The sequence below is a fragment of the Pinus tabuliformis genome, chromosome Q (assembly GCF_031772625.1).
Source record: "Pinus tabuliformis cultivar Carrire ecotype Pingquan chromosome Q, CPIR1, whole genome shotgun sequence".
Lineage (NCBI taxonomy): Eukaryota > Viridiplantae > Streptophyta > Pinopsida > Pinales > Pinaceae > Pinus > Pinus tabuliformis.
The window spans coordinates 389896705-389968793 of NC_142296.1; the positions used below are offsets into that span (position 1 = coordinate 389896705).

The following is a 72089-nucleotide window of genomic DNA, read 5'->3' on the forward strand; positions in this document are numbered from 1 at the left end:
AAAATACCTCTAAAAGAAGATCATAAACCTTTCAAATAGAAACTTAGAAGGATAAACCCAATGCTTATGCCATCCATAGAAAAATAGGTTAAAAGAATGTTTGATGCCCAAATAATAGTGCCCATTAGATACTCAAGCTGGATTTCAAACTTAGTTACAAATAGGAAAAAGATAGGTGAAATTAGACTTTGTGTAGATTTTAGAAACTTAAACAAGGTCTCTTTAAAAGACAACTACCCCTTACCAAAAATGGACCATATATTGCAAAGGGTAGTGGCGTCATCTAGGATTTCACTATTAGATGGATTCTCTGGGTATAACCAGATATTAGTCCAAACTAAGGACCAATCTAAAACTACGTTTACTACTCCTTGGGGTACCTTCATGTATTTGAAGATGCCCTTTGGATTAATGAATGCAAGTGCCACATTTCAAAGAGCTATGGATATAGCTTTTGCCAAGGAAATCCATGATTTCTTAGTAGTATACCAGGATGACATCACAGTCTTCTCTAAATTTGACAATGAACACTTAGACCACCTCAGAAGAGTATTTATCAAATGCAGGAAATTTAGGATTTGTTTAAATCCTAAAAAGACACCTTTCGGTCTTGAAGAGGGAAAGATATTAGGACACATCATATCTAAAGATGGGATTAGGATAGACCCTGCTAGAATGGAAGCCATTTTGACCATTTTCCATCCCCGAAACATAAAAGAGCTATAATAATTTCTAGGTAAGATTAATTTTCTTAGGAGATTCATCTCAAATTTAACAGAATTAATTAGGGAATTAAATAACATGCTAAGAAAGGAATCAAAAATTAAATGAACATTGGAGGCCAAAAAATCCTTTGAAGCTATTAAGGAAGCATTAACCAAAACTCCAGCCCTAATTAGTTCTGACTTTAACAAATATTTTATTATTTTTTCTTTTGCTTCAGAACACACCATTACAACAGTCTTGTTGTAAAAGAAAAATCAAGGATATGAATAGCCAATAGCATTCTTTAGTAAATCCCTAAGAAATGCCACACTCAAATACAATATCATGGAAAAATAAGCGTTAGCTTTGGTTAAGGCTATCAAAGATTTCAGAGTATACATTATGTACTCTCATATTATTGCTTATGTTCCAAACTCTGTAGTTAAGGACATTTTGACTCAAAATGGGCCTGAAGGAAAAGAGGAAAATGGATTGCCACAATATTGGAATATGACATAGAGATAAAACCCACCAAGCTCATCAAAGGCCAAGGTTTAGCCACACTCATGGCTGAATCAAACTGTCATGCCATTGATATCAACTTCATTAGTGCCCTTGATGATTAGGAGGAGATGGCAACTCCACAGATCAGTGAAACTTTTATTGATTCACCATGGTATGCAGATAATACATTTGTATTACTAAACTTACAAGCTCCTCCTGGATTGACAAGGACTAAAGCTAGATTCTTAAAAATGAAGTAATTGAGATATTGTGTTGTAGATAATGCATTGTTTTGGAAGGACAATAGTGGTATTCTCTTAACATGTTTATTAAAGGATGAAGTTGACAAGATTTTTCAAGAGTTTCATGCAGGGGATTGTGGAGGACACTTGTACTGAAAGAGTACTATTGACAAGATTCTGAGGGTTGGTTTTTATTGGTCTACTTTGTTTGCAGATGTTAAAAAACATGTGACCTCCTGTCATAAATTCCATATTTTTGAGGGAAAGAGGAAACTTTTACCATTTCCTCTTAAACCAATTTCCACTAAGATGCCATTTCAACAATGGGGGTTAGACTTCATTGGAGAAATACACCCACCCTCCTCAACTCAGCATAAGTGGATTCTGACAGCCGCAGACTATTTTACCGAATGGATAGAGGCCATACCTTCTATGCAAGCCACAGACACTGTCATAATCACCTTCCTATAAAGTAATATCCTTTCAAGATTTGGATGTCCCCAGAAGCTCATTACTGATAATGTAGCAACCTTTAAATACAAAAGAATGATATATTTCTGTATCAGGTACCACATCACCCTTGCCCATTCCACAACCTATTACCCTCAAGGTAATGGACTGGAAAAGTCATCCAACAAAAGTCTAGTCAATATCATCAAAAAGTTACTGGAGGATAACAAAAAGACATGGAGCAAGAAGTTAGTCAATGCCTTATGGGCAGATAGACTGACTACTAAGAAGTCCATTGGAACATCACCTCATCAACTAGTTTATGGGATGGATGCAATTTTCCCATCATCCTTGGGAATTCCAGTCATGAACATCCTTCAGGAATTACAGGTGGAACCAAATGATATTCAGAGAAGAATAAATCAGACCATACACCTGCATCAGACCAGAGAAGAAGTATATGTAAAATCACAAGTAATCCACTAAAGAAGATGATTTTCACATAGGAGATAATGTCCTTAAGTGGGATTCAAGGAGATAAGACAAAGACAGGCATGGAAAATATGATTTTCTATGGCAGGGGCCTTATGTCATTTATGGCTTCAGAGGAAACAATGCCTTTTTCTTGAGAAACATAGATGGATCAAATCTACCAGGAGGACCTATTAATGGTAGGATGCTGAAGCATTACTTTCCCACTAACTTACAATAGTTCATTTTAATTTGCATCATTGTACATAACATTGCAGAGTGTAGATTGGATTGGATGGTAATCCTTTGAAGTTAAAGCCCAGAGAGAAGGCCCTAAGCTTTGAAAGATTTACTGTCATAAGTATCAATAATGCAGATTCACAGAAGGACACTTTGCAAGGTAACTTCAGACACAATTCAAAGGTTACTGATCTTTATAGTTCTTGACATTTCACTAAGAAATTCCATCCCCATGTGGAGCTACTGCTAGAGTCCTAAAGTGATAGGATTCATAATTTTGAATTGGCTAAGGTTAAGCCTTGTAATATTGTACATGCCTTTGCTTTTTGCAAATGTTTTTCATATTAAAAAATAGTAAATGTAAAGAGGGTATGTCCTAAAATAAATATCAAAGGAAAAAATGAATAATAAAAGATTAAAAAATGAAAATATATGAACCCCGAACACAAAAACAGATCATGAAAGTGTGCAAGTCTAAATGCCACTAGTATTTTACTGCTTTACTTTCTTAAATAATGGTTGTGTGCATCTTGTCATACATGCCAAAAACCATGGTAGTTAAATTGCTTAATATTGACTATTTCATGCTTTGAATTTTATGTTTATAGTTACGAAATAAAATCTAACCAAACAACTTAATCTTGGAAGATCATTAGATAGGTAGAGAGAATAAAAGGAGCTCATAAGATTAATCTGAGCCTTGGAAGAAATAAGGTTAGAAGTAGATAGTTTGTTTTATAAAAAAAAAAGAATGATAAGGGCATGCTAGCCTAAATGCACCCAAATAAGTGAAGAAAAAATGTTAGGGTAAGTAATGGCTAAGTATAAGAAAGGTTGCTAAAGTATAAAGTTGATTGGACAAAAGCACATTTATCATGCTTAATCATTTGTTTCAATGTGAATGAGCAATTAAGAAAGAACAAGCAGAGGTTTACAAGGTGATTTAATTGACTTCCGCTCATTCATTTCATCCATATACTTACTAATTTCCCCATCCACAAGTAGGTTCTAGTACTAAAAATCCTTCAAGTCATAAAGGCTCAGAGAATTTCTCTGACTTTTGGTGGGATCGGACCCTCGACTTAATGACTTATGGACATCAAGTGTTAGAATTCCCTTCATAAAAGTCATTTCCCTTCATTACCCTAATAAAACCCCTTTTCCTAAGGTTAAACTCCATCTTCCTATGAAAAGTAAAAAACCCCATGTTAACCTCCATTTCACTCAAAATACCCACAAAAAGGTTTTATCCTAAGTATAAGTGTATGTAAAGAAAATGCACAAATATGACATTATGCTTAGTACTATTTTCACTCCGCTCATTTCAATTCATATTAATTTTTAACTTAATAATATAGCTCATGATATACCTCTTCTCATATATAAATAAATCCCATATATAAACTATATTTTTATCCCATGACCCCGACAAAACCCTCTTAACTCACCACTTCTTGGTAAAGTTAAGATAATCCATTCCCTAACCCCGTCCGATCATTTAATCCCATGTTTTACTCATAAATAATCACCAACCACCATGGATTAAAGCCTCGCTAAACCCCCCCGCCCCCCGCCCGAAACTTTTCCCATTTCATTCGTGCTAATTTGTCACCCGACTATTGTCCGATCGTTAGCACCCAAATCCAATGGTTCACAGCCATATCGGATTCACCTAATGTCCAACCTTTACCCACCTGTTAAAGTGGTATTGCCCGGGTCCCCATCTGATATGTGTCAAGTGCTAAGATAGATTAGGTGACCTCACCAAAATACTGCCTCCTCCATAAAAGCACTGCGATGGCTTGGGAAACCACCTCCCCGCCCAACCCGAAAAACCACCCACTATTCATTTGTAATTTACCTGCCAAAAAGTGACCATTGTTCAATAAAAAGGCTAAGAAACCCTATTCGGCCCTTTTTTGATCTATTTTTGTGTAAAACCTCTTTAAACCTTTGCGACACCTTCAAACACTAAAATCGCCAGTTGACCTCAATTTTATTCGTGAAGATGTTGCAGTGGCCCCAATCAAGCTCTCAGTCCATTCTAGAGCCCATTCAAACTTCTGCAGTTTCCAAGAACACCAAATTTGAAGTTAATTCACCCAAATTCCAGGTATTTGAAGAGAAATTACCAGACACCATTTCAATTTGAAAATGTTCAAACTTTAAAGTATTTTAATTAAGTAAAACTAATTGAAATTACTTTAAACTTAAAGTGTGTGCCCAAACCCTTCTGAAAGCTTCCAAATTACCTTCAAACCTCCAATATAAACCTATATTGTCAAATTCAAATCCACAAGAACTAAATTATGGCTGCCCTCGTTGCCATGGATGTCAGACCAGTGACAACCCCCCATTTGGACTTGACCACCTTCCCCTGTTGGACAGGGATTTTCATATCAAGAAACAAGTGCCTATACACTCCTACTTAAAATTCATTATTTGAGGAAGGACAGATATCTAAACCATACTGATGATGTTGGCCTTTGGGACTCAGATATCTAAACCATACTGATGATGTTGGCCTTTGGTACTCTAATTTGGCCAAATACCAGTTTCCACAAGTACATGTCTTTCCTAAGATTGTCCATATGTGCCATGCTCGTTACATTCCCAGCCAAAGAGCTATAATGTCCCCAGTCCAAAAAGTCTTGTTTATTATTATAGTTGAGTCAATCAATGAAATGTTACAAGTCCAACCAGTTCCAAACCTAACCCGACTCTCCACTGGGGATTTGTTAGACCAATACACCAAATTGAGTCCATCTAGACTAGCCCAAATATTCCAAACTTTCATTGTAGAAGAGCAACACATTCCTACAAATGCCCCTCCATATGTTTCTGCCATTTTCTCTAAAAGGGGCAAGAAAATTGTAACCATGATATCATGTATTATGGGCTATACCACAGATGAATTCTCTGATGAGCTCATTGTTATCGGGAAAACTAGTGTATATGCAGCGCTGCTAGTCCCACTAAGGCTGGTAGCTACCTTAGAAACAAACAAACTAAAACTACTTTCATTTTCCTTTATGAGAAATAGATAAGAGGGGAATAAAGGAGACCAACCTCTGTCTTGCACTTGGTTCCTTGCTTGATTCCTCTCCCTTCTGATAGATCTTTGCCACTCGCTTCCTCGTATACCCAGCTTCAAAGAGCACCTATAGAATCAAAGCAGCATAACACTATCCAAGAACATAGATCTATTATCATAAACAATATAGGACCAAATATATATTGACCACACAAATGCATATATCATCAATCATACAAGAATGTGGAGGAAAACTTGAATAGCTTTATTAATAATCAAGAATAGCAAAGAGGATTACAACCAATTGTTCTGACCCAACATCATCCTCTCAGCAAGAAAGCCCTTCTTCACCTCATGAAAAGCTTAGATCACCCAACACTATGATGTTGCACCAAGAAACCAGCAGCACTTCCTTACAAGATACAAAATTCCTGCCCCTGGATCTCTGGGATGAGGGATCCATATATAGATGTTTGCAAGGGGGGTGAGTCAGCTTTTGAGATTTGATTAGTGTCCTCTCTCTGATAGTTCTTGATTCCACTTGGAGATTGATGATCTCTTACTCATCCCTGGGCGAATGCAGAGAGGCAAGTGTCACATTAGAAGTTTCTAGAGGATTCCATGATCCTCCACCTTGCAGATTGACCCTGCCATTTGTCCACTCTCGCCCATCGCGCCCCATAGAAGGGCTTTTCAAGATGCATCGCACCTCTTGTGTGTATTTAGGTGGGATGCAGCGCACTTTTACCATGGAGCAGGTGAGATGGTCCAGTTTTGACCAATTCTGAGTAGTTTTTCATGGAGAACTTCTGGGAGAAGATGTAATCAGTTGACCTTGTTCTTTTAGGGGTTGGAAAAACAATTTTAGGGACTTAAGAGCCCTTGATTTATGGACATTTATGATTGGGGTTGCAGTGCCCAAAAATTTCTATAACAGTTGCCCCCTAAAGCATGAGGTCATTAATCTGTTGATGTCAAGTGAAATGCTTTATTATGAGGATTTGAAGTTATTTCAAGCTGGAAGGTGACCTATAAAAAGATACAATACAATACATTATCTTCATAATATTTTCATGATCTAGCTGAGGCGGGCATTCCCATGCTCAGCTTTATAAATTTATTTTTCATGTACATAAGACAGACAATCATCTGAGTGTAGACTGATGATTCTGGTAGAGCCATCATCCCTTAGGTTGGATGATTATTTGTGCATTAATGATGTACATTTGATGTTTTTATTTTCCTGAATATATATCGCAGCCCGGATGGATGAAACTAGATCCGGGGTCTTCAATCTCGTTCAATCTTCACTCAAAGTACAAGTTGATCCATGTGAGAGATGTTCTGGAGTCGAACATGGAAAGACATCGCCTGATTACCAGCCAATGATGTAAGCTGTTAATAGGCGCAAGAGGAATCACCGATGATGTTGATGACCCTCAAGGTACTACAGTACAATTCACATGGTGTGAATAAGGGACTTGGCGTCGAACACCACGCAAAATCTTTCGGTCGAAGGCCATTGATGTAAACCTGTCACCGGAAGTGAGAAACTTGCCATTGAGGCATGCAAGCTTCAAAGTACTGAAAGGGTTGTTCCTAGATCGACTTCTTGGATAATGAGCTGATGTTGACAAGAAGTGATATGTCATAGGAGGGCCTTAGTGAATCCCACATCAATGACACGGAACGGAGCAAATGATTTTAATAGAGGTGAAAATGATCTGGTGATATAAGGTTCAGGGTGGCGGTCATGAAAGAATGGAGCGTAAATGAAATGTAATGGGTGAGACACAGGCGAATTCTCTGAGTGACTTCTCTTGAACATATTGGCGACACTGACATGATGGATCGGTAGCATTAACCCCAACTATGGATGGTGTGACGGAACCATGGTGATGTCAATAGTGAATGGAATAACCTAACCCGACTTGGATGTGGAGTGAAAGTGTCATGTTCAAGAGCGACTTGCTACCAATAAAGTTTCTTCAAGTTTTCTTCCCAATTTTTCCCCAGTCATTACTGACCAGTACCTCTTTATTTTTGTCAAGCTTGAGGAGGATAACATATGCTTGTTCTATAATTTGTCCTTCGGGCAAACCCATCGCTATGTTTTAATGAGCCTAGTGATAGTGAAACTCCTTCTTGTCTGTATGGACAAGTTTGTTGCTATTTCGGTTTTAACGAGTTTAACGACAAGGATAACTCGGTCCTTTTCAATTTTAGAGAGTCTGAAAAAGGGACGTAAAGAAAACTTCGATAATCCTTTTTCGTCATATAATCGCTTGAGCCCAAAAAAGTATAAAAGAATACAAAAGGGATGAATTTTCGGTACTTTTAACGAGTCGAACAAGACAAGCGCTCGATCTTTTTGTGTAATAATCCCTCAAGTCCAAAAGGATTAAAATCTAAAGGAGGGATAGCACTACCGGTCCCTTTAATGAGCTGGAGAGGCCAATGGCTTGGCAATTTTTTCATATTTTACGAGTCAGTTGAAAAGAGCTTAAAGGAGACTCGTTTTTTGAGGAACAAGTGATAAATATGGGTAGCAGCTGATTCTAGGTAAGATTTGGAATTTTCCAATCATAGCAGTGTCACAAGGAAGGCTAACAGGATCACTCTTCACAGCTGTTCCTCAAAAAGGGTAAACAATCAAATGGATGTGAACGATCGGCCAATACAGAGTGGAGGTGATGATGAGAACATGACCAAGGCTTCAAAGGCTAGTGATAATACATTCATGATGGTTATTTACCGGAAATTGGTTCATTTTTTAATGAGCTTAAACTCTGGGGGAACATTTGCTCATTTCTTATGTTTATTTTTTAACGAGCTTGAATTCCGTGTTAAAACTACTCGATTAATCCAGTCATATAATAAGGATGTCTCATATATAAAACAGAATTTTTTCAAAGATTTGCCCTGTTAGAGGACCTATAAATTTTAAAAAATAAATGGTCGCTCTTTGCTTGCATGCCAAAAGGTTTGCATGCCCCAAGGTATAGCGAAGTAGAGTTTCCAGGTTACCCCTTAATTTGCAGACAAAACACTTGTTTTATCGGGAAAGGCCTACCTTTTCCAGGTTACCCCTCAATTTGCAGACAAAACAGTGGTTCTATCGGGAAAGGCCTACCTTAACAAAAGTATCTTATTCTGGTCTAATCCCATTTTCCAAAATGGACGGGTGTGTTAGCCAGTCATATATCCTCTGCGGAAACCTACCCTATACCCAAGGTTCTCCTGTCGAAACAGGCCAGGGTGCATGCCCCTTGGGTTTCAGTCATATCCTCCGAATCGATCGCGCTCATCAGGAGGACGGACTGGGGATTGATGAGACATTCCTTGAGTGAAAAGGCCATTCAGGGTTGGTATATGACTATTTGCCATGTGTGACCCGGGGAATGAAAGCTGGTCTACGAGCTTGACCACTCTTCCTTCATGCAGAAAACACATTACTCTAAAGAGTAAGGAGACAATCGCTCCCATGCAATAAATATAGTCTCGTCCAAGGAGTAGATTATAATCCAGGGGTCCTTGGACTACCATTACGTTCATGTGAATGGTTTTCCTTCTCAATGTTATCAGCACATTGGGAAGGATCCCTAACGGTCGACTGGTTCCTTTGTCAAAGCCTGTTAGATTTCTCATCTCAGGCAAAAACGATTGCGAACCAAGTGCTTTCCAAGAAGTTGAGGAAAGGATACTTACAGAAGCCCCTTCATCTATGATGGTACCGACCATGACCATTCTATATATTTGAGCAACGATTCAAAATGGTACACTAGCCGGTAAGCGGGGTCTGCCTAATAGATTCCAATTGAAGGAAACAACTAGGTTGCTTGGAGGTGGGACCGAATAGATGGCCGGATACGACTCTGACGAACTTGCTTCCTGTGGTAAAGGAACGGGTAGACTGCCCCCATGTTCATCGGAGTCTGTGCTTATGAAAAGAATTTGGATGGTGCCATCCTTGTTCTCTTCAGTGACTGTATCATCTGAAGATGGATCCTCTGAAGGCAAGACCGGGTCAACTGTCGCCTCGACCTTTTGACTTTCGTCTGGTGTGGATTCAGATGGTTTATCTTCAATGATAGATGCTTCGGCCGACCACAAGGGCGTGTCAGCCATATTTTCAACTAGTGATGGACTCGACAAGAGCTTCTTATATCCAGGAGGAAGTCATAACGGTGAAACCGGACGGTCGTCAAAAACTCTTTTAGCCTCATCTAAGAAGGGACAACGGTGGACGGTGTGATCACCTTCACACAATTTACAAGGAAATTTACATCTTCCTTTTTGTCCAGGGGCTTCACTTTCACTAGTTGACAGTGTACCTTCAACATGATCATCAGAGGTTGACGACACCAGATTGTGCAAACGAGGAGACCAGTCCCTTAAGATCCGAGGAATGCAAGGACAATCTCGATGATAGTGGTCTCCTTTGCAAATGACACATGGTGATTTAGGCCTGGATGGTGCAGTGTGTGGATTTTCGCTAGACGATGCCTGGTCACCCCTTTTCGCCTTTGGCTCCTTCTTCTTCTTCTCTTTCTTCTTATTCTCCTTCTTCTTCTCAGTTACTTGATTTTTGGCTTTACCAGCTTCATCAAGCAAAGAGGAAGGAGGAGAGGAAGAATTGGATGAAGTAGAAGGTTGGGGGGTAACTCTGGTATCGTTCAGTTGCTGACTTGATTGTTCAGGAATCACGATGTTTTGAACGACAGAGGTTGAGAAGAGCCATACGAGCAAGCCGATTGTCAATCCTGGAAGCGACAATGTGGCCATATGGGGCGCACTGACATCTCCCCAAGAAGAGAAGGGACTAGGATTTCCCCCAAGGGGAATTCCTTGGTTGGTGGGCTCCATTTTTCTCAACCTAAGACCAACGTAGGAAAGGTGATATTTATTCCGATTAAAATAAATTTTAGACACTTTGACACAACTTGTTTTTTCAATTTTTAAGAGTTAAGAAAAAACAAAAGATGACTCTAGTCGCCTTCGATTTTTAATGAGCCTGAAGTGACAAGTGCTCAGATGGACCTTTTCCTTTAAGGAGTCTGAAAAGGAATGAAAGGGACTACTCTAGAAATCTAGACAGAGGGATTACCAAACCAATCGCAAAACTGCAGAATACTTTTTACGGTACGGCAGTCAATCTTCTCGAATGCTATGTTCAGTGCATTGCGATCGATAGGGTGACAGACACAGATTCCTATGGATAAAGGATAAAGCCTATTGTGGTCTCCCAATATATTCTCGACGGTACGTGGGAGCACATGTCCGTACTGGCACTTATCGTCTCAAAGTGGAGGAATCACCCAACCAACAATGAAAACAACAGTTACCAGGCTTTACGACGCCGGAATACGTCTCTAGCCTAGACTTCTAAATGTTGTGCGTTAGGTTCCAAAGCGTTTTTAGATTCATTAAATTTATTTTACAGTTGATCTTGCATAAGAAATTTGCCTTTCAGGTTCACCACGTGATGTAGATGTACAATTCCTAAAATGCAATCTAAGATGATAAACAGTGATTTAATCTTCTTTTTGCAATGAAAATCCTAGCTACTAAGGAAAGAGAGATGGCGTTCTTTCAACATAGAGCAGAGAGCACACACTATATGCACTGTCCTAAACCAAACCAACAAACAGTCTAAATGCAAATGCACATGCATGTATTTGTTTTCAGCCTTCTTAATGTGTGAATGATAAAAAGAAAGCTAAGCGCAAATTTGAATTATTTTTTAAAGTGACCTTTACTAACAAATTTTTAAGACAAAATGAGGGCAATGACGACACTTTGCGATTTGGAATTGAAAACTTGCTTTCAACACTTCAAAAACTACTAATTCAAATCAAATACAAGAGTAACAGTGTAATCGACTATCAATAAAAATCAGATTCTCTTCTATGACTGAAAACGACACTTGCGACACTTTCAAATCAAGAAACGACAGTACGATTACGCTACTTCTTTGTAAAAGAGAACTGAAAATGGCTCAAAATGCATAAAAACATTTACAGTCCTTTGCACAATGGAGGCGGAATAATGGCAAGGAAGGGGGTTTCAACAGAGGTGTACTGACTATAGGCAGCAAAACTCTTGAATAGAGCTGAAAAGAGTGAACACAGAAACCAAAATATAGGAGTAGGAAAGGCCTTGTCTAATCAGCGCACCTATAACACAGTGAAAAGGAGATGCAGCGCACCTACTACACTCGGGAAGTGCGATGCATCTAGAATTCACAAAAGAGACAGTGCGCTAGATCAAGGACGAGACTTTAACTGGGTTCTGGGTCACAGTTTGCAGCTCAGTTAAGGGATTTAGGCCGAGCAAGTGGTAATCAGTAAATCAATGATAGGGGTAGATCTAAAGAGGTTACTAGAGCCACCACAAGGGCAATTAGAGAGCTTGTAAATCAATTTTTCAGTTCATAAAAAAAACCCGGAGATAGACTGAAGCAACACTGATCTACTTTGCACTTGCATAGCAAATGCAGTTCGAAGGCTAGCTGGCTTGACTTGAGGCTCCATCTGTAAGTTTGTAAAGCAAACAAACGTAGATAAACAAACAACCTATTCGCTCCCCAGTGGAGTCGCCACTTTGTTATTGGTAAAACTAGTGTCTATATAGAGCTGCTAGTCCCACTAAGGCTGGTAGCTACCTTAGAAACAAACAAACTAAAACTACTTTCGTTTTCCTTTATGAGAAATATATAAGAGGGGAATAAAGGAGACCAACCTCTGTCTTGCGCTTGGTTCCTTGCTTGATTCCTCTCCCTTCTGATAGATCTTTGCCACTCGCTTCCTCGTATACCCAGCTTCAAAGAGAACCTGTAGAATCAAAGTAGCATAACACTATCCAAGAACATAGATCTATCATCATAAACAATATAGGACCAGATATATATTGACCACACAAATGCATATATCATCAATCATACAAGAATGTGGAGGAAAACTTGAATAGATTTATTAATAATCAAGAATAGCAAAGAGGATTACAACCAATTGTTCTGACCCAGCATCATCCTCTCAGCAAGAAAGCCCTTCTTCACCTCATGAAAAGCTTAGATCACCCAACACTATGATGTTGCACCAAGAAACCAGCAGCACTTCCTTACAAGATACAAAATTCCAGCCCCTGGATCTCTGGGATGAGGGATCCATATATAGATGTTTGCAAGGGGGGTGAGTCAGCTTTTGAGAGTTGATTAGTGTCCTCTCTCTGATAGTTCTTGATTCCACTTGGAGATTGATGATCTCTTACTCATCCCCAGGCGAATGCAGAGAGGCAACTGTCACAGGAGAAGTTTCTAGAAGATTCCATGATCCTCCACCTTGCAGATTGACCCTGCCATTTATCCACTCTTGCCCATCGCACCCCATAGAAGGGCTTTTCAAGATGCATCACACCTCCTGTGTGTATTTAGGTGGGATGCAGTGCACTTTGACCATGGAGCAGGTGAGATGGTCTAGTTTTGACCAGTTCTGAGCAGTTTTTCATGGAGAAATTATGGGAGAAGATGTAATCAGTTGACCTTGTTCTTTTAGGGGTTGGAACAACACTTTTAGGGACTTAAGAGCCCTCGATTTATGGACATTTATGATTGGGGTTGCAGTGCCCAAAAATGTCTATAACACTCATCCTGGCCTTCATGTCCATTTTCACCCCACAAAAGCCTCCTGCTACTTTGTATAATTATGCCTAATTCATAGCTGAAAGGATGCATGAAAAATTTACCAGATTGCACAATGAGAGAGTATTCAATTACTCATTTGTACTTTACCACATGTTTTTGTATTATCAGTTAGAAATGTTTCCCTTCACCATCCATAAGTTGGATACCAAAGGCCAACCCAGGTCTATTATATTTTGGACACCACTATTCCATGGGTATTCATCACCATACACCTACACAGACTTCATTGACTCTTTTCTCCATCCTGTCATGACCATGCTGACAGGAATCCCTCCACCCATAATAAGCCAAGAAATCAAAAGAGTGCTCCAATTGTCCAAGCAAAGTAAGGTGGGAGATTGGTACCTTTACAAAAATCACATCGAAATAAGAATCTATGGTTGCCAGCTTGCCCTGTACAAACTGCCCAAATACCTCCCCATGAGGTTATTTGCTCTAGAATATTATAGCCAGATAATGAACTCTGATGATATCAACTTTGTATCAACCAAGAAAAGGACTCAGTTCAAGATCAAGAACTAGTTAGGCCCTTTTATTTGCAATTCTAGAGAGGCAGGAGAGGAAGAAGATCAAATTCTGCAACAAATGAAGTTTAAGAACAGTTTCATGTGGAGGTATGACCCTCAAGGGTTTATGACCAAACTAAGACAAAAGGCCAAATTGGGACCTTACATTCATCACCCTATACGAGAAATAGAAAAATATGCCAACCAATCTGAATGGTTGGAAAACACTCTCATAGATAGGGATAGTACAAAGGTAGATGTTGAAAATACCTTGCTTGATTTAGAGAAACAACTTGATGAAAGCTCATTCCTGCAGGTACCAAAGTAAGAAAGAAACATGAGTACCCTTCCTGTTTTTCAAACTCCTTAGAATGAGGAATAGAATCTCAAAAGGAACAGAGAGGAAGCCTCCAGCTCAGGTATGGACACTTTCAATGTATAATATGAAGCTAGCTAGAGTAAAAGGCTGAGTTAGACATGAGGGAAGGCATAACTCCATCTGGAGAAACACAGGAGCCATCTACATAAAAAACTCAAATTTTAGAAAGGTAACTCGTTGTAGAAGTCTCCTCACTCAATAAGCCTACTGATAGAGATAGAGACATTAAGGATAGGTTCAAGGAGATTACAATGACAAATGAGAAACTGAAGGCAGAATCCGATGCACAGTATTTCAAGCTTACACCCCCTAATCAAAGTAGGTTGATGTAAGCTTTTGACATCAAGGAAGGAAAGATGCAAATGTCTTTCATAAAGTCAAATCTACAACAGCCAAGAACACCAACAGATTTCAGGAAGACAGATTTTGAAGTATTGGCAAGGGATATTAATCCCATTGACCAAATTTAATTTCATAAGAAGGTTGGAGAAAATATTTACTCCACCCTTACAGGAAAATCCATGGCTTCTCATTAGTTTTAGAATTCAATGAATAAAATTTCGGCCCAATATCAATTGGAAGAGGCCTCCTCACAGGCCAAAGACACCAGGGTCAAGTCTTTTGAAGACTTGGTAATTGAATTGGGACATGATCCCAAAGACATCAAGGCTACTAAACAATTAATCAAAAGGAAGAATGATGACATTGTATCCATAAAGAAACATTTGAAGATACCTCAAGTACAACATGCCTAGACATAGGAAGCCTTGGAAAGCCAAACAAGGCATGAAGATTTGATGGAATTAGTCCTTAAACTCAATGATCAATTGTGGGAGGCAAAGAAGGAATTGGACATCTTAATCCAAGTAAAACAAATTGATCTTGGCACTACCTCAACAAATTTCATCCCATCAATTACCATGGTTGTTCCTTCCCCAGTGGCATCCTCATTGGCTCCCACATCTCTAATGGCCACAACACTACCGGCTTCTACAACATCTACATCAACAACAGGTACATCAAGTGAAGAAGCAACAAAATTGGTTAAAGCTATGGAAGAAATGTCCATACAAACCACAGAGATGAATAAGCTCAAAGAGAAAATGAGAAGCTTGGAAACTGATTACAAGCTTGCTAAGATCATGCAAAAAGAAGAAGTGCAAAAGGCTACTAGAATGAGTGAAAGATTGAAATCCCTAGAAAAGGACTTAACACTGAAAGAACCCCTTGGGAAAACTAAGTAAAAACTATGGGTCAATAACATTGACTTTGTCAATGATATTTGGCCATCTAATCAGGTAATTTTTGAGCAAATAAATTTGATAACGCTGGCTACAGAGGCCATCCAGAAAGTAAAAGTAGAATTAGGAAGAATGCTAGAAGAGGCTACCAGAGTTATCCAATACCTTAACAGTAGAATAAATATGAGCTACGAGAATTGGAAATAGAGGACAAAACAGAGACAAGTTTGGAGGCCAGAAAGGTCCTCTCCAAGAGGAATCTGATGCAAAACTTGGAGGATAAGCGTCAGAATATGCAGCTAGCCATTGACAGATTTATGGCTAAGTTCTAGATTTTGAGAGAAAAGGGATTACCAGTCCCTTAGTGATAAATGATACGCTGATGACACAGGAGGATTACAACAAGAAAATTAGAGCGGTAGAAAAAGATTAGGGGAATACATCATCAACGAAGGCATTTCCAATAGGCAAAGTACTCTACCAAACATTTGAAAACTTCTTTTACCTCCAGTATGAGGTAAAACACTTGTTTATCAATAAGCCTACTTTTTCCAAATACATACAGGAATATGAAACATATAGAAAGATGCTAAAAATCCAATTACCTGATGTTGAAACATGGGAGAAATTAACTTATTTACTATAGAAATATGCATTAAAATGTTTAATGTACAGTAAAAGTAAAACAACATGGTAAAAGGATGTTGACAGATCGACAGAGTCAAAGTGTATTAGATGAAAGGCTGAGGTAAATGAAGCATCCAACGTGAAAGATCAAACAAACAAAGCAGAATAAAGGGCAGAATGTCAAAGCCAGCAGAACCAAAATAAAAGGGACAACATGAAATAGTTCAATAGTTGTCTCTATCTTCTTACAAGAAGACATTTTTGTTTCCTAGATTAAATCTAAAATTAGTATGAGATATTTTTTAGTAAACTTTCGTATAGATACTTCACAATTCGAAGTATGTAGGGTGGAATCTACTAGAAATTTCTATAGACATTTTGATAAAAAAACCCATAGGGTTATTGTATCATTTGCTGAGCCAAAAAGTTAGATTAATGAATAAATATCAGACATTTCAAAGGATTCATGTGTTAAGCGAATTTCAGACAAGTATTCTCATGTGTTGTTGTCATTTTTCTCAAGTTATTCATAATATTTAATTTTTTTCCAAATCTAAGTGTTATAACTGGAAAAATATTTCAGAACTTGTTTAATTACACTCTGTCTTAACAGTTACGCATTTAAATGTTTTCTTATGATATTTAAATTAAATAGTTCTTAATTTCTCTTGGGTTTAGATTGATTTCTTGAATATCCATATTAAAGGATTCTTAATTTCCCTTTGATCTTGATTACCCCTTCATTCCTCATTCATTATCCGGGTTTGAGAACCCTTAACTTCTCTCTCACCCTGAGTGAAACCCTTTCACCCCTTTGTCTCAAAGATCTGAAAAAAACTTTTCTATATTGCCCTTTGAACGTTCCCTTTAGTGAGTTAATCCAATTTTGCTTCCTTATTGTTTGAATCCATAGCCCAATGGTCTAAAAGACATCATTCTATCCACCTGTCTAAGCAGATCCCACCACCCAGTCTCAAATACAAATCAAAAACCCCTTGAACAATCATAACTAGGCTAAAAACATCTTAACTAAAAGAAAGTTAAATTTTAAAGAGAGAGCCCTTTCTGAGCATCAGGAAGGCTAGGTCCTGATCTCCAAAAGAGGATTGTGGTTACCTTTTGTTTTCCTTTCTTCTTACATCAAAATAGTTATCAGTGATAACACCCCCAAATAAACAACATAAGTTAGGAAATGGTCGGAATAATCAATAGAGGACCTTTGGAAAATTTACTAGAAATCTGCCAAAGTTTCTAGCATACCCCTAAAGCAAACAACCAAAGGGAATTAAAAAGCCTGTGACTGAACAACCACATAAGCCACCTCTGCAATGCTGGGGCTGTGGAGAATCTCACTATTATAAGAACTACCCACACGATGCTCGAACTGAACAACTTTCCAACATGCAAGAAGCTTTCATAGTTGGTTATATAGCAAGGAGTATGCCAATAATTAATGTTGTTTTGGACGACCATTAGGCAGAATAGCAGCCCACTGTGATCGAGTGGGAAGGTATAATTGCTAATCAACCTATTTCTATTTTATTTGATACATGTGCTAGCCTGAGTTATATTAGTCCCAAGGTGGTAGAAAAATGTCAGCTACCCAGTAGCAAATTTAAGAAATCTTGGCTGGTACAACTAGCCACCGAAGCTAAGAGGAAGGTGTCTGCTAAATCAGAAAACTGTCCAATCATAGTTTCATGGTAGCTCATTCATGTTGATCAAAATATATTGCCCTTAGGTTCCTATGATGTATTGATGGGAATAGAAAGGTTATAAGGACGTTGTTCCTTAGTGGATTGTAAAAAGAAATCTATGAACTACCTTACCGAATTGGGGCAAAGGAAAGAAATTCAAGGAGTCAAGAGAGGGATGCGATATTTACGTTGTTTAGGTAGGATACTCTAATGGCAGAAACATGATGACTTCATTAGAAAACATTCCTGTAATCCAAGAATTTATGGATATATTTCTGGAAACTATTCTTGGGTTGCCCCGTAAAGGTGACATCGATTTTACTATTGAATTCATCCCTGGAGCAACCCCGGTTTCAAAATCCCCTTACCGCTTGAGTGTCCCTGAGCTAATAGAACTCAAAATGTAGCTGCAGGAGCTTTTAGACAAAGGGTACATTCGTCCCAGTGTATCACCATGGGGAGCCCCTATGTTGTTTGTTCGAAAGAAGGATGGGACTTTAAGATTGTGCATTGACTACCGACAGTTAAACAAACTCATTGTCAAAAATAGATATCCTCTACCATGAATTGATGACTTATTTGACCAAGTGCGAGGGGCTAGTGTATTCTCTAAAATTGATCTACAATCTGGTTATCACCAAATCCGAATAAAGGACGAGGAAATTTGTAAGACTACCTTTCAAACTCGCTATGGTCATTACGAGTTCGTTGTACTTCCTTTCGGCCTTACAAATGCCCCAGCTACATTTATGAGACTGATGCACAACATTTTTTAGCCTTTCCTAGATAATTTTGTGCTGATTTTTATTGATGATATATTAATTTATTCAAAAAATCAAGAAGAGCAGGAAAAGCACTTAAGATTATTTTTGCAGATTTTGCGAGACAATCAGCTATATGCTAAGTATAGCAAGTGCAACTTTTACAAAGATAAGATTTAGTATTTGTGCCATGTTATATCAGCTGAGGGCATAGGGGTTGATCCAGAGAAGATCAAAACGATAATAGAATGCACAACCCCGGAAACAGAGATTAGATCCTTCTTGGTCCTAGCAGGTTATTACAGTCGATTCATTTTTTTCAAAATTAGCCTTTCCTATGGCCTCTCCACAGAAAAATGGGCATGATTTCCATTGGACAATAGAATGCCAACAGAGTTTTCAGTAGTTGAAGCAGTTGCTCACCACTGCACTAGTGTTAAAAGTAGAAGATCCAGAAAAATCATTCGTGGTTTGCATAGATGCAAGCAAGGAAGGAGTCGGTGGAGTATTAACTCAAGAAGGAAAGGTCATAGCATATGAATCACGTAAACTGAAAGACTATGAACAATGGTACTCTGCTTATGATCTAGAATTAATAGCAGTTGTACACACACATAAAATGTGGCACCACTACCTCCTAGGAAAGAAATTTCTACTGTTAACCGATCACAGCAGTTTAATATTTTTTTTTTAATCAATCAAGTTTGAATGCTTGGTAGGCCCAATGGACCACATTGCATTTATGAAATACAACTCAATCAAGTACAATCTAACCTCCCTTAAATTATCAAGGAAGCATCCCTCAAAGATCCAGAATACACTTTTCTATTGCAACAAGTAGAAGCAGATCGAAAAAAGGGAAAACAGTCTAATTATGATATAACTTCTGACGAATTGTTAAGATTCAGAAACAGAATTTATTTTCCCAATCAAAATTATGTCAAGCAATTATTACTGGATGAATTTCACAGGAAGCCTTATGCTGCAAATCCTGGATATCAAAAAATTTTAATAGCCATCCGAAAAAGTTACTTCTGGCCAAGATTAAGAAAGGATGTTGTGGAATACTTATCCAAGTGTTTGGAGTGTCAGTTAGTGAAGGTAGAGCATCAGCAACCTGCGGGTCTCCTGTAACCGTTAGCTATTTTTGAATGGAAATGGGAAACGATCACTCTAGATTTTATTACAAGACTACCCCACACTAGAAAGCATCATGATTCAATTATGGTGGTAGTGGAAAAGTTGGGTAAAACAACCCATTTTATACTTATGAAATCCACCTACAAGACAATAGAGATTGCAGATATATTCATGAAGGAAATCTTCCAATTACATGGAATACCCCAGGTTGTGATTTCCAGCAGAGATGTAAAATTTACATCCGCATTTTGGAAAACCCTTTTCGCTGGGTTGGGTACTCAGATTCAATTCAATACCACTTACCATCCACAAATGGATGGCCAAACGGAATGAGTAAACCAAGTCCTCGAAGATATGTTAAGGATGTTTGTTATGTAGCAACCCCACAAGTGGGAGGATTACCTCGATTTAGTAGAGTTCGCGTACAACAATGGTCATCACGAGTCTTTGGGCATGAGCCCTTTTGAGGTACTTTATGGAAGGAAGTGTCGAGTACCCACATACTGGAATAACCCGGTTAATAAGTTAGCATTGGGTTCGGATATGTTAGTTAAAATGGAGGCCACGGTGAAAAAGGTTCGCCAGAACTTAAAGGTCGTGCAAGATAGGAAAAAAGTTTATGCTGATAAAAAGAGGATTCATAAAGAATTCTAGATAAGGGATCATGTATACTTAAAACTTAAACCCCAGAAAATCACTCTACAGTGGAAGGGTTGCACAAAGCTGGCACCTCGATATTATGGACCATTCCAAATCCTGGAACGAATCGGACCAATGGCATATAAAATAGCACTTCCAAGCCACATCCTGGTTCATAATGTCTTCATGTATCCTTGCAAAAAAATATGTATACAAACCCCAACATATAATTAACTGGGAAAATATACAGGTAATAAAAACATATGAATATGTGATGTCAAAATTGTTGTTCCGTGCAATTCTAACTATCAATTATAAATTTGTGCAGGTCGAGCCCGAGGAAGAGTTCCTGGTAGAGCCTCTTCTTATTCTAGATCGGAGAGAAACCACCTTACAGAAGTGAACCATCCCCCAGGTTAAAGTGCAATGGAGGCACTTTGGCCCAGAGGAGGCCACTTGGGAAGAAGAGGAGATCATGTTGCAGGCCTATGTGACATTATTTTCTTAGAAGAACACCTAGGACGGTGTTCCTCATAAGGGGGGAGAGTTGTAACACCCTTTGTTGCACAATAATTACTTTTATTTTTTTACTAAGTTTTATGCCTTTTAAATTCACTTAACACATTTGTTAAGAAGTTAAGGCTAGAAAAGCCAAGTCTTATGAAATTTTTTTTTAAAGAAATTAAACAGTGTTAATTAAATAAAACTGAATAAAAAACAGTTATAACAACTCTCTGAATAGTTACAAATGGTTGCCATCCCTTTCCCCAAAAGGGGAAGGGAAAGGAGAAGTGGGGGATGCAAGAATTTTTCCTTGAGCTGGGTAGAGAAACCAGTGGGAAGATTTTAACTCTGGAAAACAGTTAAATGGGTGTGCGACTTGAGGCTGGATAGTAGTCCTGATGCCCAAGACACCTGGCTGCTCTTAGTTCAAACTGTTAGGAGCAGGAAGTGCTCGGTGGGGGACCGTGGACATGATTGTCAGGTCCATGGCTGGGTGGTGAGACCTTCCAGAAATAATATTAATTGCACAATGTTAAATAATTTGAAAACAGATAAGTACCAAAAACTATATTTATTATTGACAATTGAAATGGTGTATAACTAGGAGTAAATGATTCAGTTTTTCTTCTGTCTCTAAGCTAGGTATTGCTGATTATGAGTAACCTCTTTGTATATTCTATTGTATCCATCATAGAAAAGGATTGATTTCATATCTTTTCCTAGTTTTATATTATGAATGAAACTAAATTTTACATAATTATAACTTTACAAATCTAAGGAATACATTGTTGTACTATGGACAGATGTAAGGATAGTAGAGATGTAATAATAATTTAGACACTGTTAATTTTATATATCTATGAAATGGAAAATTAGATTTATCTATCTATAGTAGTACCAAATCACCAAAACCAGAATAATTATGACTTTCTTGACTGAGAAAGGCCCAGCTCAACCTGAAAGTATTAATCCCTTTCTATTGTAAAAACATGAAAGAATTCAAATTCAACTTATACCCTGATTCATTATATACTCGAGATTCAGCATACATTCGAGAATTTTCTTTATTCACTAAAAGGTTATATCCTATTAAATGAAAAAGAGCAAGAACAGTTTAATGCATAGATCGGATACACTCAAGAGTAATAGCCATTATTAAGTATTCCACCATTCAGAACTCTTGGCATAAATCTGCTTTCATTCAATAAACATGACAATGTTCTAAACTATGAAGATATACACATATACGCAATCGGTGGAATCGATGGAGGTTGTTTCCATACCTGGCTTGTCCAAGGAAAAGGCTGAGACTTGGCAAGGGTTAACCATATAAATCCATACCAACGTTCAAATCAAACCCAGAAACATAGTAGTTGGGTCGAGCAATGTATGCCATAAGATAATACCATAAATTTATTACAGTTCAAATTAATTCAAAATATTACGGTAAGGTTCGTGCATCCAAGATGTGAATCAGAAATTGCCACAAACAAATTACATATCAACATCCCTTTTAACAAGATAAGAATTCCGGGTTGCAGTGACAGTTTGGCCATGCCGAGAGCCAACAAACCCTCCCACCCTTCAACTTTAAACTCAATCTAGTCTTAGCAGTTTAAAATTTAGTACCAAGTTAATGTTGTCGACTTGTGAATTTAGACCAACTTGTAATCATAGCTGAGGACTTTCGATTAGTTTTGATATAGTTCCTTTCCGAAGGCACATTTCCTCCAGGAACAAGATCAGATCATTACCTGGTAAACCCATCAACACCCATCAGAGGTTAGTTGTCTGGATTATTAACCCTGCATATAAACACTTAAAAATATTTGTTAACTATATCTATACCTAGAAGGAACTGTGCCGTCGATGGAGCCTCGCACACCTGATATCCTAGTAACATAATGTCAAACCATAATCTACCAGAAGGAAATGGTGCTCGTATGAACTCAGTAGTAGGGAAAACCTGAGTTTCTCAACAGAAGTGTATCCTTGTTCGGCCACCAGGGATGAGGGAACAACCGAGACCACCCACTTGAGTAAGCCTATAAAATATTTTTTTACCAGTGATATTCGAAAGGAACGAGGGATATAATGAAATAAAACAAGTACTGCATCAGTTGGACAACTTACCTCATTGCCAACAGTTCGTCTGAAGGTGGTAGCCATTAAATCTTGAATCATTGGATGGCATCTGATGACTGAGCTAATGTGAAAGCAAAAATCCCACATCCATTTTTCACTCATAGCTCATTACAGAGCTACAACCATTCTCGCCACCAGTAGAGGGAAACAAAATAACGAGGTAAGGTTAGGGTTTATGAATGAAAAGGGATACATTTTCAATTCCTGAAGTACCCTGCACAGGCCGGACTCGGCATTAACTCTCACGTCGTTAGCATTAATTTGAACCCAAGTGATAGGCGGGAGAGTCATCGCCTCTATAGAGGTGAGGACAGGTGGAATTCAACCAAGGCGACATGTAGGTAAGCCGTGCAGATGGATCCATTTAATATCTAATCCCAGACCTTTAATAAACTTAATCACACCTTGTTATCAATGATACAGTTAAGTTACAATAATCTTTGTATTATATAGAGTGAGGTAGAAATATTAATTATGGGTTCTTTAATGAATAATTTTTTTTTAGTATGATGCCTTACAATTTTTTAATAAATGTGTAACATCTATGATCTGAAATCACTCGTAAATGACCTCAGTGAATTAATGAAGGTATTAGAGACTCATGTGCTGGGGTGTGCCTATGTTATTTTATGCAACGGATCGATAAGATTGCAAAATACACAGACACTAAAATAGTAAGAGAAACACAGTAAGCAAACACATAAAACACAACAAGCTTAATAAGGAGTTCACCCAATCCTCCTGGGCTATGTCTCCTGGTCCAACCTTCAGTGGTGGCCTTTCTATTGTGTCTTAAAGAAAAAATTTTACAATAAGGAGCTCAATTTGAGTCTCACATTAACAAATGATGATCAGTAGGATTGTACTTGGATTCCCCAAGTCTCTAGAGTACACAGACTCCCCTTACTAGATCTCGACCTCAACTGGTCTTAGTGGTATGAGTCCCATTTGGTACTCAATACCTAACAAGTATACACAGGAGAGTTGTTTAAACCTCTCAAGCCTTCTCTGGAGTTCATAGACTCTCGGACTCTCTTTGTCTCTATCTGCTCAATGCTACCCTTGCTCTGTAGGTCAGCTCGGCTTCTCTGTTCTCTACAATTCGCTTCTTTCTTGCCTCTTGGATTTCTGCTTCTCTTTCTCTTCCTACCTTTACTCTTTTTCTGTTCATGGCTTAAAGCCAATTAGCTCCCTAACTGTTCATTTCCTCTTCCCAGCTCTCTGGTTCTCCTGCCTCTGCCTGCTGGAATTCCCCTGCTCTGCATCATCATCACTGTGTAACGCTTCACAGAGAGGTGGCCACTTGTTTTCTCACAAACTGAGTGTCAGTTCTCTTTAAACGATCATTATTTCCATTGCTCAAATATTTCCCGCGAAACTGATTCCTCTGCCAACTTAGGAGTCATGCCAAACCTTAAATCTTATATGACTCAGCCTATTTCCCCATCGAATCCGGTCATCCATCGAATCATTTCTCGGCCGTTGATTTGGAGCCTCTAGATCCTACGGTCTCCGTCCATATCATACGGGTAAGTAGCCTGACCTTTACCCACACGATGTGAGTAGTTTTCTCTCTCATCTGCTGGACGCATGTCACCCAGTGTATGGCATCAAGCGGGACTCGGTCAAACCCGCTTACCGCTTGAAGCCCTTCCGATATCCTGTCAGTTTTATGGCGGGCCCCGCCTTCTCACAAAATTGGCGATTCCCGTACGGTTTTATGCTTTTCCTCATGACCGAGCATTTGGGGGCTTTCCCTCGCTAAGGGGGACACCTTGTGATACGTGATTTAGCACTAATCACGTATCAAAAACTGCGTCTATTTTTAGATTTGACCTTTCATTTGTCAATTTGTGCCAGTGCACTGTCACCATGGCCAACGGTCTGCACGCTTTGACCGAGGGTCCTCGTTGTTTCGTGCTGACCACAAATTATCATTGTTCAGAGGTTCTTTCTGATAAGCTCAATATCCATAAGATTTTGAAGCTTCACATAATTTGAAACAGTCATGAAAACTTAGAGAATGTTTAAGTATCCAATTCGGATCACAGCCTTCCCACCGAAAAAGCTTTTGGACCACCAAAAGTTGGTTTTCAAGCATCGACTAAGTGAAGGTATAGCTATCTCACTTGTCCAACCTCTATCCACTTTGCACTGCATGGCTTTGAACCCTTGAGTCCAATCCTGAGGTACTCAACATCTTCCTTATGCATCGTCCTCACCTTTCTGTCCAGAACCGTATCTTCCTGCAAGTCATTAATATATTTAGGTAACAGATCATCAATAGAAGGCAATTGACTCTGCTCTTCGGGATCTTCAATTAATGAAGGTCAAATAGTCTCAAGTTGTCTGTATTCACGACTGAGTAGATGTGCATGTAAGCTAGTAAATCAAGGTGAAAAGCATTCTCACCAATTTTCTCAAGTATCTTGAAAGGTCCATACCTTATTGGCTTTATCTTTTTACCTTCACCTTGCATTCTGTCTTTACTGATATACAACCAGACTTGATCACCAAATTGGAAACTATGCTCCATGTGATGCTTGTCATGCCTTACCTTGTATTTGGCTTGGCTCTTTTCCGAATGTTCTTGTACCACCTAGCGAATCTCTTGGATTTTTTCAATGAACTTGGTTGCCTTGTCCACATCACTGTTTCCATCAACTGCTATGTCTTCACCAAAGACAAAATCCAAGGGAGACCTTGGTGTAAAACCAAAACAGGTCTCAAAAGGAGATGTCTGTGTGGAAGAATGTTTTGCTCGGTTGTAAGCATGCTACACATAACACAAATGTTCATCCCAAAGTTTGGGATGCTTGTTGCAATAGCCTTTGAGCAACTAGATCACTGTCCTGTTGACCACTTCTATCTGGCCATCTGTTTGTGAATGAAAGGTTGTGCTTTTCTTCAGTTTGGTGTCCATCAGTTCCCATAGACTCGACCAAAACTTCCCAAAAAATCAGTTGTCTCGATTACATACAATGGAATTGGGTAATCCAAAATGAACCCATACATGCTGAAAGAACAACTTTGCAGTTTGTTCAGTTGTAATCTATTTAAATTACAAGGTATCAAAATACACATTTTGCTGAACCTATCCACAACAACATATGAATAGTCATGACCTTTCCTAGATTTAGGTAGTTGTCCAACAAAGTCCATGGAAACACTTTCCCAAGGATGAGAAGGAACTACTAGTGGAGTGTACAAGCCTAGTTTTCTATTGCTGGGCTTGCTTTTAGAACACATGGTACACCCTCTTACATATCTAGAAACTGTCTCATTCATTTTTGGCCAATAACAAAATATTTGCAGCTGTGCAACCGTTTTACTTACCCCAAAGTGACCTTATATTAGAGAAGTGTGTGCTTCTCGAATTATCTTTACTCTTTCAGTTTTTGGAATGCATAGCTTCCCACAATGATGTAAGAGTTGGTCCTTAATGTGATAATCCAATTCTTCTACTCATTTTCCTTGACTTAAAGTTGCATATACATCTTTAAAATCTATATCTTGAGCATATTGTTCAATGTAGCTCTCATGCAATACTGAGTTATGCTTAAGTATAGTAGATGTGTTTATAATTGGTCTAGATAACATATCTGCAACTTTATTGTGTATGCCCTTTTTATATCTGATGACTAAATGAAACTGTTGTAGAAAACCCATCCATCTATAGTGTCTTGATTGTTGCAACTTAGTTTGGGAGTGTAGATATTGGAGTGGATGATGATCAATATGTATATATGTCTATTTTCCCATTAAATAATGCTTCTAATTTTTCACACTCTGTACTAATGCATACAATTCTTTATCATATGTGGGATAGTTAACTACTGTAGAATTAAATGTCTCATAATGATAACATATGGGTTTACCGTGTTGTATCAAAACTGCTCCCATGGCATAGTCACTGGCATCCGTTTGGATCTCAAATGGTCTTTGAAGATCGGGCAGTGCTAGTACTGGTGTTGTACTAATCTTTTCTTTCAAGGTGTTGAAGGTTTTCTGCTGTTTGCCTCCCCACTGAAACACCTTGTTCAATCCCGTTAAAGCATGTAAGGGAGCTGCAATTAATCAAAAGTTAGAAATAAACTTTGTCCAATATTGTGTTGCTCCTAAGAAGCTTCTAACATCTGTAGCAAATTTGGGTTTAGGCCAATTTACAATGACTGCCACCTTAGAGGGATCTATCCTCAATTCACCACACCCTACTATATGTCCCAAATAATTCAAAGATGTTTTGCCAAATTCACATTTTGATAGTTTAACATAAAGTTTTTTTCTTTTCAAAACATCTAGTGTCTGCTTAACATGCTTTAAATGTTCTTCCCACGTTTTGCTAAATATAAGAATGTCATCCAGATATACAATAACAAAATCATCAAGAAAAGGTCTGAGTACATCATTCATTACTCTCATGAAAGTAGCAGGAGCATTATTTAAGCCAAAAGGCATAACCAGCCACTCATACAATCCCTGCTTTGTTTTGAAAGCAATCTTCCATGCATCTTGTTTTGCAACTCTGACCTAATGATATCCACTATGCAAGTCTAACTTGGACAAATAAACAACTTCCTTTAATTGATCTAATAGTTCATCTATGCGAGGAAGGGGATAATGATTTTTGATTGTTATCTTATTCAGTGCTCGGTAATCAATGCACATTCTCCACGAGCCATTTTTCTTTTTCACCAAAATGATTGGAGACCCACATGGTGATGTGCTAGGTCTGATGAACCTCTTCTCAAGCAACTCCTGCACCTGCTTCTTGATTTCTGCATTCTCTAAAGCGGACAACCTGTACATTCCGATGTTAGGCAATGGAGAATCTTGCTGTAAATTAATATCATGCACTATTTCCTTTTTGGGTGGCAAACCTTTAGGTTCTTGAAACAAGATATCATATTCTAAAACAACTTTTTCTAAATCAGCTTGATGTTTAGCATCATAGCCCTCAAATACATTGGTTTTATCAGGTTTCTTTTCCTTTACAACTATCAGTAAAAATTGTTTGTATGAATTTACAATTTGTTTCATCTGCCCTGAGTTTATGAGAGTATAATTATTCTTGAGCTTATGAGCTCTTACAATATATTCAATTCTATCTTTAACGAGGAGATACTTGTTCTCAACTCTATAGAAAATAGCTTTTATATCATACAAGTAGGGACTTCCCAAAACAATTCCACATATATCCAAAGGAACTATATCTAACTCAACCTCATCTACAAATGTTGACCCAAAAGAAAACTTAAGTTTACATTGTCTAGTCACTTGTAGTGGTGCTTTTTCACTTAACCAACCCAATGGGTATGGTTTCTTGTGAAGTGTTGTCAGTAATCCCAACTTCTTTACAATTGCTTCAGAAATTAAATTTACTTGTGAGCCACTATCAAACAAAGTATCAATCTTTTGATGCTTGGAAATAACTCGAATATGGAAAAGCTCATGTCTTTTTCTCTCATTCTCTTCATTATTAGTAGATTGTGCAAAATTACTAGTAGATGCTTCAGAATTTTTACCTTTTATACATGTGGCTGCAATGGCTGTTTCATCTCCTGAGTCTAACCCCAAATCTTTCTAAATAACTGCAGCAGTCTTCTTCTTCTTGCCCTCGAAATGCTTAGGTCTCAGCTCTGGATGCAGGATCCAACGGTGCTCATCATCATGCCCATACTTCTTACAATGAGTGCATGAAGACGTGCTTTTCTGTGAAGTGTTGGCCTTCCTCTCTTTCCATTTCTGTTTTCTTTTCTCCTTATTCTTACTTTCAATGGGCTTGGATGATCCCCCAACTTCTGGGTTCCCATTCTTTCCTCTAGCTTCTAAATGCGTAGCTTGATCAAATACCTCATCTATACTAGTGGGATTAAACATGAGAATAGTGTGCCTCATGTAGTTGTGTAGACCACCTATGTACTTCAAGAGAGTCTCAGGTGAGTCTAATGAAATTCCTAGAATCAAAGCTCTTTTCCTCAATTCTTGGATGTAACCTTGTACACTTTGCCCTTTCAATTGGCGAAGAGTTTGCCAACTCATCATGGCTTGCTGCATGTAATTTAGTGGATATAATTGTTTTTTGATTGCATAAACAAATTCACTCTAGACAGAAAGAATCTTACCATGTTTCTTCATGTTATCTTTTGTCTTGCCTTCCCACCATACCAAGGCAGTGCCTTCGAGGTGTAGGCTGGCTAGCTGAATCTTACTCTTATCTGAGTCGATACTCTGCACTCTACAATAAATATCAATTTGTCTGATCTAATTATCCAACTTCTCTGCATTCAACTCTCCATCATATATTGGTAAATCAAATTTAACATCCAATTTAATCAAAGATGTCTTCTTTTTATGTTCATGGTTATTAGGAGGTGTGAGAAAGTTTTTTTCTTTCCCTTTTCATTTTGAGTGGTCATGGAGGAGAGACTCTTCTTCTCCTTTATCTTGTTTGGAGCCTGATAAATCTTCATCTTTATGTTTCCTAAAGTCCCTATACATTTCCTCTACCATGGACCTCATGGCTAGGAAACTATCTATAAATTGGGGGTATGGTGCCAAGGGACTTTCTTCTGACATTTTCTTCTGAGGATGTACTCTTCCAATTTCTGGGTTAGTTTCAACCAACTCTCCTTCTCCTAATTTAAGCTTTGATCTAGTTAGCATTCAACAACAAAATCCAGCACAAGCTTTTCTAACCTTAACAACCATGCTCTGATACCACTTAATCTAAAATCACTCGTAAATGACCTCAGTGAATTAATTAAGGTATTACAGACTCATGTGCTGGGGTGTGCCTATGTTATTTTATGCAACAGATCGATAAGATTGTGAAATACACAAACACTGAAACAATAAGAGAAACACAGTAAGCAAACACATAAAACACAACAAGCTTAATAAGGAGTTCACCCAATCCTCCTGGGCTACATCTTCTGGTCCAACCTTTAGTGATGGCCTTTTTATTGTGTCTTAAAGCAGAGTTTTTACAATAAGGAGCTCAATTTGAGTCTCACTTTAACAGATGATGATTAGTAGGATTGTATTTCGATTCCCCAAGTCTCTACAGTACACAAACTCCCCTTACTGGATCTCGACCTTAACAGGTCTCAGTGGTATGAGTCCCATTTGGTACTCAATACCTGACAGGTATACTCAGAAGAGTTGCTTGAACCTATCAAGCCTTCTCTGGAGTTCACAGACTCTCAGACTCTCTCTGTCTCCATCTGCTCGACAATGTCTTTGCTCTGCAGGTCAGCTCGGCTTCTCTATTCTTTGCAATTCACTTCTTTCTTGCCTCTCAGCTTTCTGCTTCTCCTTCTCTACCTGCCTTTACTCTTTGTCTATTCGTGGCTTAAAGCCAATCTGCTCCCTGACTGTTTGTTTCCGATTCCCGGCTCTCTAGTTCTCCTACCTCTGCCCGCTGGAGTTCCCCTACTCTGCATCATCATCACTGTGTAACATTTCATAGAGAGGTGGCCACTTTTTTCCTCACAAACTGAGTGCTAGTTCTCTTTGAACAGTCGTTATTTCCGTTGCTCTAAGATTGCCCCGAAAATGATTCCTCTGCTAGCTCAGTGGTCGTGCCGAACCTCAAATCTTATATGAATCAACATATTTCCCCATCGAATCCAGTCTTCCATCAAATCATTTCTCCGCCGTTGTTCTGGAGCCTCCAGATCCTGCAGTCTCCATCCATATCGCGCAAGTAAGTAGCCTAAATTTTACCTGCATGATGTGAGTGGTTTTCTCTCTCATCCGCTAGACACGTGTCACCCAGAGTATGGCATCGAGCGGGACTCGGTCGAACCTGCTTACTGCTTGAGGCCCTTCTGATATCCTGCTGGCTTTAGCGTGGGACCCACCTTCTAACGGCATCAAAGATTCCCGTGCGGTTTTATGCTTTTCCTCGTGACTGAGCACTTGGGGGCTTTCCGTCACTGAGGGGGACACCCTGCGATACGTGATTATCAGAAACTGCCTCTGTTTTTGGATTTGACCTCCCGTTTGTCAATTTGTTCCAGTGCATTGTCACCATGGCCAACGGTCTGTGCACTTTGACCAAGGGTCCTCGTTGTTTCATGCTAACCACAAATTGCCATTGTTCAGAAGTTATTTCTGATAAGTTCGATATCCATAAGATTTTGAAGCTTGACATAATTTGAAACAGTCATGAAAACTTAGAGAATGTTTAAGGATCCAATTCGGATCAATCTATGAGTAAGATTATAAGATTAAATATGTTAGGAATATCTTCACCATTAATTTTAATAAAAAAATATAGATAATAAATGTGATTAATGAATAGTTAATGGTTATATTTAATGTTAAAAAATAAAATTTAATTAATATAGACAAAGATTGGAATCCATGAGAAGAGAAGTTTAAAATAAATTACAATTATATTACGAAAATGTGTGATTATATTATGAAAATGTGTAATAACTATTAATGACTATTTCTACAAAATAGTGAATAAAAATATATTGTATCAAAATTTTACTAGAATTATCTATATCTATAACCATTTATTAGCAACAAACTATCATAAAAATATTTTAATATAAATTTGATTAAAAAAAATCGAATTCAAATTTAATTTAATTCTCCCCTAACAAACCTATAAAGAGATTGCAAAATATATATATATATATATAGATAGATATATAAAATGATAAATAAATAATTTTAGATTTTTTTTTTTTAATTAGCATAAAGAGTTAAATTTATGGAAATTCATGTATTAACTCAAATGAAAACATTATTTTTAAATAAAGTAATAACGTATTATTTAAGTGTAAAGAATATTTTTTTATGCGAAAAATATAATATTATATAAATAGTAAAACACGTTATCTATAAAAATAAAATAATTGCTTAGTAATAAAGTAGTAATTGAATAGAAAATTGACACGTAACGTTAGTTATAAGTTTTTAAATTTTTCATTTTAATATGAAACAAAGAGATAACTTTTTAAAATATCTTTTCTATGTAGTTGTCGTGTTCAGAGTCCAGGGATAATGCTCGTGCGCATCTGAGCGTATGCCCATCGTTATCAAGATAGAGATGGATCACTGCAAAGTCGTATTAGCATAGCTGTGATAAAGATAAAAGACAAAGCCGAGGATTAGCCATTTCAATATTGTGATCATTGTCACCCTGATGAACAGTGCAATTCCACACTATTAATAGAGATGAAGGCAATGCCCTATTGTGTGGCTCTAAGCGCTATAATCCTTTCATCTCTTTGCATTTTAATTTTCTTTTTCTGTTCTGTGTGTGGCTGTGGAGATGGCTTCCGAGCAGCTCATGGTGACACTATCAAGTTTAAACGAGTGGGAGAGCTCGTCGTCGGCGGTACAGAAGGTGCTAGCGTTCCCTGAAATGAAGTGTCGAATGGTGACGGGCCTGCGGTCAAGGTCGCAGGAAGCTGTGCACGAGATGGTACAGTCGATTATCGACAACAACGATGTGAACGACCCGTTTTACATTCTGGACCTGGGAGTCGTGGTGGATTTGTGGCACAAATGGTAGGAGGCCTTCCCAAACGTGTGCCTCTTTTACGCCGTCAAGTGTAACCCAGATGTAGCGTTATTGTCGGCCCTAGCCGCGCTTGGGTCTGGATTCGATTGCGCCTAACCACGTTCGATTCTATTCATGAAGTTGAGAAAATAAAGAAGTTCCACCCGCATTGAGCATTGTTGCTGAGGGTGAAGGTACCCGATGAAGACGCGGGTGGTGCACGGTGCCTGTTGGGCAACAAGTACGGAGCCCTGCCGGACGAAGTCTACCCATTGCTGCAGGCCGCAAAGGGGTCCGGGCTCACCATCCGGGGTGTAAGGTCTTCGCAACTCGGGCAGACGAGCGTCGGGTGCGACGGGCGCACGGGCACGGCGGGCGCACATCGGTGCGACGAGCGGGCGGACATGCGACGGGCGGGCGCTCCTTATGCGACGAAGTGCGACGAACATATGCGACATTAAGTGCGACGATAAGAGAAACACTTGAAATAAACTAAGTGTTGAACTCTTGTTTATATGCGATGGCTAGATGGAGCTAGGCCGACTTGTGGAGGAGCACATGTGGGCGTGTAGTGTTGGTTTATGGGGTCGGCCTTAAGGCTGGACACCCCCTCCAAACACACGCAGAAATGTGTATAAATGGAGAAAGACTTGAGCTCATTTGGCATCAATCCAACCAACGAACTTCGCATATCTCTTCTACGCATTGAGCAGGGGTAAAAGGGCGCAGATAAGTGCGCATAGCTCATGCGCTCTAGGAGGAAGTGCGCAGTTTTACCGGAGTCAGTCGTAGGTCGACAAGAGTGCGGTTTGAGGTGGAAATCGTGCAGAATCTAAGGGGGAGTCTTAGGTGTCTCGGGTGAGCACCCTCCTACCGTGTAGATTGGCATTGATGTTGTAAAAGGTTGTTCTATGCCTTGATTGTAAATTATTCTAAGTATAGGCTTGAAGTTTTGCCAAGTATACTTGATGATGTATTATTGAAGAAACTGTTATAATATATTGTTGGGCAGACTGTTCGGGAGTTGCCCCTCCCTTTATACTTGTTTGCAATTGTTGATGTTCTTGGTTAATTGCATATGGATAATGAATGAGTGTGGGCTTCATTAAGTATAAAGGATAAAAGCATTTTACTTGGTTGCGAAACACAAACTAAGTAAGGACAAGTGAATTAGGCGTAGTCCACGAAGGTGAGTATTGGTGAAAAGAAAGCGTTCGGTGGTGCCGCACCTCGCTATAAGCGGTTGGAAGAGTACCGCAGGTGTAGGGGCATGACAGGTGGTATCAGAGCAAGGTTTGCTCGTGTTCAGATTGATGATGAAGTGCTGATCCCACTGCACTATCGTGACAAGTGGTATCAGAGCAAGGTTTGCTCGTGAAGGTTTGAAGTTGATGACAGGTGATATTGAGGCTTGAACAGGTTCAGGTGTTGAAGCATTTGAAGGTAGTTTCAAGACTCGGTTTGAGCAAGGTTTGCTCGTGACAGGTACTGCAGGTGAAGGAAACCGTTTCACACGAAGTGGAACAAGGGTTGGTTCTAATTGCAGGTGACTTGGTGAAGCTGTTGAATGGTCGAAACTAGATTGCAAAAGAGTAAGAAGTTGTTAGAGATGGCAACTGATTCTCAGGCTGGGTCTAGTCATGTAATGAAGGATACTACTATTGGGTTCATTGAGAAGGTGTTGGAAAAGATGGAGGCTATGGAGACTTCTTGGGATAAGAAGATGGACTTGCTTGCTAAGGAGCAAGAGATCAACTTGAAGACAAAAGAAGAGCTCGAAGAACTCCGAACACAACATGATGAACTCCGAACACAGTATGAGTACACTGATCTTATGTGTACACAACTTGAAGTAAGGGTCAAAGAGGTTGAAGAAGCAAGGGATCAGGGTCTTGCAGAGATCGTGAACTTGAGGAAAACTCTTGACACAGCCAATGATGAGATAGCGGTGTTGAAGAAGGCAGTGAGGCACAACTCAGGTGGAGGAGTACCTCATATGAAGGTCAAGGAACCGGAATCTTATGATGGCACAAGGAATGCAAAGACTCTTGGCAACTTTCTATGGGACATGGAGCAATACTTGGAACAATTGGGTCTATCTGATGATGAGACAAAGGTCAAGGTAGCTGCTCAGTTCTTAACAAAGGATGCTAAGATGTGGTGCGAAGGAGGTTAGATCAGATTGCCAATGGTAGTGCTGATGACATTACTTCGTGGGATGACATGAAGAAGGCTTTGCAAACTCATTTCAGTCCTCAGGATGAAACATGGGAAGCAAGGACAAAGATTAAGTACATAAAACAAACCGGAAGCCTACAAGCATATCAGCGGGAGTTTGCAAGTGCAGCTCTGGAACTTCCTGACATGGCGGAGAGGGACAAGGTGTTCAACTTCATTATTGGATTGAAGCCTTAGGCACGCAATGAAGTGAAGAGGCAGAAGATTAGAACACTTGAAGAAGCTTTTGCTGCTGTTGATAGGTTGGTGGAACATTATGATGAAACTTCTGATGATAGGAAGAAGAAGTTTGAAAAACCGAAAGAGAAGGAGAAGGAAGATGCTTCGAAATCGGATGATAGTTCGAAGACGAAGAAACCTTTGGAGTGTTGGATATGTGCTGGTCCACATACGGTGAAGAATTGTCCTTCCAAACTGAAAGTGGCTGCTATTGCACAATCTGATGGAAAGGATGAAGGTGCTTCTGTGGGGATGATGCAGATACTTGGTGCTTCTGCTACTACGGAGGTGGTCTCTAAGAGAGATCCTGAAAGGAACAGATTGGAGTATGTTCAGATGAAGGTTGGAGAGGCTGATGTAATCACTATGGTGGATAGTGGGGCTTCTCACAACTTCATGAGTGAAAATACTGCGAGAAGAATTGGGCTGAAGTTTGTACCGGTAAAGGCACAAATGAAGACAGTGAATTCTCCTCCTATGGAGATTCTTGGTATAGCTGAGAAGGTGGACACTACACTTGGTGAATGGACCGGGAAGGTGGACTTCACTATAGTGCGGATTAATGACTATGAAGCTGTATTGGGGATGGAATTCATGAAACAATTTGAGGCTATGGTTGTACCACATTTGAGGAAGCTCTACATTTATGATGGAAGGGAAGATGTACCCATTGGTGTTCCAACCATTGGTGTGACAAGGTCTAATTGTAAATTGGGAGTGATGCAAATAGAGGATAAGGAGAAGGTGAACAAGCGGTTGTCCACTATTGAGGCAAAGCTTGTGGAGCAGTCATTGGTCATTAGATCACTTTCAGATAGCATCTTGGACTTGACAAGGAGGCTAGAGTTGGTGGAGGATGATGATGATGATGAGGAGGTATATGTGAGACCGAATGTCCAGAAGGAAGACCGGGAAGCATATCTACAAAGGATGGAGATTGAGGATCCTGATAGATGGATTGAGTTGATTAGTGAGGGAGAGCCTTCAGGCTCTACTCCCTCTACATCTTCTTAGATGAAAAAGAAGATGGGGCTCATTGTTAGCTGCTCATGGCAGTGAGTCCTTAAACATGCTTGAGCATGTATGATTGGTGGTGCAGGGATGGCTTGGCATCAAGCATCTTGACATGTTGCAGATGGATGGAGTTTCCATGGACCTGAGCATGGATTGTAGAGATGGATTCTTGATGAGTCAAGGATGTGGCAGATGTTTGAGGAACAACAGATGATGACATGAGGATGTTCACTCTCATGGATTGAGCGTGATGGTTGGATTAGCTACCCAACTAGTTCAGACATGGGGTCGCGAAGTGTACAGAGATGTGTTGACATTTTGTTGGAGTATCATGATAGAGGTTCACATGATGACACATGATGAGGTTGACACAAGTTGTTGCAATGGAGATTGTGACAAAGGAGTCAATGATCATGGATCGAGATGATATCTGATGGAGTACATACCGTAGAGGTGTATACCTTGGTATGGTTGTCTTGGTGACAGTTAGTCACTAAGGTGGAACATGATGGAGATGGGATTCTACATATGTTGCAGGGATGTTTGCCTTATGTGGAGGAGTTGACATCATGGTTGATGATGATCTTGGTGGAGAGCTACCGAGATGGTATGTTGTCGAGGACGACAACGATTTCAGGTGGAGGAGGATGTAAGGTCTTCGCAACTCGGGCAGACGAGCGTCGGGTGCGACAGGCGCACGGGCACGGCGGGCGCACATCGGTGCGACGAGCGGGCGGACATGCGACGGGCGGGCGCTCCTTATGCGACGAAGTGCGACAATAAGAGAAACACTTGAAATAAACTAAGTGTTGAACTCTTGTTTATATGCGATGGCTAGATGGAGCTAGGCCGACTTGTGGAGGAGCACATGTGGGCGTGTAGTGTTGGTTTATGGGGTCGGCCTTAAGGCTGGACACCCCCTCCAAACACACGCAGAAATGTGTATAAATGGAGAAAGACTTGAGCTCATTTGGCATCAATCCAACCAACGAACTTCGCATATCTCTTCTACGCATTGAGCAGGGGTAAAAGGGCGCAGATAAGTGCGCAGTTTTACTGGAGTCAGTCGTAGGTCGACAAGAGTGCGGTTTGAGGTGGAAATCATGCAGAATCTAAGGGGGAGTCTTAGGTGTCTCGGGTGAGCACCCTCCTACCGTGTAGATTGGCATTGATGTTGTAAAAGGCTGTTCTATGCCTTGATTGTAAATTATTCTAAGTATAGACTTGGAGTTTTGCCAAGTATACTTGATGATGTATTATTGAAGAAATTGTTATAATATATTGTTGGGCAGACTGTTCGGGAGTTGCCCCTCCCTTTATACTTGTTTGCAATTGTTGATGTTCTTGGTTAATTGCATATGGATAATGAATGAGTGTGGGCTTCATTAAGTATAAAGGATAAAAGCATTTTACTTGGTTGCGAAACACAAACTAAGTAAGGACAAGTGAATTAGGCGTAGTCCACGAAGGTGAGTATTGGTGAAAAGAAAGCTTTCGGTGGTGCCGCACCTCGCTATAAGTGGTTGGAAGAGTACCGCAGGTGTAGGGGCGTGACACGGGACGTCTCGTTTCATGTCAGAAGTGGTGTCTTGCGCTCTGTCGTCTACCACGGTGCTGTTGCGGCTGCTCGCGGCGTTTTCGATTCGGCTTCTCGACTCGGGTTGCCCAAATTTGGTATTCTTAACATCGGCGGCAGTTTCACCGCAGGAATATTTGCAGAGGTTGCGGGTACTGTCCAATCCGCCTTAAAAACATACTTCCCCGACGCAACAACGATTTCCCTTATGGTTGAACCGGGTCGATAGTTCGCTGAGACCTCATTCTGGGTGGCCTCCAGTGTAATTGGCAAAAGGGTAAGAGGAGAAGTGAGGGAGTATTGGATTAACGACGACATCTATGGCTCTTTTTGTCTCTGCACTAACGGTGTCATCACTATACTGCCTCTGGCCTGCAAATCCAGCCGATCCAATACTTCCTGCAACGGGCTGCCCAGATATCCATCAACCGTTTTTGGACCCACCTGCGATGCTTTCGACACCGTGCTCACCGATTACTTGTTGTCGGAGCTGGGTGTGGGCGACTGGCTTATTTTTCCCAACATGGGCGCTTACTCTGCTGTCACCGGGTCTAATTTTAACGGCTTCTCCATTTCTGCCATTCCCACCTACTGTGCTGCCTCCATGCCTCCCTAGACATCCCAAACCAAACGATCTACTGAGATCTTTATGATTGAGCTTAATTATAGAAAATAAATCCAACAGGATATTATATCGCCAATCCCGATCTCATCAATTGAAAAGCTTATTCACGTCCTTACAGACAATAATCTACCAGAAGATGGACAATAATCTACCAGAAGGTTGTAAACAATATTAACACGAGGGAAGGCCGAAGCCATTAGGGGCTCATATGGCCTATACAGTGGAGGAATACTTGCTTTCATCGTTCATGAACAGTTAATTCATGGAATCCATGAATGACTAATGGAGTCCATCTATTTTTAATTGTATTGGGATGTTTTTTAATCTATTTATAACAAATACAAATTTATTACGCATTATTCATCTGTAAATACAAAAAGGCATTATATATCTGTTTTAGTGATGCAGTAGATCGCGAATGAGATTTTTTTTCAAAATTTTGATGAAGACATATGATAAAATTTGATTGCAGATATTTTTTTTAGTTTGGTGAGATTATATTTTTATTATGTTGAATATATAGTTTGAGTGAGGTTAATGTGTTGGGTTGTGTTATATTTTTTCCACAACGGCCTTTCTGTACCGGGTTCACGGGCAGTTCCATCAGATTCTTTTTTCAAACCCTATATTAACCATGGTTTTGTGTGGTCTTACGTAGATCCAGTCAAGGAAACTAAGGTTATCTCTTAGATTAACGGATTATGGCTTCAGCATGTATATATATGTATATTGTAACATTGAAAGTATATGTATATTATAAAATTGAAAGTGACACTTAATTTTTTGTACAAGGCTAAAACCAACCTACATAATGATTAAAACAAGTATTTTTTTTTTAAATTAAAGGTTAAAATTCATACTGACTAACAATAATATAATAATAAACATTTAAAATTTTAATAAAAAAATTTATAAATAATTTATATTAAAATATGTTAGGTTTATTAAAAAAAAAATTCTAAGATCTTTTCCATATCTAAAAATTATTGAAACGTTTTAATTTTATTTATAAATAATCTATTTTAAAATTTGATAGTTATAGTCATTTTAGATTTTTTTTTAATTCTTTATTTAAGACCATGAATAAAAGTGATATGAATAAAACCTTAATGAAATGATTAGACGAAGTGAAATAAAACACTGGAATATGTACGAAATGACATGGTGAATCATATATATATATAGATATATATATACACGTATAGATATATATACACGAGGAGACGAGGAAACGAGCAGAAGTGTGTGTATACATACAAAATTAATGAACTGAGTAAAAAAGTTAAGATGAAGACACTTGCACAAATAGATGTTAGGAACACTTGATACATTATTATTTCTGCCAATTTATTCCACATCCCTTAAATGTCTTACTAAATCATTTTTTAAAAAATATTATATATAAAATTTATCACTTATTATGTTAATATTTTTTTTACATATTATTTCTACCAATTTATTCCACATCTCTTAAATGTCTTACTAAATATTTTTTTAAAAGATATTATATATAAAATTTATGGTTTATTATGTTAATATTTTTTTTAAATAAATATTTTTATTTATTTTGATTTTTTTCACATCTTAATTACATTAGTTTTTTTTCCTTAATCACTGTTTTGAATCATTAACATGATTCATCATCACAAAAAATGAAAACACCCCATCATAATAAAGAATAAAAAAAACTAATCTATCAACAAATATAAATGGCCAAAAACTCATTATATTTCAACAAGTATAAATGACCAAAATACATCATATTCCAAAAATAAAAATTTGAACCAATGAAATGAAATCAATAAAATTTAATATTAAATTAAAATAAAGTTTTAAAATATCATGTTATTTTTCAAATAATAAGAAGATGGGTAATAAATGTCTACTATAAAAAAAAAACTGATGTGATTAGTTGATGGATCATTGGTGTTTGAAAACAAAGAAAATATTTAAATTTTAAAGTTGAATAATTAAATGTAAGAGAATTATAAAAACAATATCTATCTCCAAGTTGAATGATTAGATGAAAAAGAATTTAGATACAAAATTATTATTTATGGGAAAGATGAAATACTTATAAAATTCTAAAGTAAGAAATATGTCATTTTTTGGAGGAAGATGAAATAATTATAACAATGTAAAATAAGAAATATGTCATTTTTGTTGTAAAATAATTAAATCCAATTGGTTATAGAAAAAATGATTAATTCTTATTATTTTATTATAATGGTTGTTGAGATGTCAATTATAAAAAGAAAAAATACATAAAATTTCATAATTATTAAAATGACTTTTAGCATGATGACAATATTATTTCTTAAAACTTTGAGAATGGATATTTGGCTTGGGGTCCGGAGGTCTCGATGGCTAGGTTTTGGAGGCGAGGTTTCCGGGCGGAACCGCGATCAGGGCACGGTTAGGGGGCTTACATACAGTTTCCGTGCGCAGGGGCAGGTGTAGGAAAGACAATCTTGGTTTGACTGGCAGCTGGAGGTTGAGTTTTTCGCTTATGCGGTCAGCTGGGAGGTAACATATTCACAGGAGCTGCTAGATTAACCTTTTTCCGTTTGCGACAGTATAGGTCAAGGGTTTGCGCTGGCACCTAGACTGTTTCCGGCGCCATCCTCGGAACGACATCCATAACCATGGTTAATCCAAACGAACTGGTTGATTTGGACCCGGAATTGGAGGACATTTTATCAGTTTGGGGGAAGGAACCTACAGCCCAAAATGTTGAACGGTATTTCGGGGGTTACGAGCTATCAAGGCTAGAACCGCCTCCTCAGGTATCTCTGGAGACTAAACCCTCTTTCCTGCAGCTCAGTAAGGAAACTGACAGAAATGCTCTCAGGATTCGAAACCAGACATCCTTCCAGCAGCCGGTCAGAGAGGATGCGGCGGAGAGGGCGTCAAATGCTGCTCATTTTCTTGGTAACAGGGGAAAATCTGTTTCGGGCCGGAACTTTCTCTCAGGGGGCATCGAAGATATAGTAAATTTAGGGCTTGCTTCAGGGCTTGGCAAAGCAAGGGGCTCTGGAAGGGATTCTTCGTTTTCTAGGGTTTCTCTTTCAAGAGACCCTCCCTTTCCTAAAGAAAGCATAGCAGGAGGTTTCGAAGGCCATATCGACAGTCAAGCGGGTGAGCCGGGAGGAATTGATGGTTCGCTGGTCGGTCAACAAACAACAGAAGACCCCTTCCTCGATTCCTCAGTCCCAGTTCAGTCTCGGCCAGAGTTAGAAATCCCTTCGGTTCCGACCCAGGAAGAACCAGAATGGAACGGTGCTTTCGAGGAAGCCAAGGTCTCTGCCGAAGGAATTAGGAAAAAAGGAGAGAAAAGAAAAACCCAAAGACCGATTGGATCTCAGGAGTTGGAAGGAAATTTGGTCCTAGGTATGGAGGTCTCAATTGAAGAAACCCTAGGAGTAGCAGAATGCACCCTGGTCGGCAGGGTGAGAGGCAAGAAACTCTCGTCAGGGTTTTTGCAAGCATGGGGAGAACAGCAGTTTGTTTCTGACAGACCCCTAGGGTTTGAGGCATCCTGTTTAGCTAAGGGATGGTTTATGCTCCGGTTCGAGGATAGGGAGGCAGCTGAATGGGTGCTTGAAAGAAATTGGATCATCGGGAACATCCCGGTTCTGTTGAAAAAATGGAGCCCCCTCTTTGACGCTATTAGAGAGAAAACCGACGTTTTTCCGGTCTGGGTAAGGGCCCCTGGCCTTCCTTCGTTCCTCTGGACTGAAGCAGTGTTTAAAGCCATTGGAAATAGATTGGGCTCTTTCCTGGAAGCCGACATGTCATTTCTGGAGACAAAGAACAGAGCAATGGCCCGCATTCTGGTGAGCCTAAACCCTAGCAGAGGTCTTGCCCAAAAAATAAATTTGCAGTACAAAGATTATGTATTTGAGCAGATTTTGGACTACGAGCACTTGCCCTTTCGGTGCCATAGGTGCCATGAGTATGGGCACCTTTCTAAGGAATGTCCGCTGTCGACGAGAAGGAGGCGGTCTCGAAGGACCTCAGCTTTCAGGGAGCAGGATTTCTTTCACGCACATGTTCCTCAGGAGAAGGAAGGCTTGGTGGAGCAGATAGTTGAAGAAATGGAGACAGAGGGGACTCAGAAAGAGCCATCGCCCGAAGATCCTCAGCTCCGAGAACCGGCCAAGGTTACAGAATTGCAACCCGCGGAAGCAAAGGAGGAGACCGTAAGGGATTCAATCGCTGATCAAAATCCTGCCAAAGAACCTGAAAAGGGTATGTGTTCAGATCTACCTCCTTCTCCTCTTCAATTTCCAGAACATAATTCTGAATCTCTGCATAAAATGCCCTCTCTTTCTCACAATCAAAACGAAGGCTTAAATGAGAACAAAGACACTTCAATGGGTGAACCTGATATTGAAACTATTTCGGCTGCCATGCCTTCCCTCGATTTGAATTGTGAAGATGTTTGGCCTCCTCTTGTTCCCCCGGTACCTCACACCCCCTACCGCTATAACCTTAGATCCTTGGGAGGAAAGCCTGGGTCGTCAGGATCAGTTGGAGGTTTAGGGCAGTTGGTCCCTCAAGGTTTCTCCAAAAATAAGAGAGGAAGAAAATCGGATTTATCTAAGGCCAAATTAAAAGCAAAATTGGATGTAGCTGATGGAAAACAACACTCAATTCCTGGGGTTCTTAGAGCGGTGCAGACCCCTGAATCTGTTATCAAATGATTCTATCTTCTTGGAATTGTAGGGGTTTGGCCAGTAAACCTAAAAAATTGGCCCTTAGAGATTGGATCCAAAACTCTAAATCTGAAATTCTTTTTCTTCAAGAGACTCTTGGAAAAGGAACTGAAGTGGAAACAATGCTAAGTGCTCTCCTGCCAGGGTGGAAATTCGCAGCAGTGGATTCATCGGGCCATTCTGGAGGTCTTGCAATTGGGTATAAAGAAGGGAGAATAAAGGTAATAAATCAATGGGGGACGAAGCATGTAATGGGCATGGAGATTATTTCCCCCGACCTCGCTCTTCCCATTTCAATTGTAAATATTTATGGCCCCTGTCAAGGAAGGGAGATATTCTGGAATGACCTGATGGCCAAATCCTTGATGAAGTCTTCTCTGTTAATTGTGGGAGGAGACCTAAATTTCTCAGTAGGGAGAGCAGAGGCTTGGGGTCCATCGGCCAGGGAAGACCCCTTGTCGGATTTTTTCCTCAATCTCCTCTCGGACAACAATCTCATTGACCCCTCCCCGATCAAACTCAAGCCAACCTGGAGGAACAGAAGAGCAGGGGAGGCTCGAGTAGCTAAAAGATTGGATCATTTTCTTTTATCTGAAGATTTAATTTCAAAGGTCCCTATTCTCAGACAGTGGGTTGATGAGATAGGTAACTCTGATCATTTCCCTATTTTTTTGGATCTCTCCTTCCCCCCCCCCAAAGCCTCCTGCCCCCTTTAAATTCAATTCCTCTTGGTTACAAGATCCTTCCTTCAATAAGCTCTTCAAGGAAACTTGGATTCATCCGGATAGAAGCGCAAGAGAGGACAAAAGTTTCCTGTTTATGGAAAATCTTAAGAGATTGAAGAAAGCAACTATCTACTAGGCAAAGGACGGGAAGGTTAAACAGAATGAAGAGCTGATCAGGATCAGGGAGGAACTGAAGAAATTGGAGAGTACTGAGGAGGATGGATATATTTCGCAGGCTTCTAAGGATAGAATCCTCCATCTGGAAAAACTTCAGAACCAAATCCTCTTGGACAAGGAAGATGAATGGAGGCTCAAGAGCAGGGCAATATGGCTAAAAGCGGGTGATGAAAACACCAGTTTTTTTCATAATTATGCCAAAGGAAGAAAATCAGCAAACACCATCTGGAGTCTTAAAGACGAAGAAGGAAGGGAGGTCAGTACTTTTTCAGGCCTCTCTGGTTTAGGACAGATACATTTCCAGAGATTATTCTCAGATTCGGGAGAGGCCACCATAGCAGAGGTTATTAGAACTGCGCAATGCTTTCCAAGATTTGTCAAAGAGGGAGAAGCAGAAGAATTATCAAACCCCGTATCCAAGGAGGAGGTTGAAGCTGCTATGAAAATTATGGCCAAGGATAAAAGCCCCAGGCCTGACGGGTGGACTATAGAACTCTTCCTCTTTTTCTTCGATTTAATTGGTTCTGAAATCACTGATGTAGTAGAAGAATCAAGACAGAAAGGAGAAGTCTACAACCCTTTCAATTCAACTTTTCTAGCTCTCATTCCAAAGAAGGACGATCCGGAGAATTTTGAAGACTTCAGGCCGATCTCCTTATGCAACTGTATATATAAGATTATTGCAAAGGTGATAGCTATTAGAATAGTTCCTATTCTGTCAAGAAACATCTCAATGGAACAATTTGGGTTTTTAAATGGAAGACAAATCCACAAAGCCATTGGAGTAGCACAGGAGGTATTACAGAGTGTAAGACAAAAGAAAAAGAAGGGTGTGGTTCTTAAAATAGATCTCTCCAAAGCCTATGATCGAATCAATTGGATTTATCTCTGGTTGCTTCTAACTCATCTGGGCTTCAATTATTCTTTCATCAGTTGGATTATGGGTTGCATCTCCAATGTCAGTTATGCAGTTCTTATCAATGGAGCAGCTTCACCTTTTTTCAGAGGTCAAAGAGGCTTAAGGCAAGGTTGCCCTTTATCTCCTCTTCTGTTTCTTCTAGTGGCAGAAGGGTTAAGCAGGTTGATTCATAAAGCTAGAAGAGAGGAGAAGGTAAAAGGTATCGAGGTAGCAATAAATCTTTTCATCACTCATCTCCTTTTCGTTGATGACATTTTGATTTTCTCAAATGGATCGTATAATGAACTTAAGGAACTAAAATGCATATTAGATCTTTTTCTGAAAGCTACTGGCATGCAGATAAATTCCAGGAAGTCTCAGGTTTCTGTGGCAGATATTGACAGAAGGGAAAGAACCACGTTGCTTAATCTATTTCCTTTCCAATATCAACCTCTGGATTCCCCCCTCAAATATTTGGGGTTTTGGTTAAAACCGGCAGCATACAAGAAAGAGGATTGGAACTGGCTCATAGCCAAGTTAGAAGCCAGAATTTCTCATTGGAGTTTCAAATGGCTTTCCAGAGCTGGTAGACTGACCCTCATCAAATCTGTACTGTTAGCCATTCCAGTATACTGGGCAGCCTTAACCTGGGTTCCTAAAGGAGTGTTGGAGAAAATCAGAAGGATATGTTGTAGATTCTTGTGGGCAGGCTCAAAAGAAAGTTTAGTTCTTCCCTGGGTGGCATGGGATAAGTTGGCTAGGCCAAAAGAATGGGGAGGTTGGGGGTTAAAAAGGCTCCCTGAGTTCAGTCTCTCTCTGGCAGCTAAATCAGGATGGAGATTAATCTCGTTGGAGAACTTATGGACAAGGGTGGTCAAAAGAAAATACATAGACCCAATCTCTTTGGATGATTGGATAAGGCGCCAGGAAAAGATAAAGAAGAATGTCTCAGTCATTTGGAAAGCCACGGTGGAGGCATTCTCAGTGATTAAACAAGGGCTGGAGTGGAAGATAGGAGACGGAAGACAAATAAGGATTGGCAGGGATCCCTGGGTAGGTTGTAATGAATCCTTTGCCTTATCCCCAGGCTTACTCAGACATTTAGGAAGTAAGGGCATTTTAACTCTAAATCAGGTGGAGAAAACAGGCCATTCTACTATATTGGGACAGGCTTGGAAAAATGATGAAGAGCTAGGAATAAACATCAGGTGGAAGAACGAATGGTGCTCTTTCATTCAAGAACTCCATCGCTCCAATGTCAGGCTTAAAAATGAACCAGACTTGCTGATCTGGGCTCAGGGGGAAACAGGGGAATACTCCCCAAAAGACGGATATAATTTCTTAATGCAAAAGAAAGGTTGGGGAAACCCAGAATGGTGGTCAAAACACATTTGGAAGTTAAAATGCCCAGCAAAGGCCAGGATCTTCTTTTGGTGTATGCTAAAAAGGAAAGTTCCAACTTGGGACATTTTGCGAGCCAGATACTTGGTTGGGCCAGGGAGGTGCCCCTTGTGTAAGATATAAGAGGAATCAATAAGTCATCTCTTTATATCCTGTGAAGAATCAAAAAAGATCTGGGGGCAGATAATCAGATTTCTCAACATTAAGGCGCAGTGGGGGATTGAACCCTTGGAAGAAGCTTGGAGTAGATGGTGGCAGAACTACCTGGAGGGGAACATGAGAAACCTCCCTCTTATCTTCTTTTGGGGGGTGTGGATAGCGAGGAATAAAAGTATGTTTCAAGACAAAGACACTCCAACATCTGTCACAGCTATTAACTGTGCAGCCATTTACTCTGCCATCCCTATCCCTGAAGCAAAAAATCCCCACTCACATCACAAGCCTGTTATTATCCAGGAGGGCATGCCCTGGGCTTTTTTCGACGGAGCATCTCAAAATAACAAGGCCGGTGCAGGATTGTGCTTTCATCTGAATCCTGATCACTCTCTAAAAGCATCTGTTGGTCTAGGTTCTGGCACTAACAACTTTGCTGAGCTGTCTGCCTTGCGCCTTCTTCTTTGCTGGCTTCTTCAAAGAAACATCTTCACAATTCAAATTTTCGGAGACTCTTTGAATGTCATAAACTGGGTTAATGGGAGTGCTATATGTCAAAATCAAATTCTGAAGATCATTTTAGAAGAAATATTGCATTTAAAGTCATCATTTAATAGTTTTATCATCTGCCATGTCTTCAGAGATAAAAACGAGGAAGCAGACCAGCTTTCTAACACTGGTTTACAGCAAGCTCTGGGAAGCTGGTCAATAGTTGAATTAAGACAGGGGCAGTCCTTTACCTCTGTTCGGCCTCCTTTTGCTCCTCCACAGTGATCGCGGCTCTATATTTCTTTTTGTTCTGGTTCATGGGCACCACTGTTTATACTTCCAGTATCTTTTTCTGTTATATTTCAAGTATTGCAATCAGAAAACTCTCTTTATACTTTTCATAATAGCATGATTTTGTGAACTTACAGCCATGTAAGGGGTTGTTTTTCCTTCTCTGAAGGAGACCCTAAAATATTTCTGTTAACTGTTCTAAGCCTCCTGAAGGGAGGAAGACATGATAGTTATTATCAGACTTCTATTACAGCGGTATAGGATATATTTCAAACTTCTCAATCAGTCAAGAAAGACTGAGATTTTTTGTGTCTTTAAAGAATGACAAATCAACAAGCATCTGAATCATCAGAAATGCTAAAAGCATATGCAATGTAACTTTTTATTTTCTTAATAAAAGGTTCGCTTTTTTCTTCGGAAAAAAATATTATTTCTTAAAATCACAATTTTATTTCAAGTATTTATGGAATATTAATGCAATTCATTCTACTAAGTAAACGGATTTCGTCATATGTTTCTTGGGTAAATTAATATTGTATATTTCATTTTATTAAAATAATGTACCAATGACAATAATATTTTTGTCCTTTCTAATCATTTTATAATTTATTATTCAATAAGTATTATTAATCCCATGCAACATAGTTGTAGAATAAAATTGTAAAAAAAAACCTATTAGACACATGTCAATAGCATGGATGTCAGACAAACATGCTATATACCAAAACTACTAATACATGTAAGTGCTTAATGGCCATTATTTCCAAATATTTCTCTAATGGAAGTATCACTCTCTAAATTAGATGTTACACAAAATCATATTGAACAAATTTTTTTATCCAGTGGGCCAGCCCCCTTATAGTAAAGGTTATCCCTCAACCCATGATGAGAGGAAAATAATAGGAGTAATGACCCTTTGCAAAAAACACAAGAGTGTTAGTCATCATGTTGTTATACAAATTACAATGATCTTGATGATTATAAAATGGGAGATTATCAATTGTAGGGTTGTTATAAGATGTATATTCATGTGATGATTAATATGTTGTATGGTGGGTGAAAGTTAATGATGGTATCTCATGACACATTAGTGATAATAAAAACATGAAAAAAATAGTCAATCAATTTGGAGGATTGATTTTAGATACCTCCAAAAAGAGTTTGAAAATGATGTAAAAAAGAAAATGAATTAGCTTCCAAACAACCATTTTTATTTATATAGAAATTTTGTATGACTGCATGACATTTGAGTTTTCCTAAAATGAGTATGTTAATTTTCCAAATGTATATGTTTACATGCTAATCTTGAGTACCTAAACAATGGATATTCCCTACAAATAATTGTAGAATTGTAGAGAAGACATTGTTCTGGTGGACAATGATTTTTTCAAAATTTGTATTGTTAATTTGATATTTTATTAAATTATAAATGTCATTATATCTTTTAAATAACAATGTCTTGCGTTAATTATAATTAAAAGAATCTTGGAATTATGAAATAAATTTTTTTAGATGGTAGATTTCAATCTCTTCTAGTGCACAATATAATTTCCTTATATGTCAAGGCAAAAATATGTTAAATATGTGTGTGTGTATGTGTGTGTGTGTGTGTGCGTGTGTGTGTGTGTCTATAGTTTTATGGACATTGGATTTGTTTGACATACAAAAAACAATGCCAAAAATAAATATAATAAGAGGTACTATGAAAAATGTAATTTTCAATCGATTTGTATCCCACATTTGTCATCTTTAATCTATATTTGAGGAATCCAACACAGCAAAAACATATTCCAGAGTCATAACCCATTTAAAAAGAATTTGAACATAAAATAACATTGGCACATTATTGAAAGCACACACACACACTCCTAAATCTGTATTCACACTATTGAAACTATGTATGATACTTCCAAGAATGCATGCACACTTTTGGGATTAAAATTATTTTGTCTAGTGTATACCATCCTCTTCAAGTAGGGATATTAACGACATTAGAGGATTTCCATGAATGCATGCACAGTTTCGTCACTAAATTAATTTGTCTAGTGTATACCCCTCCTGTTCAAGTAGGAATATTAGAGGATTTGAGCATCGAGTATTGGTAATAGGTTCCTTAAAATGGTAAAGGAAGGAAACTTGACCCCTAGGCCATAAAAGTTTCTTCTAAGTGAATTTCTCTAGACCAATAACTTGAATCACCACACATGGAATCTTGAGGGCATCCTTACCTTTCAAGTAGGGATATGTGCATCACTAGAATATTTTGATCAACAGTTATGAGCCATGAAGCCCATAACATGGCCATGGGAGGTAGCACATTTATTAAACCCTAAAGACATATATTTGGAATACATGTTTTGAAACACCTTTGAAACCACCACCAAATACCTATCAAGGTAATATGTTACTTTATATTAGGGATATGGGTGTTATTAGGGGACGTTTGATACTACGTACATCACTCTCTCTACACTAGTCATCATTGAAGGAAGAAATATATGCCTTACACCATAAATGAAGCTTGTAGGAATTAAGGTTCAATAAATACACCTTGATCAACTACACATGACCTCTTCAACTTATACATACACTCTGAGAATGGATATTAATGATAAACACTACTAGAAGGTTTTGATCACCACATATAGGTGATTTGAAAGTATACATGGTTAATGGAGGAACATTCATCCTTAGGATGTAAGGGGAGCTCCCAAGAATTCTACTTCAATATCAAGGCCTCAAAGCACCACGTGTAATGCTTTGAGAGTATTGTCTCCCTCTTAGTTGGTATGTGGGTATGATTAGAAGATTTAAGCTCTAAGTTTGAGATTCATTTTGTTGACCATGGTTAAGGGAGAAAAGCCTTGCCTTAACCTTTGAAGGTAGCTTCTTAGTCTAAAGAAACATGAACAAGGATTTGGACCACCACACAAGACCTTCCTATGGTATCTTTGGTCTTGAAGAGTGGTATTAGCCTTATTGTAAGGTTTTTAGCATTAGATTTTGGTCATAGTTTCCTAAACATGGTTGGGTGAGGAAACCACATCATTAGGCCCTAAAGAAATATTTTAGGAATTTCAGGCCAATAATATCACCTAAAGTACTTAGGGCCTCAAACTTGGTAAGGAGAAGAAGCATGAACCTTGGGCCATAATGGAAGCTTATGTCTATCCAAGGTAAAGAAGGATGCCTCCACAGGGTCTCCACTTAGTCAACCTATGTCATAATTCCTATATTTTTGGGATATTAAAGAATAACAATTAGCTCACTAGATATTGACAAGAACCTCATAAGATACATCAATTGAATCTCAAAGCTATACATTTTTTTAATATAAATAACCCCTATTTTTAGTATACTTCCCTTATTTTTATTGAATATAAATTTTTATACTCCATATTTCCTATAATTCCACACTACTCCACATCCCTACCTACTTACCCAATATGACTAACGAATTGAATATTTTTTTCACAATTTAAAAAGCCCCTTCACGAATGAACATGATAATCTATTTTTAAAAAAGGTGAAGGATTCATAGATGCCTCCAATAATTACAAATGACCTCCTAAGGGTATCATTGTCCTATGATTGGGGATGTCAATTCCACTAGGCATATTTATGTAGTTGTTATGTGTCTAAAATTTTGGAAGTGATATAGGCAAGAAGGCTATGAATTACTTCCTAAAGAACTCTTTGACGAATTTAGAGAATGTCCTTCTTTAGATGCTCAAAGGTTTTCTTTAAAGCTTTAAATGCCTCAAAACTTTCTTTAGAGATTTGGATTCCTTAAATATTTAGTTAGGACCTAAGGCATCATCTGTCCCTCTATATCATTTTGAAGGTCCCAAAAAACATGCTTACTATTAAAAACCGCCTAATGGAATTAACATTCCCCATCACAGGATAAAGATATCCTTAGGAGGCCATGTATGGTTATTCAAGGCACTCTTGTTTTTCCTGGGTGAATGAAAGGTTATGTTACTACCTAAGGTTCATATCTCCTCTAATGACTAGGTCTCGGCACCTAAGACCCAGGTTTGAGGTGAGATTATTTTCCCTAGATGCCTAAAGTATTTATGTAAGGGCTAAGTTTAGGGTTTCTCCCCCAACAACATTCAAGGCACCATTACCCAACTATTAATTAAAATATTCTAATGGAGCCCATATCCACTCTTAATGGAAAAATATCTAACAGGAAGGTCATATGTCATGGCTTAAGTCCTCACTCATGTCCCTTTAACCTTAGACTCTACATTTAGGGCTTAAGGCCTAATTTTATTCCTGCGACCATGATCAATGTTATTTTGGATGCCTCAAATATTTTTGTATGACATAACATAGTTCTTTCTTCCCTAGATCACTTTTAGGGCCCTAGGACACATACATACAACTCAAAACCACTTAGTGGCATTGACATCTCTAATCATAGGCCAAGTGCACCATCATGAGGCCATGTTTCATTGTTCAAGTACTTAGTTTTGGAACTAGATGGATAAAAGATTCATTTATAGCCTAAAATTCATGTTACTACCCTTAACCATGTCTAGGGCCATAAGATATATGTTTGAGGTGAAATTATTTTCCACAAGTACTTAAAATATTTCTTGAAGGCCTAAGACTATGACTTTGTATTCCAAAAATGATTCATATTAGATAATTATGTTATTCGTTATCCATATTAAGGATTTTATATTTAAAAAATTAGAGGAATTATCTAACAAGACCATATTTACTCATGTGTCTTAGTTGGGAAATTTGGGGTTTAAAACCATTCATAGGAATTTTGAGGAATTTAATGATTTTTTTGGGTCTAAACACTATCTCTTGTGCTAGAACCACTAGCACTATTGCACACTCATATTCCTTTCCAATTGCATGAGAATGTCCTCAAACAAAGTTTGAATGAAAATGTTATTCCACCCAGAAGACAACCATCCTATTTTGTCCACCATTGTTTGAGAGGACACCATGTCAGCCCCATTACTCATAGAAAAGGGGCTGACATCCCCATGTGGAGCTACTGCTAGAGTGCTAAAGTGATAGGATTCATAATTTTGAATTGGCTAAGGTTAAGCCTTGTAATATTGTACATACCTTTGCTTTCTACAAATGTTTTTCATATTAAAAATTTAAAAATGTAAAGAGGGTATGTCTTAAAAGAAATATCAAAGGAAAAAATGAATAAGAAAAGATTAAAAAATGAAAATATATGAACCTCGAACATAAAAACAGATCATGAAAGTGTGCAAGTCTAAATGCCACTAGTATTTTACTGCTTTATTGTCTTAAATAATGGTTGTGTACATCTTGTCATACATGCCAAAAGCCATGGTAGTTAAACTACTTAATCTTGACTATTTCATGCTTTGAATTTTATGTTTATAGCTACAGAATAAAATCTGACCAAACAACTTAATCTTGGAAGATCATTAGATAGGTAGAGAGAATAAAAGGAGCTCATCAAATTAATCTAAGCCCTTGGAAGAAATAAGGTTAGAAGTAGATAGTTTTTTTTATAAAAGAAAAAAGAATGATAAGGGCATGCTAGCCTAAATGAACCCAAATAAGTGAAGAAAAAATGTTAGGGTAAGTAATGGGTAAGTATAAGAAAGGTTGCTGAAGTATAATGTTGATTGGACAAAAGCACATTTATCATGCTTAATCTTATGTTTCAATGTGCATGAGCAATTAAGAAAGTGAAAGCAGAGGTTTACAAGGTGATTTAATTGACTTCTGCTCATTCATTTCATCCCTATACTTACTAATTTCCCATCCACAAGTATGTTCTAGTACTAAAAATCCTTCAAGTCATAAAGGCTCAGAGCATTTCTCTGACTTTTGGTGGGATCAGACCCTCGACTTAATGACTTATGGACATCAAGTGTTAAAATTCCCTTCATAAAAGTCATTTCCCTTCATTACCCTAAAAAAACTCCTTTTCCTAAGGTTAAACTCCATCTTCGTATGAAAAGTAGAAAACCCCATGTTAAATTCCATTTCACTCAAAATACCCACAAAAAGTTTTTATCCTAAGTATAAGTGTATGTAAAGAAAATGCGCAAATATTACATTATGCTTAGTACTATTTTCACTCCGCTCATTTCAGTTCATATTAATTTTTAACTTAATAATATAGCTCCCGATATACCTTTTCTCATATATAAATAAATCCCATATATAATACCCCAACCCTTAGTTTAACTATAAATTATATTTTTATCCCATGACCCCGACAAAGCCCTCCTAACTCACCACTTCTCGATAAAGTTAAGATAATCCATTCCTTAACCCCATCTGATCATTTAATCCCATGTTTAACTCGTAAATAATCACAAACCACCATGGATTAAAGCCCCGCCGACCCCCCCACCTCCACCCCCCCGTGCCCCCCGCCCGAAACATTTGCCCATTTCATTCATGCTAATCTATCACCCGACTGTTGTCCGATCATCAACACCCAAATCCAATAGTTCACAACCATATTGGGTTCACCTGATGTCTGACCTTTACCCACCCGTTAAAGTGGTATTACCCAGGCCCCCATCTGCTACGTGTCAAGCGCTAAGATAGATTGGGTGACCTCACCAAAATACCGCCTCCTCCATAAAAGCACTACGATGGCTTGGGAAACCACCTCCCCGCCCAACCCGAAAAACCACCCACTATTCATTTGTAATTTACCTGCCAAAAAGTGACCGTTGTTCAATAAAAAGGCCGAGAAGCCCTATTCGGCCCTTTTTCGATCAATTTTTGTGTAAAACCTCTTTAAACCTTTGCGACACCTTCAAACACAAAAATCACCAGTTGACCTCGATTTTATTCTTGAAGATGTTGCAGTGACCCCAATCAAGCTCTCAGTATGTTCTAGAGCCAATTCAAACTTTTGCAGTTGCCTAGAACACCAAATTTGAAGTTAATTCACCCAAACTCCAGGTATTTGAAGAGAAATTACCAGACACCATTTCAATTTGAAAACGTTCAAACATTAAAGTATTTTAATTAAGTAAAACTAATTGAAATTACTTTAAACTTAAAGTGTGTGCCCAAACCCTTCTGAAAGCTTCCAAATTACCTTCAAACCTCTGATATAAACCTATATTGTCAAATTCAAATCCACAAGAACTGAATTATGGCTCCCTCGTCACCATGGATGTTAGACCGGTGACAACCCCCCATTTGGACCTTGACCAGCTTCCCCTATTGGACATGAATTTTCAAATCAAGAAACAAGTGCCTATACACTCCTGCTAAAAATTCATTGTTTGAGGAAGGACATATATCTAAACCATACTGATGATGTTGGCTTTTGGGACTCTAATTTGGCCAAATACTAGTTTCCACAAGTACATGTCTTTCCTAATATTTTCCATATGTGCCATGCTTGTTACATTCCCAGCCAAAGAGCTATAATGTCCCCTGATCAGGAGCTCAGTACCAAGTGTCGTAAAATGGTCAAAAATGAAAGTGCTTAGAACTAATCAGAACCTAAATGATCGGATAGAGCTTGTCTTCCTGATTCCGGCGCCACAAACGGTTCGAAAAACGGTCGCCGTATGAGAAAGTTATGCCAAAAACAAAATTTGCCCAATAACCCTTAGTTTTTGGAATTAAAAAAAAAAAAAATTTAAAAGAATATTCCACGGAATATTCCAAGAAATATTCCTTTTGAACAACCAATCATAGGTCGCCACGTGGCAGGCCCGGAGGGCGCCACGTGGCCCTGGGTGACGTCGACAAAGTTATATTGTGCATATTAAAATTGGGGTGGGGGCGAAGAGGTTTGAACCTTCGACCTGGTTCATAACAACCCCACGCCTTACCGTTGGGCCACAACAGTGGAACATGAAAGAAATGCGAAACAAACCTTATTTAATTTTGAAAATGGTTTCGGCGGGAAACGAAGTGGGCCAGCCCCTAAGGGCCAGCCCCCATACACGTGACCATACCATACGACCAGGTGCCGAGAACCGTGGGCTAAGCCCCTAACCGCCGGGCACAAAATCCGAGGTTAACCGCCCAACGTTCATAAACATTTATTGTAACTGTAGTTAGCATGGTGGAATATTTGGTGGAGCACGCCAAATTTGGAGGCCGCTCCACATTTGGTGGGCTTATTTGGCCGTAACTAAAGTTAACTAGAGTTTTTTTAGGCCAAGCTGGCAGTTGGGAGTAAATGGCCATAACTTTGGCTAGGAAAGTCGGTTTTGGACGATTTTTTTTTTTTTGATTTTGGGTATTTTGGACCTTATGAAGCCATTGGCATAGGTTTCACAGCTATCTGAGGTCATTTGTAGGTGTTTTAGCTTCGTGGAAGTTCCAAGAGCCACCAGGGCCAAATCAGTTTGGGAGCTGCATTGGGAATTGTGCAGCCAATGAATGTGGAACGAAGGTCATTCCTGAAGGTTTTCAGCATTTTGAATCCATTTTTATAGCTTTTTTTTCCTTCTGAGACATTCTTCTCATTGTTTAGCTTCAGGGAAGCTTTTAGGGCCGCCAGGGCCATTTCAGGGATTGAGCTGTTTGGGGGCTCTGTTCATCCGTGTTTGGTGATTCAAAAGCCTATTTCTGCTATTTTTGACCTCCTGAGTCTAATGGAAGAGGTTTCAGAACCAATTGAGGTCATCTTCACCTTGAAATTCTCCATGCAAGTTTAAAGGGCCACCAGGATCAATTGGGGAATGTACTGTATAAGGTACCAAATTCACTGTTTAGTGTTTGGGAAAGAGCATGTTTGGCTAATTCCTATCTTCTGATTCTGTATTTACAGTTAGATATATCCTTTGAGACACCCATATTCTTTTATTAGCCTTTGTAGCAATTTTAATACAAGAGGACAAGCCTAGTTGGAGAGGTTTGGTCCAGCAGATGTAGCCCAGAGGGAGGGTGAACTACTTTATCATTTTGATGTCTTTATTTGCTGAAGATGATATGCTAAACAAAACTAATATAAAGTATTAAACATCAAATAAATATAACTTGCATACACACATAATCACCTGTTCAGCTGCAGAAAGTTCCTTGTCTTATTCCGCAAGACCTTAAACTTCAAGTATGTGTATGTCAAATACTTCTAAGTGTTAACTTTGTTATTTCTTTAGGCAGAGCCTGTAGAGGGCCAGGTAGCCTCTGGAACTCATCCTCTCTTTACAGGTGACATGTCCGGTGAATGCCCCTACAGTTTATCTCTGTATAAGAAATAAGAAGTTTACATCTTTTTAGAGGTCATTTGGAGTGTCTAACTCACAATTGAAATTATTGGAAATGGATACCTTGCACCCTTAAACAAGTACATTCCATTTTTAGATCATATGGTATCAGAGCACTAGGTTTGCTTGACTGACATCACTAGCTTGATTGTGTAGCTTGAAAGGTGTCTTAAGCAGTGTTGAAGATTGACTGCTTCATTATTCTGCAAACTACTTGTTGTTTGAGTTGCTGAAGCTCTTTTGTTCATTTTTACAATGGCAACATCCATAAGTGAGTTCTCAAAATCGTCCTCCTTCACAAGATTCTTTGATGAAGGCTTGAAGCAAGAATTTTTCATCATGATGAATAGGGTGAGAGAAATGTATGAGGATGAAAGAAAGAGCTCTAGACTTCAAGAGCAGTTGAATTCCATGAGGGAAGAGAATCAGTTTCTTTCTAACCAATTGCAGGAAATGGAAGGCAAACTTCATATTGCAAACATGAAGCTGGAAAGGATGCATGAGTTGGAGACACAACTCCTTGTTGCCAAAAAAGCCTTAGCCAAGTATCAGCTTGAAGAAGAGGTAAACAATTCTAGTTTGTCTTCAAATTCTGATAAGAATTTTTATGTTGGTTCTTTTGAGAAACATACCAGAGGCATAGGGTCCAAGTTGATGTCCAAAATGGGATATAAAGGAAAAGGATTGGGCAAACATGCACAGGGTATAGTTGAACCAATAATGGTTGAGGTAAGGCCTAAGAATTTGGGTCTTGGCTATGGACAATCTTATGGAGAAAGTTCCAAAGCAGCCATGAAGGCAATGGAAACAGTTCCTAGAAGGAGTTTCATTTCAGGTTCTCTATCTCAAGGTTGTAGAGGTTGTATCCTTGAGGAATGCAATAGTTTGAAACATGCGTTGCAGGAAGAAGGTGTGCATAAGCATGCACTTGAACAAGGGAGTGGTAAAAGCTCTAAAACCATTGAAGGGATTGATGGTGTTCCAAAAGGAGCTTCTTCTTCATTTGATTCACCTCCTCATGAAGGTAATGAAGGTGAAAGACAAAGGTATAAATCTAATTTCAATCATATTTCCTTTGATCATGTAAAGCATGGAAAATTCCCACACAAGCATTGGAAAAGAATTGCATGTTCTTTTTGTGGTTTGGTTAACCATAATGTTTCTAGATGTTGGAAAAGAATGGCAACCTACAGGAAACTTTTGAAGGAAAGGAGGCAAGAAGCCAAAGTTCCATTGAACAATGCAAATCATGCTGTCAAGAAGATGAATATGTGTTGCACTTATTGCCATAAGCAAGGACATACTGTTGAAAGGTGTTGGACTCTGAATCCAACAATGCTTCCACGAAAGTTGAAGAAATTGGAGAAAGAGTATGGCAAGAATGGGAAGGAAGTTTCCATCATTGATATGTGTCAAGATGATACACATGTTGATATTGATGTGCAGTTAAAGGAAGCGCCTTTGAAATGGATTGGTAAGAAATGGTTAGAATTCTTATCCAATTGAAGTTGCATGTCTTTTGATTGAATGCATTTCTTGATTAAGGGAATGCAAGTTGCAGGATGGAAAAGCTGAGTATGAGACTCACTCTATTGCAGCGAAAGTTATATTCATTTAAGCTTTGAAGGTACATGTACATGGGATCGAGGATCCTATACTTATAATTGTACTTAAGGAAAAATTGAAGGATAAACTGCATGCATGAGCACATGGATCATGATGATTTCCTTGTATTTTAAACATGTATGTGTGATTAACTTGAAGGGTTGATTACTTTGTTTTTAACCATGCATATAATGTAATATTGACTTGGAAAAAGTTAATTTGATCTCCAAGATTGTAAAGAGGAGAAATGATGAGGTGTTTCATCTTTGTAAAAGCCTTCTCATTTGGGAGGCAGCTCTTCTTCTGGAGCGGAGGTGCCATGGATGGGCATCGTGACAGCTGGCAAGCCCACATGTTCAGGAGAATATTTCAGCTCATATATCAGCAATTTTCATTGTTGGTTTCTGCAAACTTTCAGTTTTTCTAGCGAACAAGCTTGGTCGGGATTCGACGAGTACTTGGTTTATGCAGCAACATTCGCCATGACGACAGTTGATAAGGCAGGACATTTTGGCATCAGTATGCTCTTTTGGCTGAATGGAAGAGGATATTTCTGTTCCTCAAGTGCTGTACAGTTCAGTTCAGAGATTCAGTGAGCTTTTGGGGACCAAAAGCCTTCTCATTTGGGAGGTGTGATCAGGAGCTCAGTACCAAGTGTCGTAAAATGGCAAAAAATGAAAGTGCTCAGAATTGATTAGAACCTAAATGAATGGATAGATCGCGTCTTCCTGATTCCGGTGCCACAAACGGTTCGAAAAACGGTCGCCGTATGAGAAAGTTATGCCAAAAACAAAATTTGCCCAATAACCCTTAGTTTTTGGAATTTAAAAAAAAAAATTAAAAAAATAATATTCCACGGAATATTCTTTGGAATATTTCGAGGAATACTCCTTTTTAACAGCCAATCACAAGCTGCCATGTGGCAGGCCCAGAGGGTGCCACGTTGCCCTGGGTGACGGCAGCAAAGTTATATGGTGCATATTAAAATTGGGGTGGAGGCAAAGAGGTTTGAACCTCCGACCTGGTTCATAACAACCCCACGCCTTACCGTTGGGCCACAACAGAGGAACATGAAAGAAATGCGAAACAAACATTATTTAAATTTGAAAATGGTTTCGGCGGGAAATGAAGGGGGCTAGCCCCTAAGGGCCAGCCCCCATACACGTGACCATACCATACGACAAGGTGCCGAGAACCGTGGGCTAAGCCCTTAACCGCCGGGCACAAAATCTGAGGTTAACCACCCAACGTTCATAAAAATTTATTGTAACCGCAGTTAGCATGGTGGAATATTTGGTGGAGCACGCCAAATTTGGCAGCCGCTCCACATTTGGTGGGCTTATCTGGCTGTAACTAAAGTTAACTGGAGTTTTTTTAGGCCAAGCTGGCAGTTGGGAGTAAATGGCCATAACTTTGGCTAGGAAAGTCGGTTTTGGACGAATTTGTTTTTGATTTTGGGTATTTTGGACCTTCTGAAGCCATTGGCATAGGTTTCACAGTCATCTGATGTCATTTGTAGGTGTTTTAGCTTCGTGGAAGTTCCAGGAGCCACCAGGGCCAAATCAGTTTGGGAGCTGCATTGGGAATTGTGCAGCCATTGAATGTGGAACGAAGGTCATTCTTGAAGGTTTTCAGCATTCTGAATCCATTTCTACAGCTCGTTTTTCCTTCTAAGACATTCTTCTCACTGTTTAGCTTCAGGGAAGCTTTCAGGGCCACTAGGGCCATTTCAGGGATTGAGCTGTTTGGGGGCTCTGTTCATCCGTTTTTGGTGATTCAAAAGCCTATTTCTTCTATTTTTGACCTCCTGAGTCTAATGTCAGAGGTTTTAGAACCAATTGAGGTCATCTTCACCTCAAAATTCTCCATGAAAGTTTAAAGGGCCACCAGGATCAATTGGGGAATGTACTGTATAAGGTACCAAATTCACTGTTTAGTGTTTGGGAAAGAGCATGTTTGGCTAATTCCTATCTTCTGATTCTGTATTTATAGTCAGATCTATCCTTTGAGACATCCATATTCTTTTATTAGCCTTTGTAGCAATTTTAATACAAGAGGACAAGCCTAGTTGGAGAGGTTTGGTCCAGCAGATGTAGCCCAGAGGGAGGGTGAACTGCTTTATCATTTTGATGTCTTTATTTGCGGAAGATGATATGCTAAACAAAACTGATATAAAGTATTAAACAAAAAATAAATATAACTTGCATACACACATAATCACCTGTTCAGCTGCAGAAAGTTCCTTGTCTTATTCCGCAAGACCTTAAACTTCAAGTATGTGTATGTCAAAGACTTCTAAGTGTTGACTTTGTTATTTCTTTAGGCAGAGCCTGTAGAGGGCCAGGTAGCCTCTGGAACTCATCCTCTCTTTAGAGGTGACATTTCAGGTGAATGCCCCTACGGTCTATCTCTGTATAAGAAATAAGAAGTTTACATCTTTTTAGAGGTCATTTGGAGTGTCTAACTCATAGTTGAAATTATTGGAAATGGATACCTTGCACCCATAAACAAGTACATTCCATTTTCAGATCATCCCCAATCCAAAATGTCTTGTTTACTATTACAGTTGAGTCAATCAATGAAATGTTGCAAGTCCAAACAGGTCCAAACCTAACCCCACTCTCCATTGGGGATTTGTTAGACCAGTACACCAAATTGAGTCCATCTAGACTGGCCCAAATATTCCAAACTTTCATTGTAAAAGAGCAGCACATTCCTACAAATTCCCCTCCATATGTTTCTGTCATATACTCTAAAAGGGGCAAGCAAATTGTAACCATGATATCATGTATTATGGGCTATACCACAGATGAATTCTTTGATGAGCTCATCCTGACCTTCATGTCCATTTTCACCCCAGGAAAGGCTCCTGCTACTTTGTATAATTATTCCGAGTTCATAGCTGAAAGGATGCATGAACAATTTACCAGATTGCACAATGAGAGAGTATTCAAGTACTCATCTGTACTTTACCACATGTTTTTGTATTATTAGTTAGACATGTTTCCCTTCACCATCCAGAAGGTGGATACCAAAGGCCAACCCAAGTCTGTTATATTTTGGACACCACTATTCCATAGGTATTCATCACCATACACCCACACAGACTTCATTGACTCTTTTCTCCATCTAGTCATGACCATGCTGACAGGAAGCCCTCCACCCATAATAAGCCAAGAAATCAAAAGAGTGCTCCAATTGTCCAAGAAAAGTAAGGTGGGAGGTTGGTACCTTTACAAAAATCACACCGAAATAAGAATCTATGGTTGCCATCTTGCCCCATACAAACTTCCAAATACCTCCCCATGAGGTCATTTTCTCTGGAATATTATAGGCAGATAATGAACTTTGATGATATCAACTTTGTCTCAACCAAGAAAAGGACTCAGTTCAAGATCAAGAACCAGTTAGGCCCTTTTATTTGAAATTCTAGAGAGGTAGGAGAGGAAGCAGGTCAAATTCTGTGACAAATCAAGTTTAAGAACAGTTTCATGTGGAGGTATGACCCTCAAGGGTTTATGACCAAACTAAGACAAAAGGCCAAATTGGGACCTTACATTCATCAGCCTATACCAGAAATAGAAAGATATGTCAAGCAGTCTGAATGGTTGGAAAACAATCTCATAGATAGGGATAGTACAAAGGTAGATGTTGAAAATACCTTGCTTGATTTAGAGAAACAAGTTGATGAAAGCTCATTTCTGCAGGTACCAGAGCAAGAAAGAAACATGAGTACCCTTCCTGTTTTGTAGACTCCTTAAAATGAGTAATAGAGTCCCAAAAGGAACATAAAGGAAGCCTACAGCTCAGGTATAGACACTTTCAATGTACAAAATGAAGCTAGCTAGAGTAAAAGGCCTAGGCTCAAACCCGTTTCAGAACAGGAAGACATGGAAGGCTCAGTAGAAATAACTGGTGCTGAGTTAGACATGAGGAAAGGCATGACTCCATCTAGAGAAACACAAGAGCCATCTACATAAAAAACTCAAATTTTAGAAAGGCAACTCAGTGTAGAAGTCTCCTCACTTAATAAGCCTGCTGATAGAGATAGAGACATTAAGGATAGGTTCAAGGAGATTACAATGAGAAATGAGAAACTAAAGGTAGAATCCTATGCACAATAGTATTTCAAGCTTACACCCCCTAATCAAAGTAGGTTGATGCAAGCTTTTGACATCACGGAAGGAAAGATGCAAATGTCTTTCGTAAAGTCAAATGTACAACAACCAAGAACACCAGCATATTTCAAGAAGACAGATTTTGAAGTATTGGCAAGGGATATTAATCCCATTAACCAAATTGAATTTCAAAAGAAGGTTGGAGAAAAGATTTACTCCACCCTTACACGAAAAGCCATGGCTTCTCATTAGCAGAATTCAATGAATAACATTTCGGCCCGGTATCAATTGGAAAAGGCCTCCTCACAGGCCAAAGACACCAGGGTCAAGTCTTTGGAAGACTTGGTAATTCAATCAGGACATGATCCCAAAGACATCAAGGCTACTGAACAATTAATCAAAAGGAAGAATGATGACATTGTAGCCATAGAGAAACATTTGAAGATACCTCAACTACAAAATGCCTAGACACATGAAGTCTTGGAAAGCCACGTAAGGCATGAAGAGTTGATGGAATTAGTCCTTAAACTCAATGATCAGTTGTGGGAGACAAAGAAGGAATTGGACAACTTATTCCAAGTAAAATAAATTGATCTTGGCACTACCTCGACAAATGTCATCCCAGCAGTTACCATGGTTGTTCCTTCCACAGTGGCATCCTCATTGGCTCCCACATCTCTAATGGCCACAACACTACCGGCTTCTACAACATCTACATCAACAACAGGTACATCCGGTGAAGAAGCAACAAAATTGGTTAAAGCTATGGAAGAAATGTCCATACAAACCACAGAGATGAATAAGCTCAAAGAGAAAGTGAGAAGCTTGGAAACTTATTACAAGCTTGCCAAGATCATGCATAAAGAAGAAGTGCAAAAGGCTACTAGAATGAGTGAAAGATTGAAATCCCTAGAAAAGGACTTAACACTAAAAGCACCCCTTAGGCAAGCTAAGTAACAACTATGGGCCAATATCATTGACTCTGTCAATGATATTTGGCCATCTATTCAGGTAATTTTCGAGCAAATAAATTTGATAACACTGGCTACAGAGGCCATCCAGAATGTAAAAGCAGAATTAGGAAGAATGCCAGAAGAGGCTACCAGAATTATCCAATACCTTAACAGTAGAATAAATATGAGCTACAGGAATTGGAAATAGAGGACAGAACAGAGACAATTCTGGAGGTCGGAAAGGTCCTCTCCAAGAGGAATTTGATGCAAAACTTGGAGGATAAGCATCAGAATATGTAGCTAGCCATTGACAGATTTATGGCTAAGTTCCAGATTTTGAGAGAAAAGGGATTACCCAGTCCCTTAGTGATAAATGATAAGTTGATGACACAGGAGGATTACAACAAGAAAATCAGAGAGGTAGAAAAAGATCAGGTGAATACATCATCAATGAAGGCATTTCCAATAGGAAAAGTACTCTACCAAACATTTGAAAACTTGTTTTACCTCCAGCATGAGGTAAAACACTTGTTTATCAATAAGCCTACTTTTTCCAAATACATAGAGGCAGATGAAACATATAGAAAGATGCTAAAAATCCAATTACCTGATGCTGAAACATGGGAGAAATTAACTGATTTACTATAGAAATATGTAGTAAAAAGGTTAATGTACAGTAAAAGTAAAACAACATGGTAAAAGGATGTTGACAGATCAACAGAGTCAAAGTGTATCAGATGAAAGGCTAAAGTAAATGAAGCATCCAGCATGAAAGATCAAACAAACAAAGTAGAATAAAGGGCAGAATATCAAAGTCGGCAGAACCAAAATAAAAGGGACAGCATGAAACAGTTCAATAGCTATCTCTATCTTCTTGCATGAAGACATTTTTGTTTCCTAGATTAAATCTCAAATTAGTATGAGATATTTTGCAATAAACTTTCGTATAAATACTTCAAAATTCGAAGTATGTAGGGTGGAATCTACTAGACATTTCTATAGATTTTTTTATCATAAAACCCAGAGGGTTATTGTATCATTTGCTGAGCCAAAAAGCTGGATTAATGAATAAAGATCAGACATTTCAAAGGATTCATGTGTTAAACGAATTTCAGACAAGTATTCTCATGTGTTGTTGTCATTTTTCTCAAGTTATTCATAATCTTTAATGTTTTTCGAAATCTAAATGTTATAACTGGAATAATATTTCAGAACTTGTTTAACTACACTCTGTCTTAATAGTTACGCATTTAAATGTTTTCGTATGATATTTAAATTAAATAATTCTTAATTTCTCTTGGGTTTAGATTGATTTCTTGAATATCCAGATTAAAGGATTCTTAATTGCCCTTTGATCTTGATTACCCCTTCATTCCTCATTCATTATTTGGGTTTGAGAACCCTTAACTGCTCTCTCACCCCGAGTGAAACCATTTCACCCCTTTGTCTCAAACATCTGAAAAACACTTTGCTATCTTACCCTTTGAATGTTCCCTTTAATGACTTAATCCAGTTTTTCTTCCTTATTTTTTGAATCCATAGCCCAATGGTCTAAAAGACATCATGCTATCCATCTGTCTAAGCAGATCCCACCACCCAGTCTCAAATAAAAATCAAAAACCCCTTGAACAATCATAACTAAGCTAAAAACATCTTAACTGAAAGAAAGTTAAATTTTAAAGAGAGAGCCCTTTCTGAGCATCAGGAAGGCTAGGTCCTGATCTCCAAAAGAGGATTGTGGTTACCTTTGGTTTTCCTTTCTTCTTACTTCAAAAGAATTATCAGTGATAAAACTGCCAAATAAACAACATAAGTTAGGAAATGGTCGGAATAATCAATAGAGGACCTTTGGAAAATTTACCAGAAATCTGCCAAAGTTTCCAGCATACCCCGAAAGCAAACAACCAAAGGGAATTAATAAGCCTATGACCGAACAGCCACATAAGCCACCTCTGCAATGCTGGGGCTGTGGAGAATCTCACTATTATAAGAACTACCCACACAAGGCTCGAACTGAACAACTTTCCAACATGCAAGAAGATTTCATAGTTGGATATATAGCAAGGAGTATGCCAATAATTAATGTCGCTTTGGACGACCATCAGGCAGAATAGCAGCCCACCATGATCGAGTGGGAAGGTATGATTGATAATCAACCTATTTCTATTTTATTTGATACATGTGCTAGCATGAGTTATATTAGTCCCAAGGTGGTAGAAAAATGTCAACTACCTAGTAGCAAATTTAAGAAATCCTGGATGGTACAACTAGCCACCGAAAGTAAGAGGAAGGTGTCTGCCAAATCAAAAAACTATCCAATCATAGTTTCATGGTAGCTCATTCATGTTGATATAAATATATTTCCCTTAGGTTCTTATGATGTATTGATAGGAATAGAAAGTTTATAAGGACGTTGGTCCTTAGTGGATTGTAAAAAGAAATCTGTGAACTACCTTACCGAATTAGGGCACAGGAAAGAAATTCAAGGAATCAAGAGAGGGATGCGATATTTACGATGTATAGGTAGGATACTCTAGTGGCAGAAACATGATGACTTCATTAAAAAACATTACTGTAATCCAAGAATTTGTGGATGTATTTCTGGAAACTATTCCTGGGTTGCCCCGTATTTTACTATCGAAATCATCCCTGGAGCAGCCTCAGTTTCAAAATCCCCTTACCGCATGAGTGTCCCTGAGCTAATAAAACTCAAAATGTAGCTGCAAGAGGTTTTAGACAAAGGGTACATTAGTCCCAATGTATCACCATGGGGAGCCCCTGTGTTGTTTGTTCAAAAGAAGGATGGGACTTTAAGATTGTACATTGACTATCGACAGTTAAACAAACTCATTGTCAAAAATAGATATCCTCTACCACGAATTGATGACTTATTTGACCAAGTGTGGGGGGCTAGTGTATTCTCTAAAATTGATCTACAATCCGGTTATCACCAAATCCGAATAAAGGAGGAGGAAATTTGTAAGACTACCTTTCTAACTCGCTATGGTCATTACGAGTTCGTTGTACTTCCTTTCGGCCTTACAAACGCCCCAACTACATTTATGAGACTGATGCACAACATTTTTTAGCCTTTCCTAGATAATTTTGTGTTGATTTTTCTTGATGATATATTAATTTATTCAAAAAATCAGGAAGAGCACGAAAAGCACTTAAGATTATTTTTGCAAATTTTGCGAGACAATCAGCTATATGCTAAGTATAGCAAGTGCGATTTTTACAAAGATAAGATTTAGTATTTGGGCCATGTTATATCAGCTGAGGGCATAGGGGTTGATCCGAAGAATATCAAAATGATAATAGAATGCACAACCCAGAAAAATGTTGCAGAGATTAGATCCTTCTTGGTCCTAGCAGGCTATTACCATCGATTCATTTTTTTCAAAAATAGCCTTTCCTATGGCCTCTCCACAGAAAAATGGGCATGCTTTCCATTGGACAGTAGTATGCCAATAGATTTTTGAGCAGCTGAAGCAGTTGCTCACCACTGCACTAGTGTTAAAAGTAGAAGATCCAGAAAAATCATTTGTGGTTTGCACAGATGCAAGCAAGGAAGGAGTCAGTGGAGTATAAAATCAAGAAGGAAAGGTCATAGCATATGAATCACGTAAATTGAAAGTCTATGAACAACAGTACTCTGCTTATGATCTAAAATTAATAGCAGTTGTACACACACATAGAATGTGGAGCCACTACCTCCTAGGAAAGAAATTTCTACTGTTAACCGATCACAGCAGTTTAATAGTTTTTTTTAATTAGTCAAGTTTGAATGCTTTGTATGCCATGTGGACTGCATTTCTAAGTGAGTTTGACTTGGACATGAAGCACCTTAAAGGTAAAGAAAACAGGGTGGCTCATGCATTAAGCAGAAAAATGCATTGTGCTTATGAAATACAACTCAGTCAAGCAGAATCTAACCTCCCTTAAATTATCAAGGAAGCATCCCTCAAAGATCCAGAATATGCTTTTCTATTGCAGCAAGTAGAAGAAGATCGAAAAAAGGGAAAACAGTGTGATTATGATATAACTTCTGACGAATTGTTAATATTCAAAAACATAATTTATGTTCCCAATCAAAATTATGTCAAGCAATTATTACTGGATGAATTTCACAGGAAGCCTTATGCTGCACATCCAGGATATCAAAAAAATTTAATAGCTATGCGAAAAACTTACTTCTGGCTAGGATTAAGAAAGGATGTTGTGGAATACTTATCCAAGTTTTTGGAGTATCAGTTAGTAAAGGTAGAGCATCAGCATCCTACGGGTCTCCTGTAATTGTTACCTATTTCTGAATGGAAATGGGAAACGATCACTCTAGATTTTATTACAAGACTACCCCGCACTAGAAAGCATCATGATTTAATTATGGTAGTAGTGGAAAATCTGGGTAAAACAACCCATTTTATACCTATGAAATCCACCTACAAGATAATAGAGATTACAGATTCATGAAGGAAATCTTCCAATTACATGGAATACCCCAGGTTGTGATTTCCGACAGAGATGTAAAATTTACATCTGCATTTTGGAAAACCCTTTTCGTTGGGTTGGGTACTCAGATTCAATTCAGTACCACTTACCATCCGCAAATGGATGGCCAAACGAAATGAGTAAATGAAGTCCTCAAAGATATGCTAAGGATTTTCGTTATGAAGCAACCCCACAAGTGGGAGGATTACCTCGATTTAGTAGAGTTCGCGTATAACAATGGCCATCACGAGTCTTTGGGCATGAGCCCTTTTGAGGTACTTTATGGAAGGAAGTGTCGGGTACCCATAGACTGGAATAACCCGGTTAATAAGTTAGCATTGGGTTCGGATATGTTAGCTGAAATGGAGGCCACAGTGAAAAAGGTTCGTCGAAAATTAAAGGCCGTGCAAGATAGGCAAAAATTTTATGCTGATAAAAAGAGGATTCATAAAGAATTCTAGATATGGGATCATGTATACTTAAAATTTAAACCCCGGAAAAGCACTCTACAGTGGAAGGGCCGCGCCAAGCTGGCACCTCGGTATTGTGGACCATTCCAAATCCTGGAATGAATCGGACCAATGGCATATAAATTAGCACTTCCAAGCCACATCTTGGTTCATAATTTCTTCATGTATCCTTGCTAAAAAAATATGTATACAACCCCCAACATATAATTAACTGGGAAAATATATAGGTAATAAAAACAGATGAATATGTGATGTCAAAATTGTTGTTTGGCGCAATTCTAACTATCAATTATAAATTTGTGCAGGTCAAGCCCAAGGGACAGTTCTTGGTAGAGCCTCTTCTTATTCTAGATCAGAGAGAAACCACCTTACAGAAGTGAAACATCCCCCAGGTTAAAGTGCAATGGAGGCACTTTGGCCCAAAGGAGGCCAATTGGGAAGAAGAGGAGATCATGTTGCAGGCCTATGTGACATTATTTTCTTAGAAGAACACCTAGGATGGCGTTCCTCATAAGGGGGGAGAGCTGTAACACCCTTTGTTGCACCATAATTACTTTTTTTTTTACTAAGTTTTATGCCTTTTAAATTCACTTAACATGTTTGTTAAGAAGTTAAGGATAGAAAAGCCAAGTCTTATGAATTTTTTTTTTAAAGAAATTAAACATTGTTAATTAAATAAAACAGAATAAAAAATAGTTATAACAACTCTCTGAACAGTTACAAATGGTTTCCATCCCTTTCCCCAAAAGGGGAAGGGAAAGGAGCAGTGGGGGATGCAAGAATTTTTCCTTGAGCTGGGTAGAGAAACTAGTGGGAAGATTTTAACTCTAGAAAACAGTCGAATGGGTGTGCAACTTGAGGCTGGATAGTAGTCCTAACGCCCAAGACACCTGACTGCTCTTAGTTCAAACTGTTAGGAGCAGGAAGTGCTCGGTGGGTTACCGTGGACATGATTGTCAGGTCCATGGCTGAGTGGTGAGACCTTCCATAAATAATATTAATTGCACAATGTTAAATAATTCGAAAACAGATAAGTACCAAAAACTATATTTATTATTGACAGTTTAAATGGTGTATAACTAGGAGTAAATGATTCAGTTTTTCTTCTATATCTAAGCTAGGTATTGCTGATTATGAGTAAGATCTTTGTATATTCTATTGTATCCATCATAGAAAAGGATTGATTTCATATCTTTTCCTAGTTTTATATTATGAATGAAACTAAATTTTACAGAATTATAACTTTACAAATCTAAGGAATACATTATTGTACTATGGACAGATGCAAGGATAGTAGAGATGTAATAATAATTTAGACTCTGTTAATTTTATATATCTATGAAATGGGAAACTAGATTTATCTGTCTATAGTAGTACCAAATCACCAAAACCAGAATAATTATGACTTTCTTGACTGAGAAAGGCCCAACTCAACCTGAAAGTATTAATCCCTTTCTGTTGTAAAAACATGAAAGAATTCAGATTCAACTTATACCCTGATTCATTATATACTCGAGATTCAACATACATTCGAGACTCATTACACATTCGAGAATTTTCTTTATTCACTAAAAGGTTATCTCCTATTAAATGAAAAATAGCAAGAACAATTTAATGCATAGACCGGATATGCTCAAGAGTAATAGCCATTATTAAGTATTCCACCATTCAGAACTCCCGGCATAAACCCGCTTTCATTCAATAAACATGACGATGTTCTAAACTATGAGGATATACACATATACGCAATCGGTGGAATCGATGGAGATTGTTTCCATACCTATCTTGTCCAAGGAAAAGACCAAGACTTGGCGAGGGTTAACCATATAAATCCATACCAATGTTCAAATCAAACCCAAAAATAGAGTAGTTGGGTCGGGCAACGTATGCCATAAGATAATACCATCAATTTATTACAGTTCAAATTAATTCAAAATATTACGGTAAGGTTCGTGCATCCAAGATGCGAATCAAAAATTGCCACAAACAAATTACATATCAACATCCCTTTTAACAAGATAAGAATTCCGGGTTATGGTGACATTTTGGCCATGCTGAGAGCCAACAAACCCTCCCACCCTTCAACTTTAAACTCAATCTAGTCTTAGCAGTTTAAAATTTAGTACCAAGTTAATGTTGTCGATTTGTGAATTTAGACCAACTTGTAATCATAGCCGAGGACTTCGATTTGTTCTGATATAGTTCCTTTCCGAAGGCACATTGCCTCCAGGAACAAGATCATATCGTTACCTGGTAAACCCATCAACACCCATCAGAGGTTAGTTGTCTGGATTATTAACCCAGCATATAAACACTTAAAAATATTTGCTAACTATATCTATACCTAGAAGGAACTGTGCCGTTGATGGAACCTCGCACATCTAATATCCTTGTAACAGAATGTCAAACCATAATCTAGCAAAAGGAAATGGTGCTCGTATGAACTCAGTAGTAAGGAAAACCTTATTTTCTCTATAGAAGTGTATCCCTGTTCAGCCACCAAAGCTGAGGGAACAACCGAGACCACCCACTTGAGTAAGCCTGTAAAATATTTTGTTACCAGCGATATTCTAAAGGAATGAGGGATATAATGAAATAAAACAAGTACTGCATCAGCTGGCCAGCTTACCTCGTCACCAACAGTTCATCTAAAGGCGGTAGCCATTAAATTTTGAATCATTGGATGGCATCTGATGACTGAGCTGATGTGAAAGTAGAAATCCCACATCCATTTTTCACTCACAGCTCATTATAGAGCTGCAACCATTCTCGCCACCGGTAGAGTGAAACAAAATAATGAGGTAAGGTTAAGGTTTATGAATGAAAAGGGATATGTTTTCAATTCCCGAAGTACTCTGCACAGGCCGGACTCGGCATTAACTCTCACACCGTTAGCATTAATTCGAACCCAAGTGACAGGCGAGAGAGTCATCACCTCTATCAAGGTGAGGATAGGTGGAATTCAACCAAGGCGACATGTAGGTAAGCCGTGCAGATGGATCCATTTAACATCTAATCCCAGACATTTAATAAACTTAATCACACCTTGTTATCAATGATACAGCTAAGTTACAATAATCTTTGTATTATATAGAGTGAGGTAGAGATAGTTGTGGGTTATTTAATGAAGAATTTTTTTTAGTATGATGCCTTACAATTTTTTAATAAATGTGTAACATCTATGATCTGAAATCACCCATAAATGACCTCAGTGAAGTAATGAAGGTATTACGGACTCATGTGCTAGGGTGTGCCTATGTTATTTTATGCAACAGATCGATAAGATTGCAAAATACACAGACACTGAAACAGTAAGAGAAACACAGTAAGCAAACACATAAAACACAACAAGCTTAATAAGGAGTTCACCCAATCCTCCTAGGCTACGTCTCCTAGTCCAGCCTTCAGTGGTGGCCTTTCTATTGTGTCTTAAAGCAGAATTTTTACAATAAGGAGCTCAATTTGAGTCTCACATTAACAGATGATGATCAGTAGGATTGTACTTGGATTCCCCATGTCTCTAGAGTACACAGACTCCCCTTACTGGCTCTTGACCTCAACTGGTCTCAGTGGTATGAGTCCCATTTGGTACTCAATACTTGACAGGTATACACAAAAGAGTTGCTTAAACCTCTCAAGCCTTCTCTGGAGTTCACAGACTATCGGACTCTCTTTGTCTCTATCTACTCGATGCTTCCCTTGCTCTATAGGTCAACTCGGCTTCTATATTCTCTACAATTCACTTCTTTCTTGCCTCTTGGATTTCTGCTTCTCCTTCTCTGCCTACCTTTAATCTTTGTCTGTTCATGGCTTAAAGCCAATCTGCTCCCTGACTGTTCATTTCCTCTTCCCAGCTCTCTGGTTCTCCTGCCTCTGCCCGCTAGAATTCCCCTGCTATGTATCATCATCATTGTTTAACACTTCACAGAGAGGTGGCCACTTGTTTCCTCACGAATTGAGTGTCAGTCCTCTTTGAACAGTCGTTATTTCCATTGCTCCAATATTGCCCGCGAAACTGATTCCTCTGCCAACTTAGCGGTCATGCCAGAGCTCAAATCTTATATGACTCAGCCTATTTCCCCATCGAATCCAGTCATCCATTGAATAATTTCTCCGCCATTGATTTGGAGCCTCGAGATCCTACGGTCTCTGTCCATATCATGCGAGTAAGTAGCCTGACCTTTACCCGCGCGATGTGAGCAGTTTTCT

General features: G+C 38.7%; 1 protein-coding gene and 1 pseudogene across 1 annotated transcript; both read left to right on the top strand.

The window, feature by feature from the left end:
* Positions 1-32279: 32279 nt before the first annotated feature.
* Positions 32280-38173, top strand: LOC149219813 (ornithine decarboxylase-like; annotated as a pseudogene).
* A 4849-nt stretch (positions 38174-43022) lies between these two features.
* On the top strand, positions 43023-47028 carry LOC149219814 (uncharacterized). The gene is made up of 3 exons (XM_089386924.1): positions 43023-43460; positions 43762-46057; positions 46262-47028. The coding sequence occupies exons 1-3, from the start codon at positions 43023-43025 to the stop codon at positions 47026-47028; spliced, it is 3501 nt and encodes a 1166-aa protein (XP_089243050.1).
* Positions 47029-72089: the final 25061 nt, after the last annotated feature.

Coding starts and splice junctions, on each gene's coding strand:
- LOC149219814 (XM_089386924.1), top strand. CDS start 43,023: ATGCTAAGTGCTCTCCTGCCAGGGTGGAAATTCGCAGCAGTGGATTCA. Junction 43,461..43,761: donor GAAGAGCAGGGGAGGCTCGA/GTAGCTAAAAGA, acceptor ACTATCTACTAG/GCAAAGGACGGGAAGGTTAA. Junction 46,058..46,261: donor TTTCTTAATGCAAAAGAAAG/GTTGGGGAAACC, acceptor TATCCTGTGAAG/AATCAAAAAAGATCTGGGGG.